The following is a 71900-nucleotide window of genomic DNA, read 5'->3' as shown; positions in this document are numbered from 1 at the left end:
ATGTCTGGGGCTTTGATTATATGGGACCCTTCCCGAGTTCCAATGGGTACACTCACATCTTAGTTGTTGTGGATTACGTCACTAAGTGGGTAGAAGCTATCCCCACTAAAAATGCTGATCCGCACACCTCTATAAAGATGCTTAAAGAAGTCATTTCCCAAGATTTGGAGTCCCTAGATATTTGATGACTGATGGCGGTTCACACTTCATTCATGGTGTCTTCCGCAAGATGCTCGCTAAGTATGATGTCAACCATAGAGTTGCATCTCCTTATCATCCTCAGTCTAGTGGTCAAGTGGAGTTGAGTAATAGGGAGATCAAATTGATCCTACAAAAGACCGTCAATAGATCTCGAAAGAATTGGTCTAGCAAACTTGACCCAATATGCCCTAGAGGCAATTATAAATTAGTTATTATTATATTTCTTTGTTCACGAACGTCACGAGGGTTTCCGGAATGGTCCGGAGATGAAGATTGATATATAGGATGACCTCATTTGGTTACCAGAAAGTTTCCGGGCATTACCGGAAAAGTTTCGGGCTCATCGGTAGTGTATCGGGAGTGCTGGGAGGGATGACCGGGACCATCGAGAGGGGTGTCACGCCCCAAGGGGTCTCATGGGCTATGGGAAGAGATAAACCAGCCCCTAGTGGGCTGGAATAAGTTCCCACTAAGGCCCATAAGGTTTGAGAAGGGAAAAACACAAGGTGGAAAGAGTTTCCAAGTGGGAAGGTGGAATCCTACTCCAAGTAGGATTGGAGTAGGACTCCTCCACCTCAAATTTCGGCCAAACCTTGAGGGTTTGAGGCTGCCTCCTCCCCTCCCTCCCTCCTATATATAGTGGAGTTTTAGGGCTGATTTGAGACAACTTTTGCCATGGCAGCCCGACCACATACCTCCACGGTTTTACCTCTAGATCGCGTTTCTGCGGAGCTCGGGCGGAGCCCTGCTGAGATTAGATCACCACCAACCTCCGGAGCGCCGTCACGCCGCGGGAGAACTCATCTACCTCTCCGTCTCTCTTGCTGGATCAAGAAGGCCGAGATCATCGTCGAGCTGTACGTGTGCTGAACGCGGAGGTGTCGTCCGTTCGGCACTAGATCGGAGCGGATCGTGGGACGGATCGCGGGACGGTTCGTGGGACGGTTCGCGGGGCGGGTCGAGGGACGTGAGGACGTTCCACTACATCAACCGCGTTCACTAACGCTTCTGCTGTGCGGTCTACAAAGGTACGTAGATCGGAAATCCCCTCTCGTAGATGGACATCACCATGATAGGTCTTCGTGCGCGTAGGAAATTTTTTGTTTCCGATGCAACGCTCCCCAACAGTGGCAGCATGAGCTAGGTTCATGCATAGAGGTAATCTCGAGTAGAACACAAAAGTTTTTGTGGGCGGTGATGTGTGTTTTGCTGCCCTCCTTAGTCTTTTCTTGATTCCGCGGTATTGTTGGATCGAAGCGGCTCGGACTGACATTACTCGTACGCTTACGAGAGACTGGTTTCATCGCTACGAGTAACTCCGTTGCTCAAAGATGACCGGCGAGTGTCGGTTTCTCCAACTTTAGTTGAATCGGATTTGACCGAGGAGGTCCTTGGATGAGGTTAAATAGCAATTCATATATCTCCGTTGTGGTGTTTGCGTAAGTAAGATGCGATCCTACTAGATACCCATGGTCACCACGTAAAAACATGCAACAACAATTAGAGGACGTCTAACTTGTTTTTGCAGGGTATGCTTGTGATGTGATATGGTCAACGATGTGATGTGATATATTGGATGTATGAGATGACCATGTTGTAATAGTTAATATCGACTTGCACGTCGATGGTACGGTAGCCGGCAGGAGCCATAGGGTTGTCTTTAAACTAACGTTTGTGCTTGCATATGCGTTTACTATATTGCTAGGACGTAGCTTTAGTAGTAATAGCATGAGTAGCACGACAACCCCGATGGAGACACGTTGATGGAGATCATGATGATGGAGATCATGGTGTGATGCCAGTGACAAGAAGATCGTGCCGGTGCTTTGGTAATGGAGATCAAGAAGCACATGATGATGGCCATATCATGTCACTTATGAATTGCATGTGATGTTAATCCTTTATGCACCTTATCTTGCTTAGAACGACGGTAGCATTATGAGGTGATCTCTCACTAAAATTTCAAGACGAAATTGTGTTCTCCCCGACTATGCACCGTTGCGACAGTTCTTCGTTTCGAGACACCACGTGATGACCGGGTGTGATAGACTCAACGTTCACATACAACGGGTGCAAAACAGTTGCACACGCGGAACACTCGGGTTAAGCTTGACGAGCCTAGCATGTGCAGACATGGCCTCGGAACACATGAGACCGAAAGGTCGAGCATGAATCGTATAGTTGATATGATTAGCATAGAGATGCTTACCACTGAAACTATTCTCGACTCACGTGATGATCGGACTTGAGATAGTGGATTTGGATCATGTACCACTCAAATGACTAGAGAGATGTACTTTTTGAGTGGGAGTTCTTAAGTAATATGATTAATTGAACTAATTGTCATGAACATAGTCTAATGGTCTTTGCGAATTACAATGTAGCTTGCGCTATAGCTCTACTATTTTTATATGTTCCTAGAGAAAAATTTAGTTGAAAGTTGATAGTAGCAAACTTTGTAGACTGAGTCTGTAATACCAAGGATTGTTCTCGTTGCTGCGCGGAAGGCTTATGTCCTTAATGCACCACTCGGTATGCTACACCTCGAGCGTCGTCTGTAGATGTTGTGAACATCCGACACGTTTCTGATGACTACACGATAGTTCAGTACAAAATACTTAATGGCTTAGAAGCAAGGCGCCGAAGACGTTTTGAAACGTCACGGAACATAAGAGATGTTCTAAAGAGATGAAATTGTGATTTCATGCTTGTGCCCTTGTTAAGAGGTATGAGACCTCCGACAAGATTCTTTGTCCATGAAGTAAAGGAGAAAAGCTCAATCTTAAGCGTGTACTCAGATTATCTGAGTACGACAATCGCTTGAATCAAGTGGGAGTTGATCTTCCAGATAAGATAGTGATGGTTCTCCAAAGTCACTGTCACCAAGCTGTGAGAGCTTCGTGATGAACTATAACATATCAAGGATAGATACAATGATCCTTGAGCGATTCGTGATGTTTGACACTGCAAAAGTAGAAATCAAGAAGGAGCATCAATGGTTGATGGTTAGTAAAACCACTAAGTTTCGAGAAAGGCAAGGGCTAGAAGGGATACTTCATGAAACGGCAAAGCAGTTGCTGCACTGATGAAGAGACCCCAGATTAAACCCAAGCCCGGGACTAAGTGCTTCTATCATGAGGGGAACGGTCACTAAGGCGGAGCAACTCTAGGTACTTGGTAGATAAGAAGGCTGGCAAAAGTCGAAACAAGTATATTTGATATACATGATGTTGATGTGTACTTTACTAGTACTCCTAGTAGCACGAGGGTATTGGATACCGGTTCGGTTGCTAAGTGATTAGTAACACGAAATGAAAGCTACGGCATAAATGGAGACTAGCTAAAGGCGAGGTGACGATACGTGTTGGAAGTGTTTCCAAGGTTGATATGATCAAACGTCGCACACTCCCTCTACCATCGGGATTGGTGTTAAACCTAAATAATTGTTATTTGGTGTTTGCGTTGAGCATGAACATGATTGGATCGTGTTTCTTGCAATACGATTATTCATTTAAAAGAATAATAGTTATTCTATTTGCTTGAATAATTACCCTTAATGGTTTATTAAATCTCGATCGTAGTGTTACACATGTTCATAATATTAGTGCCAAAAGATAAAAAGTAATAATGATAGTACCACTTAGTTGTGGCACTGCCACTTGAGTCATGGTAGTGTAAAATGCATGAAGAAGCTCCATGCCGATGGATCGTTTGGACTCACTTGATTTTGAATCACTTGAGACATGCAAAACATGACACATGAAACAAGTAGAGTAACTTGTTGGGAGTAATGCATTTTTGATGTGTGCAGTCCAATAAGTGCTAAGGCACGCAATGGATATCATTATGTTCTTACTTCACTGACAATTTGAGTAGATACACGAGTATTTACTTGATGAATCACAAGTCTGAAATGTTGAAAAGTTCAAAGCTATTTTAGAGTGAAGATCGTCGTGACAAGAGGATAAACAGTCTACGATATGATCATAGAGATGAATATCTGAGTTACGAGTTTTGGTACGCAGTTAAGACAATGTGGAAATTGTTTCGCAGTTCATGCCACCTGGAACACCATAGTGTGATGATGTGTCTGAACGTCTTAGCCACGCCCTATTTGATATGGTGCATACTATGATGTCTCTTATCGAATTACCACTATCGTTTATGGGTTATGCATTAGAGACAACCGCATTCACTTTAAATAGGGCACCGCGTATTTCCGTTGAGATGACACAGTATAGACTAAGGTTTAGAGAAATCTAAGCTATCGTTTCTTGAAAGTTTGGAGCTGCGATGCTTATGTGAAAAAGTTTCAGTCTGATAAGCTCGAACCCAAAGCGGATAAATGCATCTTCATAAGATATCCAAAACAGTTGGATACATCTCCTATCTCGGATCCGGAAGCAAAGTGTTTGTTTCTAGAAACGGGTTCTTTCTTGAGGAAAGGTTTCTCTCGAAAGAATTGAGTGGGAGGGTGGTAGAACTTGATGAGGTTATTGAACCATCACTTCAACCAGTGTGTAGCAGGGCGCAGGAAGTTGTTCCTGTGGCGCCTACACCAATTGAAGTGAAAGCTGATGATGGTGATCATCGAGCATCGGATCAAGTAACTACAAGCCTCGTAGGTTGACAAGGTCGCGTACTACTGCAGAGTGGTATGGTAACCCTGTCTTGGAGGTCATGTTGTTTAGCAACAGTGAACCTACGAGTTATGGAGAAAGCAATGGTGGGCCCGGATTCCGACAAATGGCTGGAAGCCATGAAATCTGAGAGAGGATCCATGTATGAAAACAAAGTGTAGACTTTGTAAGAACTACTTGATGGTCATAGGACTATTGAGTAAAGATGGATCTTTAAAAGGAAGACAAACGATGATGGTGATAAGTCACTATTAAGAAAAGCTCGACTTGTTGCAAAGATGTTTCCGACAAGATCAAACAGTTGACTATGATGAGACTTTCTCACTCGTAGCGATGCTAAAAGTCTGTTATAATTATGTTAGTAGTTGATGCATTATTTATGAAATATTGCACATAGGATGTCAAAACATTGTTTCCTCGACGGTTTCCTTGAGCAAACATTGTATGTGATACAACGAGGAGATTTTGTCGATCCTAAAGATACTAGCAAGTATGCAAGCTCCAGCGATCCTTCAGTGGACTGGTGCAAGCATCTCAGAGTTGGAATATACACTTTGATGAGATGATCAAAGATTTTGGGTTTGTACAAGGTTTATGAGAAACTTGTATTTCCAAAGAAGTGAGTGGGAGCACTATAGAATTTCTGATAAGTATATGTGGTTGACATATTGTGGATCAGAAGTAATGTAGAATTTATGTAAAGCATACAAGGTTGTTTGAAAGGAGTACCTCGATTGCGCTACTTGAACGTTGAGCATCAAAGATCTATGGAGATAGATCAAAAGCGCTTGATAGAAGTTTCAACAAGATGCATGCCTTGACAAGTTTTTGAAGGAGTTCAAAATAGATCAGCAAAGAAGGAGTTCTAGGTTGCGTTGTAAGGTGTGAATTTGAGAAAGACTCAACACCCGACCCCGGCAGAATAAAGAGAATAGACGAAGGTCGTCTTCTATGCCTTGGCCGTAGAATCTGAAGTATGCCATGCTGGGTACCGCAGCTGATGTGTGCCTTGACTCAAAGTCTGTTGAGAGGTACAGAGAGTGATCCATGATTGAATCACTAGCAGCGGTCAAAATTTATCCTTACTAACTGATGGACTAAGGAATTTTTCTCGATTATGGAGGTGGTTAAATAGTTCGTCATAAAGGGTTACGTCGATGCTTGCTTTGACACTAATCCGAATAACTATGAGTAGTGAAACGGATTCGTATAATAGAGTAGATATTTGGAGTATTTCCGAATAGCACATAGTAGCAGCATCTATAAGATGACATAAAGATTTGTAAAGAACACACAGATCTGAAAGTTTCAGAACCGTTGACTAAAACCTCTCTCACGAGCAAGACGTGATCAGACCCCATAACTATATGGGTGTTGGATTCGTTGGAATCACATGGTGATGTGAACTAGATTATTGACTCTAGTGCAAGTGGGAGACTGTTGGAAATATGCCCTAGAGGCAATAATAAATTAGTTATTATTATATTTCTTTGTTCATGATAATCATTTATTATCCATGCTATAATTGTATTGATTGGAAACACAATGCATGTGTGGATACATAGACAAAACACTGTCGCTAGTAAGCCTCTAGTTGACTAGCTCGTTGATCAAAGATGGTCAAGGTTTCCTGACCATAGGCAAGTGTTGTCACTTGATAACGGGATCACATCGTTAGGAGAATCATGTGATGGACTAGACCCAAACTAATAGACGTAGCATGTTGATCGTGTCATTTTGTTGCTACTGTTTTCTTCGTGTCAAGTATTTGTTCCTATGACCATGAGATCATATAACTCACTGACACCGGAGGAATGCTTTGTGTGTATCAAACGTCGCAACGTAACTAGGTGACTATAAAGATGCTCTACAGGTATCTCCGAAGGTGTTCGTTGAGTTAGTATGGATCAAGACTGGGATTTGTCACTCCGTATGACGGAGAGGTATCTCGGGGCCCACTCGGTAATACAACATCAAACACAAGCCTTGCAAGCAATGTGACTTAGTGTAAGTTGCGGGATCTTGTATTATGGTACGAGTAAAGAGACTTGTCGGTAAACGAGATTGAAATAGGTATGCGGATACTGACGATCGAATCTCAGGCAAGTAACATACCGAAGGACAAAGGGAATGACATACGGGATTATATGAATCCTTGGCACTGAGGTTCAAACGATAAGATCTTCGTAGAATATGTAGGATCCAATATGGGCATCCAGGTCCCGCTATTGGATATTGACCGAGGAGTCTCTCGGGTCATGTCTACATAGTTCTCGAACCCGCAGGGTCTGCACACTTAAGGTTCGACGATGTTTTATGCGTATTTGAGTTATATGGTTGGTTACCAAATGTTGTTCAGAGTCCCGTATGGGATCACGGACGTCACGAGGGTTTCCGTAATGGTCCGGAGACGAAGATTGATATATAGGATGACCTCATTTGGTTACCGGAAAGTTTCCGGGCATTACCGGAAAAGTTTCGGGCTCATTGGGAGTGCTGGGAGGGATGACGGGGACCATCGAGAGGGGTGTCACGCCCCAAGGGGTCTCATGGGCTATGGGAAGAGATAAACCAGCCCCTAGTGGGCTGGAATAAGTTCCCACTAAGGCCCATAAGGTTTGAGAAGGGAAAAACACAAGGTGGAAAGAGTTTCCAAGTGGGCAGGTGGAATCCTACTCCAAGTAGGATTGGAGTAGGACTCCTCCACCTAAAATTTCGGCCAAACCTTGAGGGTTTGAGGCTGCCTCCTCCCCTCCCTCCCTCCTATATATAGTGGAGTTTTAGGGGTGATTTGAGACAACTTTTGCCACGGCAGCCCGACCACATACCTCCGCGGTTTTACCTCTAGATCGCGTTTCTGCGGAGCTCGGACGGAGCCCTGCTGAGATTAGATCACCACCAACCTCCGGAGCACCGTCACGCCGCCGGAGAACTCATCTACCTCTCCGTCTCTCTTGCTGGATCAAGAAGGCCGAGATCATCGTCGAGCTGTACGTGTGCTGAACGCGGAGGTGCCGTCCGTTCGGCACTAGATCGGAGCGGATCGTGGGACGGATCGCGGGACGGTTCGTGGGACGGTTTGCGGGGCGGATCGAGGGACGTGAGGACGTTCCACTACATCAACCGCGTTCACTAACGCTTCTGCTGTGCAATCTACAAGGGTACGTAGATCGGAAATCCCCTCTCGTAGATGCACATCACCATGATAGGTCTTCGTGCGCGTAGGAAATGTTTTGTTTCCGATGCAACGTTCCCCAACACTTAGTTGTTGTGGATTACGTCACTAAGTGGGTAGAAGCTATCCCCACTAAAAATGCTGATCCGCACACCTCTATAAAGATGCTTAAAGAAGTCATTTCCCAAGATTTGGAGTCCCTAGATATTTGATGACTGATGGCGGTTCACACTTCATTCATGGTGTCTTCCGCAAGATGCTCGCTAAGTATGATGTCAACCATAGAGTTGCATCTCCTTATCATCCTCAGTCTAGTGGTCAAGTGGAGTTGAGTAATAGGGAGATCAAATTGATCCTACAAAAGACCGTCAATAGATCTCGAAAGAATTGGTCTAGCAAACTTGACGATGCACTATGGGCTTATAGGACTGCCTATAAGAATCCCATGGGCAGTTGGCCGTATAAAATGGTTTATAGTAAGGCCTGTCATTTACCTCTTGAGCTAAAACACAAAGCTTATTGGGCAATCAAAGAGCTCAACTTCGATTTCAAACTTGCCGGTGAGAAGCGGTTGTTTGATATCAGCTCATTAGATGAATGGAGGGCCCAGGCATATGAGAATGCCAAGTTGTTCAAGGAAAAGGTTAAGAGATGGCATGACAAACGAATACAGAAACGAGAGTTCAATGTAGGTGATTATGTCCTGTTATACAATTCTCGTTTGCGATTCTTTGCAGCCAAGCTTCTCTCTAAATGGGGAGCTCTTTACGTTATCGAGGAAGTATATTGTTCCGGTGCCATCAAAATCAATAACACGGAAGGAAATTTTCCTAGAGTAGTAAATGGGCAAAGAATCAAGCCTTATATCTCCGGTATTCCCATAAATGTTAAGACCAACATCATCAATATCGTAACTCCAGAGGAGTACGTAAGGGATGTTTATCAGTCTGTTTCAGACCCTGAAAACGAAGAGGTATCTGTTTCGGTAAGAAATTGGACTCCGAGGCTTTTCCAATAGGAAGTTTCCTCCGTTTTGGAATTTTTGGAAAATTAGAAAAATAAAAAGCAGTCCGGAGAGCGCACGAGGCGGCCACAAGCTTGGTAGCCGCCACCTACCCCCTGGTGGTGGCTAGGGGGCTTGTGGGCACCTCGTGTGCCTCCCGGACTCTGTTTCCTTGCGGAGCACTCCTTCTGGTCCAGAAAAAATCAATATATATTCGCCCGAAGGTGTATCGCGCAGTTTTCCTCTGTTTTCGTTTCGAGCCTGTTTCTGCCGCATATTTAGGTCAAGATGTCTTCTCAGGATTTAGAGGGGCAGAGCTATGTGGCTGACTATCTTGCTAACCCCAAGGTCTATGGGGACTTGGAACCATATGGCTGGACAACTAACGAGGAAGAGGACTATGAGCCCAAGGGGAAAGAACAAACGAGTTCCGATGAAGAGGAGGCTCCTTTACCTCAACCTGCAAACACCCATGTAGAGTTCAAGAAGTCAAGCCTCCCCAACTTCAGGAAGAAGCCTAAGACCATATTTATCCCCTCTCGTTTCTTGCAGGAGAGTAAGCAGGAACTTTGCCATGGAGTGTTGAAGCTTGAGGAGGAAAATGACGATCTAAGGGAGCAGAACTTTTTGCTCAAGTGGAAATTAGACAAGCTCAAGACTCCTTCAGCAACTCCACCACCATCTCCACCAAAGGAAGACAACTAAGCATTGGTATGGGCAATCCCCTTGGCTTCTGCTAAGCTTGGGGTAGTTGCCCTGGTATCGTATCACCTTTATATCTTTTGATTTTACCTTTGTTTTAGTTCTTTCCTTTTCAGTTTTTATTTCTTCTCTTAGAGGAATAAGTCTTTAGTGTTTAGTTTGAGTCTTTTGCTTTTGTCTCTCCCCCGATGTATTCGAGCTTGCGAGCTATATAATAAAGAGTATATTAGTCAAGGGCTTTGCTTTGTGCCATGATCAAAAGTATGAAAAGAACGATAGCATGAAAGATCATGAGATGATCTTATGGAAGGTGATAACTTCACATATGACACGTATGATGATTGAAACTTGTTGAGAATAAATCAACATAGACCTCAGTCATTGTTGCAATTAATAAGAAGTAATAAGGAAAGAGAGGTTCACATATAAATATATCATCTTAGACACTTTTTACAATTGTGAGCACTCACCAAACTATTACATGCTTAGGAGTAGATGTTGGAAAAGGAAGACAACATAATGAATTGTGTTTGCTTGGTTCCAAACAATGTTATATGATTAGAGATCCCTTAGCATGTGACGATTGCTTCCACCTCATATTAGCCAAAACTCCCGCACCAAGTAGAGATACTACTTGTGCATCCTTATACCTTCAACCCAGTTTTGCCATGAGAGTCCACCGTACCTACCTATGGATTGAATAAGATCCTTCAAGTAAGTTGTCATCAGTGCAAGCAATAAAAATTGCTCTCTAATATGTTTGATCTATTAGTGTGTGGAAAATAAGCTTTGTACGAACCTGTGATGAGGAAGACATAAAAGCGACAGACTACATAATAAAGTTCTTTATCACAGGAGGCAATATAAAGTGGCGTTCCTCCGCACTAAGAGGACACGCATTCAAACCTCAAAAGCGCATGACAACCTCTGCTTCCCTCTGCGAAGGGCCTATCTTGTACCTTTACTTTTTGCCCTTGTAAGAGTCATGGTGATCATCACCAATTCCCTATTTTTGCCTTTGTCTTGGCTATCGTCACATGCTTGGGAAAGATCTATATTCATATATCAACTTGGAGTTGAGTACTTATGCTTTATTGTTGTTGACTTTACCCTTGAGGTAAATAGTTGGGAGGCAAAACTATAAGCCCCTATCTTCCTCTGTGTCCAGCTGAAACATTGACACCATGAGTACCACGTGAGTTGTAACAATTGTGGAAAACAAAAGAGATGATTGAGTATGTGGGTTTGCCTTACAAGCTCTTATTTGACTCTTTCTGATGTTATGATAAATTGCAATTGCTTCAATGACTATGAACTGTTGTTGGTTACTTCTCGGTAAGGTTTTTGCTTCATACTTTGCTTTGTGAAGGAATTGTTACTTTCCCATAAGAATCTTTATGATGTATTGATGTTCTATGTGTGATCATGATGCCCTCATGTCTGTATTATGTTTTATCGACACCTTCGTCCCTAAACATGTGGACATGTTATGGAACTTGGTTTTTGCTTGAGGACAAGCGAGGTCTAAGCTTGGGGGATTTGATACGTCCATTTTGGATCATGCTTTCATGTTGATATTTATTGCTTTATGGGCTGTTATATTACTTTGTGGTACCATATTTATGCCTTTTCTCTCGTATTTTGCAAGGTTTATTTGAAGAGGGAGAATTCAGGCAGCTGGATTTCTGGACTGGAAAAGGAGCAAATCTTAGTCCACTATTCTGCACAACTCCAAATGCCCTGAAAATTTACGTGGAATTTTTTGGGATTACATAAAAAATACTGGGCGAAAGAAGTACCAGAGGGGAGCTACCAGGGCGCCACAAGCCTGGTAGCCGCCACCCCCTGGTGGCGGCTACAAGGCTTGTGGGCTCCCTAACGGCCCACTGGCCCCCCCCTCTTTTGCTATATGAAGGGTTTCATTCCAGAAAAAATCAATCAGGAGTTTTTTCGTGGTTTCGCCGCCGCCACGAGGCGGAACTTGAGCAGATCCAATCTAGAGCTCCGGCAGGACGATCCTGCCGGGGAAATTTCCCTCCCGGAGGGGGAAATCGTCGCTATCGTCATCACCAACACTCCTCTCGTCGGAGGGGAGGCATCTTCATCAACATATTCATCCGCACCATCTCCTCTCCAATCCCTAGTTCATCTCTTGTAACCAATCTCCGTCTCGCGACTCCGATTGGCACTTGTAAGGTTGCTAGTAGTGTTGATTACTCTTTGTAGTTGATGCTAGTTGGATTACTTGGTGGAAGAGTTTAAGTTAATATCCTTGATGCTATTCATTACACCTCTGATCATGATTACAATTATGCTTTGTGAGTAGTTACTTCTGTTCCTCTAGTGGTGTTATGTGAACGTTGACTACATAACACTTCACCACATTTGGGCCTAGAGGAAGGCATTGGGGAGTACTAAGTAGATGATGGGTTGCTGGAGTGACAGAAGCTTAAACCCCAGTCTATGCGTTGCTTCGTAAGGGGCTGATTTGGATCCACAAGTTTAATGCTATGGTTAGACGTTGTCCTAATTCTTCTTTCGTAGTTTTGGATGCTTGCGAGACGGGTTAATCATAAGTGGGATGCTTGTCCAAGTAAGGGCAGTACCCAAGCGCCGGTCCACCCACATATCAAACTATCAAAGTAACGAACGCGAATCACATGAACATGATGAAACTAGCATGACAGAAATTCCTGTGTGTCCTCGGGAGCGTTTTTCCTCCTATAAGACTTTGTTCAGGCTTGTCCCTTGCTACAAAAGGGATTGGGCCACTTGCTGCACCATTGCTACTACTTGTTACTTGTTACTTTTGCTTGCTACGTTTCACCTCGCTACATCATCACTTGTTACCGCTACTTTCAGTGCTTGCAGTTATTACCTTGCTGAAAATCGTTTATCATAGCCTTCTGCTCCTCGTTGGGTTCGACACTCTTACTTATCGAAAGGACTACGATTGATCCCCTATACTTGTGGGTCATCACGGAACGATGGAGAAATTCATGATTCTCGATGTGATGGAAGGGTTTTCTCTCGGAGGACTAAATATAGGCCAACGGAGGGCACCGGAGGAGGTGGGACCCACCCAGGCGGCCTCTTGGCGCGACCTAGGGCCTGGCCGCGCCCACAGGTCGCGTGTGAGGCCCCTGGCCCCCCTGTGGCCCATCTTCGGTGATCTGGAAGCTTCCGTTACGCTATTTTTTTTATATTTTTCTTTTAAAAAATCGGGCTTCGGAAAATTCGGTAAAAGCCCTTGCAAAAAAGACATCAGGAGACAGGAACTGGCACAGGGTGCACTGAGTTAGTAGGTTAGTCCAAATATGTGTAAAATGATATAAAAGTGTAGCAAAACATATAACAATGTATCCAAAAGATCATGGAACAAGCAAAAATTATAGATACGCCTGGGATGTATCACTAGGCGCGACATAACACCGAAACTTATGTGACAAAGACATGAATGCCAAACTTCAGATTCATTAACACTCGAATGAATATTGTTCACGACTTTATTACAAAAATCTGCAAGGAAAAGGCGGAACAGACCTCCGCATTCATAACCTTTACCAACAAAAAGTCCATATTTCATAACAACTACTTTATTAGACTCGAATACCAACTTAAACCCTTCTCTACACAGAAGGGAGCCACTAACGAGATTCTTCTTGATGGCGGGGACATGCTGCACGTTCTTCAGCTGCACGATCCTTCCTGGAGTAAACTTTAGACCGACCGTGCCAACACCAAGAACAGAAGCACTTGCGCCATTCCCCATCAATACGGACCCGCAACCTATGGCCTGATAAGAAGAGAATAATGAGATGTCCGCACACACATGAATATTTGCACCCGTGTCCACCCACCAATCGGTGGACTGACAAACTGAAAATACAGTAAATAAATTACCGTACCCAGATGCACCACTTTCATTGTTGCTTACAATCATATTGGCAGACTTGGAGTCCTGCGCCGGCTACTTGTACTTGTTTGGGCACTTGTTCGTCCATGTTCATCTGAACCACAAGTAAAGCAACCCTCTCCCTTCTTATTCTTCTTAAAGGTCTTCTTCCCTTCTTCTTGGAATCGGTATTTTGTTGGACATAATTTTTTCCCTTGGGCTTGTGGGAATTGAAGTTCCTTTGATGTACCATATTGGCAACAGAAGAGCTTTCGACCATTTTTCCATTGGAGTCCTTTGTTCTCGAGTTCTGCTCAACACTCAGATGGCTCATGATGTCCTCTACTAAGAACTCACACCTCTGATGTTTTAGAGTAGTAGCAAAGTTCCTCCAGGAATTAGGGAGATTAGCAATTATACAGCCCACGACAAACTTGCACGGCAAATTGCACTTAAGAACTTCAAGTTCTTTACAATGCATATTATCTCATGAGCCCGTTCCAATACAGAACGGTTGCCAACCATTTTGTAATCATGGAACTGGTCTATAACATACATCTCACTCCCAGCATCGATGGCCCCGAATTTAGATTCGAGCGCCTCCCACAGCTCTTTGAGAACATGCATATGTAAATATGCATCAACCAGCTTATCTCTGATCGCGCTTATAACTGCTCTAAGGAATATAACATTGGCCTCCGCGAACATCTACTCATGTTCAGAAGAGATTGTTCCCGTGGGAGTGACACCGGCTACCCGGAACACGTTCATAGCCGTGAGCCATAAGGTGGATCTCGTTTGCCAACGCTTGAAATAAGTATCGGTAAACTTATCCGGTTTCAGTGCAGTAGCAAAACCATTACTCGAAAAATTCCTACACAAATTAGGTTTTTGGATTATTGAGTAAATAGGCAATTTTCCGAATAGATTAATCCATGAAATAATTATTAACATGGCATTGACTAGATTCATGACATACTAATCACGGATCATACTAGCAAATACTATGCATATAGTAGAAACATCTACGCGTATAACTAGTACTACTAGGGCAGAAATAAACAGGAGCGGGATAAACATCTTATACCCTCCGATCGGCCACTTGGCCGTAGCAGCAGCGTTGGCGGCGGCAGCATCCTCTGCCGCCTTCTTCTCGGCTTCGGCCTTCTCGAGGACGAGATGGTCGGCTTCGCTTGGTTCAGCTATGGCGATGACGAGGACGACGCGAACGTAGACAAAGCAAACGGACGGAGGCGAGCAGTCGCGTGATCGCTCCCCAAAAACCTAATCGCCCCTCCCCCGTACAGGAACCGGAGAGGCGGGGTTTCAGAGGCTTGCTCTCCCGTCGACCGTGTACGCGGTGAACGAGACGGAGTCGCCGGCGGCAGCAGCAGGAAAGGAACGAGCGCGTGAGGCAGAGGCGATCTGATCTCGTGACGACTAGGGTTGGCGTTAGCCCTGTTTATATAGGCGGCTGGGCGGAGAGACGTGAGTTGAACCCACGTCCGAGTCGGTAACAACCCACAATCCGACGTCTCAGATCGTGGTGCATCCGTTACGTATTCTTCGTTCCTGACCGGTAAAAATAAGCGCGTAGGTATGAGCTCGGCCCGGCTCATTCCCGCGGCGCGTTGTGATGAGGCAGGCGGCGGGGAGGAGTGCGCGAGGGCCTCTTCTTTTTTTCTCACTCTCTAATAGCGTGTAGAAAAGAGACCCTTATGAAGGGATCCAACTCTTCTCCACTAACGGAGTGGAAATAAATTTTCCACCACCATCTACATGGGTCCTTGGAGATTTCTAAATTTCTTTTATGAATCTAAAGCCCACCACTAATTTTAACACAAGAGTGCAAGTGCAGGACCGATGGAGCTGACGGAGTAGAGTAGGAGCATAGCTTGCACGCGTACGTGCTCCAACCACCGCACCGCACTCACCAGTCACCACGGCAAACAACAACACCTGGCCACTACCATCTACTCCGTACGTAATCAACGATATCCAACCTCACCACGATCGACATCACGGCAGCACGGAAACTTGCTTCTCCACGATCCATGCATGGTACCCACTGGTAATTCAAAAGCAGCCTCCGCCACTGAAATGAAATGAAGAATAATGGATGAGCGGTGCTATTCATCCGTACTAGTACAACTCTACAACGGTACACGTTCTAAGCTTTCGACAATGGATTGATGGATGGCACCCGTACGTACGTGGTACTACTTATACTAGTACAAAACAACCAGTAGTACGTAACGTGGTACTACGCTCAGTTATGTGTTAACTACGCTCTTGAGGAAGAAACGGTTACCAACACTTCAATTGATGAAAAACAAATGTGAAATGTTGTGTGAAAGCTCAATGTTATCCTCAAAGTGTGTGTCTTCTGGTTGAGAGTTCTTCGAGGGATCCTCCCTGACGAATCTACACTCAAGAGACAACACATTGCTGAGATCGATAGATGTAAAATCTGTCGTGATCTGAAACATGCTTTGATCCACTGCCCACATGCAGTCGGCTTCTAGACTGCAGCGAGGGCATGGTTTTAGATTTCTCTACCGCGTCTAAACCCTGCTACTTGGGCTAGGGAGATCTTGTGTGATCAACGGATCACAGATAAGAACAGGGCTATTATTATCACTATCATATGAAACATTTGACACTCTTAAAACCGGGTGAAGCATGATGGAGAAGTACTTGATCCAGTGACTACAACCAAGAAAACGCGTGAAGTGATGGCCTCCTTGAACTCCCAAGGAAGGAACCAGTGGTGCTATCAGGGCATGGCTGGCGACCTCCAGAGCAAGGCGTCATCAAGATATCCACTGGTGGTGCTTTGAATTTTGATGAAGGCCGAGGAGGAGGCGGGGGTGTGGCGCGCAATGACATGTCCCTACTTGCTGCTTGGCGCAAACCTCATCCAGATATCTCGGATCCTTTCATCATGGAGGCTCTTGCAGTCCTTGAAGGTGTCAAGTTTGCCAAGTTGAGAGGCTTCACACATATGATCATGAATACTCGTTTGATTGTGGCGCCTATTTTAGATGAAATTGAAGAGCTAGTTAGAGATTTTATCCTGTTTGAGATTCAACATGTAATGAAGACGGCAAACATTCTTGCTCATTTTTGTGCTAAGAGTGCTTGCACTTTGAATGTGACGACGTGTTGGTTCGAAGATACTCCTAACTTTTTAGTGATGAGCTTATTGGCTCATTATCCTAGGAATGCTTTCCATGCATAAAGCTTTCTGAATTGTTTGATTTTTTTTTTTTTTGAGATGGATGGATGCAACTGAATCCGCAGCATGAATCAATCATCAATGAACGGAATGGGAGATCGTTCGGGCACAGCTGCCTTAACCTTGAATGCCCTGCCTGTCTTTGCCGGCGCTCCAACATTTCCGTCCTCAAGAGCGTGATGCGATCCGACCGGACCGGAGTTGAATCGCATCGCATCGGCGTGAAGGCCCTGTTTGGATACTCTAGCCTGGCTAGAGGTTAGAGTTAGTTTCTAACTCTGGACTAACTCTAAACTAACTCTAGCCTTTGGTGATGTTTGGATGATAGAGTTAGTTTAACAACAAATATACTTTTTTAATTTTGAGAAAACGCAAAAGACTTTGCGTTTCATTGTAATATACTTTTTTTAATCATTTGACTCTTTTAACCAGGATTTGTTGTGGCCGGCTCTTGTGGCCTCCTTCCACTCACAAATGATATTAAAATCATGTTTGCAAATCAAATATTCAAAATATGAAAAAAAAAAATGTCCAAAAAATTAAGGCGTCCCACTTAAACATACAAGTCATCAATCAGGCTTAACAAAATAAAATTACATTCCATGAAAGAGAGCATGAGCTAACTCATCACGAAAGGCGTTCATGTTGATATCTTCAACAAAAGGTTCATCTTTTGGCCATGCGGATGCCGAAGAACTAGGCCCTCGAAATCCCTCCAATGCCGACGCTTGCGAGTTGAGATCGAGGCCGGCCTGGGCAGCAGGGCCGCTTGCCGACGGCTGCGAACCCCAAGCGTCGAAGCTGCCTCCGTCCATCGCAGAGTGGGAGGCGGGACAGGGCCGACGGTGGGACGCGGGACGGGGCCTGCGGTGGCAGGCGATGGGGCCGGCGTTGGTACACGGGACGGGGTCGGCGGTGGCACGCGACGGGACCGGCAGTGATAGGCGGGGCGAGCGTGGCCGGCGGTGGCTGTCGCGAGCGTGGCCGGCGGTGGCTGTCGCGGGCTGGTGGGGGAGTTGGAGGAGGACGGGTGCGGCGTTCGCGGGCGGTCTGCGGCGGCAGGCGGTGGCGAGCGCGGCCGGCTGGGGCGAGCGGGCGAGCGCGGCCGGCTGGGGCGAGCGGGCGAGCGCGGCCGGCTGGGGCGAGCGGGCGAGCGCGGCCGGCTGGGGCGAGCGGGCGAGCGCGGCCGGCTGGGGCGAGCGGGCGAGCGCGGCCGGCTGGGGCGAGCGGGCGAGCGCGGCCGGCTGGGGCGAGCGGGCGAGCGCAGCCGGCTGGGGCGAGCGCGGCCGAGCGACCCTGGTGGATGCGGGAGGATGGAAAAGGATAAGATTAGATGCGGGAGGATGTGGATTTTTTTTACTCGTATACCCCAACTAGCTTCAGTTAGCACCTCTTTTCAGAGATAGTTTTTTTGATGGGTCAATTTTCATCTCACCCAAACTAGCATATATGTTTGGATACTTTGAGGATTAGTTTAGCTCCAAGTAGCCGAAGTCTGGATTGAATTCGGCGCGTCGTCGGCCGTTGTGCCAACGGCCACCAGTGCTTTCATGTAGCCAACAACTGTTCCTAGTAATTGCTCGAGGTCGAGGCGGAATATTCAATGAAGGCTCATAGGAGTCGTTTCGCATACCAACCATATCTGCCTACAGTATCAGTTTGCAACTCTGCTTGATGCCTGGCCTCTGTGCTGTCTGCCGCGCCAGCAAAACGGCTCCTGCGGATTGTGCTCGTGAGCTGACCCTGTCAGGCAATGCGTGCTAGTAGTATGATAATTCACAACAAACATAATGCGAGGAGGATAATCGTGTTCGCAACTGCATGCGGACAGTCGACTGGACTACAACAAACTCTATCGACCACTCACTCCTGCCTGCATATGTATATAAAAACAAACCGAGGTCGCACCCCTTTCCATTACAATGTTTTCACGGAAATAATCAGTATACATTACTTCCTCTGTATCAAAATAATTATAGTTAAAAAAACTAGACTAGTTTTCTCCAACTATTAATATTTTGGTATGGAGTATGTATATGATTAGCCTTGGTACGAGTCACGAGCAAGCATAGGCCGGCGTTGTTTTCATCCATCACGCGGATGCTTGCACATTCTTCTCTATTACTAGTACTATCTTCGTTCCGGTGTATAAGTCATTCACGAAGTTTTAGATCGATAATTTAATTATTTAAATATTTATTCTTTAAGTACATCCGTGCAAAATCTAATGATATACTTTACATGACATATAACACATATTTAAATCCTCAAATCGATGACTTGAAACTATGCGAATGACTTATACACGGAAATGTGGGTAGTACTTTTGTTTGAGTGTATTCTTAGGGCATCTTCAATGAGTGTATGATCATCGTTGGTAAAATTGTCACATAGATGATTTTGATGACATGACGCATAATAAAAGAAGAGAGAGAATGAAATCGTATGAACTTAAAGCAACGGTTCACGCACAAGCTCCGAGGCAATCATGGTTATTTCTTCCATGTTTAGTGGACCCGCTTAGTTATTTTACATACGATTAACATACACTTCATTGAAAAGCTTGTATGATGTGATGTTGGTTGTTGATGTGGACACTTATATCAACGATTGAACATACGAACTGTTGAAGATGCTTTTAAAGTACTCGTGGATTAGGGTCGCCTTTCTTTTTGTGCTCAATCAAACCAAGATTGTCCTTGCATTTGCAAGTGATGAATAAATGGGGGGCAGGGCAGAGAAATCTGAAATATCAACCGCTGCTGAAATGAAATCACACGTACCAGTAAACCCTAATCAGCAGGACAGCAGCGAGCGAAGTAATAATTGATTGATGGATGGTACCGGTACGTGTGGATCTCCCTTGATAACACATATTTCCAGCGTTTTTAAATATATTTTTTTTAATTTCATTACGAACTACATACAAAGTAAAGTAAATCTGGAAAAAGAATGGAGGAAGCATATAATTGTACTGAGTACTGCTGAATTTGCAACATGAACTAATGAATGCAAGGGAGATCATTCGAGGACGGCCTTGCAATCCCTTGAATGCACTGTTTTTTGCCGGTGCTACATTTCCAGTGGGGTCGGCGGGAAATTCAAATTGAATTCTGCGCGTCGTCTACCCTTGTACCTTTCCTATTCTGACAGCAAATTAACATTACGGTGCAGTAGAGGGAGTACTAGGATGCAAAGTGCACAACAAACTCCACTGTTTGTTTTTCGCGGTGGAACAAACTCCACTGATTACCCTAAAGAAAAACACTTCTGCTTCGGTACAACGACGGACGACATGAGCCGATACCTCTTCATAACAAAGGGCAGGATGGTCCTTTGGAAATGTCCGCGACGTACAACCACCAGGGTGACGTGTCGTCAGCGCGCGAACCGCCATGACGTGGCACGTCCACGTCGTCTCGCGACAGTTCCCGAAGCATGTCGCGTCGTCGGTTCCCGAGGCCGTCACCTTCAATCGCGCAGCCGCGTCGCCAGTGCGTCCCGTCGTTTCACGGAAACAGTTAATACCCCACCCGCGTCAGTGCGTTCCGTCGTTCCGCCGTCTCCCAAGGGCACCATTAATGGCGGCAGCGTTGTCAGTGCCTCGGGCACGTCATTCCCTGGCGGCGCTGCCAGCTGACCGTCGGTCTCCGCCGACTCCCGAGGCGACGCGGGCTATTGACCGCGGGTCCGACGCGTTCCCGAGGCCGTCGCGCTCCCGAGGCACCGCGTTTACTCCCCCGGAGTAACGCCGGCCACCTACCCTGTCGCCTCCCCTCCCCCCGCTGCGCTATAAAACCCGGCGCCCCCAGCACGTCGGCCCCCATCTTTTCCCGACGTCCTCTCCCCTTGTTGCCCGACGACCTCATCCCTCCCTCCTCCGGCGACGCTCTCTGCCCGACGTTCTCCTCCCTCCTCCTCCACCGACGATGAACCACGCCGGCGGGAGCAGCTCCAGTGGCGGCAGTGCCCCGGAGAGCAACTGGCCGAACAGCCTCGACCAGCCGGCGACGGAGGAGCTCCACCAGCTCGGGCTCCTCGTCCCGCCAGGCTGCCGCCTTGCGAAGCCCTGGCGGATCAGCAAGGACGGCTACCCGACGAAGGGCGACCCGCCGACGGCGGAGGAGCTTCGCACCCACCGCGGCGGCCGGTACAACGCCCGCGGCCGTCACGCCTTCTCGGACGGTAAGAGTTACTACGCCGTCGTCACGCAGCTCCGCCCGAGGAGGCGGTCGACCGCCCCCCATCCCCCGCCGGCGGCCCCGCCGGTTCTCGTGGAGTTCGACCTGCCGCCGGAGCAGATTGTCCTCCGCGACGACGGTGACCCCGACGACACGCCGAGGCTGCTCGTCGCCCTGCGCGCCTCTCAGGCGGCGGCGGCGGCGGCCGCAGCAGCGGAGGCGGCGAGAGAGGAGGCCGAGATCGCGGCGGCCATCCAAGCGGCGCAGGCTATGGGAGTGGCGGACCCGCAGGCCATTGCCGGCGACGACGTCGAATGGGACGGCCTCGCCGTCAGTTCCGACGACGACGACGGCTCGGACGGGGGCGGCGCGGGGGTTGGGCAGGACGTCGTCTACGTCGACGAGTCCGATTAGTTTTTTTAGTCGTTTTAATTAAAATCAAGTTATATTCGAATGTAATCGTGAACTTTGTTTTATTAAGTTATGTATCAAATTTTATTATATTATCTAAGTTATTTATCGAAGTTATTATGTATTATTTTTCATAATATTTTAAATTTGTTTGACTATTTTAAAAAAAATTAGAACTTGCATAAATTATTAAAAATAAATGAAAAATTTAGAAAACGAGAAAAATAAAAAAATAAACAGATTATTAAAAGAATCAACAAAGGTGGCAAGATGAAGGATTTGCTACCCCACCTGACGCAGTTTTAGAGAAGTTGATTGTAAGACCAACTCCAAACGATCTCAAAATTTGATACGCCGTTGATGTTGATATTTTAGGTGTGCATGCCAAGCGGGTGCACGAGTTTCAACAAACGTGGCAAGATTTGTCACGTTCGGTTGTTTTTCGGTCATTTTAGAAGAAAAAATACAAACTCATCGAATTTTTGCATGCTTGGTTTGCATGATGGTGTAAGATGTTTGTAAGGCTTTTCCTAACATGTTGGAGGTGTAATGAAGCAGTTGCTACCCCATGTGTCGACGTCTAGAGAGGGTAGACGGCTGGGGCCATTTCTGTGATTTTTGTAAAAAATTATAATAAAATAATATGTAACTAGTGTAAAAATTATATAGAATTGTGCATGTGATGTTGTTTTCATCATGTGAGTCTGTAAAAAACATGGGGTGCTGTCTTGACTGTCGAAAAATGAAGGTGCTCCGAGACGGAGCCTACAAGGCTAGTATGAGAGACCCGTTTTAGAGAAGTTTATTTTTCGACCAACTCCGAACGATCTGATATTTTGGTAGGCCCTTGGTGTTGATATTTTAGGTGTGCATGCCAAGTTTGAACGAGTTTCGACAAAGTTGGCAAGATTTGTCACGTTCGGGACTTTTTCGGGCATTTTAGACGGAAAAAATGCAGAAAATGGATAATCATTGCAACATGTATCTTGATAACGTTAAATTTATTTTTATCAGAAAGCACAAATTGCTATAGATATTGCGGCTGCCAATAAACAAGTTGAAAGTAAATTTCCTGATGTCTGTGCATGGCCCATTGTGGAGTATGAAATGCCAAAACAAACTGATGGGTAAGTCATAAATGCTATCGAATATTGTAACAAGCTTAATTCAATCATTACCTAACGTAACGCTTTTTTAGAGTTTCTTGCGGGTTGTTTGTTGTGAGATGTATTGAATATTGGGATGGAGAAAAGTGGACATCTACATTTGATCAGGACCAAATTAATGAATCAAGGAGTAAAATTCTTGCAGCACTTATATTTTCAAAGGACAACATTGTTGAGAAACTGAAGCACAAAGTATTGAGACTTATTTCGCAAGATTAAGTTGTAGAACACGGAGGATTTTTGTCCCGTAGAAGGTTTCCCTGATGTGTTTGATACTTATTTGAATTGTAATGATACAATATACTTTGAAAGATAATTTGTTTGGTATTCCATGAAATATGTTCGTATTGATTTTATGGTCATGATTGTACGTCTCATATGTGTTTTTTATGATAGCGACGATCTGCGCCAGCCCCGTCGCTGTGTTGTTCTGGCCGTCGCTGTGCCGTCCCAGCCCCTGTAGCGACGATCTGCGCCAGCCCCGTCGCTGTGTTGTTCTGGTTGTCGCTGTGCCGTCCCAGCCCTGTAGCGACGATCTGCACCAGCCTCGTCGTTGTGTTGTTCTGGTCGTCGCTGCGCCGCCAGCGCCTTCGCTGTCGCTGTGCACTATCGCTGCGTCGCTGTCGCTTTCACTGTCGCATCACGTCGTTGTCCCAGTCTCTGTCGCTGTCCCGTCGCGCGCCCCGACGTCATGTAAAAAAATATAAATAACCCGTCGCGGGCGACGACCGGAGTCGACCCGGCGACCTGGCGGTCAGTTTATATAAAGGCACTGGGCTAACGCCGCTGCGCCAGTGAGCATGGTTTGCATTAACATCGCGTCGCGTCGTACATAACGGCGGTTCCAGTGGCCTCTCGTCATACATGACGTCGGTCCAGCGGCTGCAGCGACGGACCAGCGGCTACAGCGACGGTACAACATAATATCAACACTATTAATATAAATCAGAACATCATAATCAAGAAAACACCTCAAAAATGTCTCATAGATAAATATAAAATAGATTTTCAATACAACGACCACGCACAACGACGGTACATTTCTCACATCACACAAAATATAATATTTCTAGTACAACTTAATTTTATTAAAATAACAAATGTCTCATATTGTCTTCTTTTAATAAATGAAGCATCATGTTTACCGTTCGTACCTACATAATAAATATAAAATATTTATTAGAAAATAAAGTCAATAAAATACATCATTTCAAAAACTTAATTTGTATAAAACGTACCTCTTACTCCATGTTGCCTTGTTATGATCCGGATTGTGACATAGACTGCACAAAGGACCACAATATTTTTCGTTAAAAGATTTTGTGGTCTATCATTTTTCGTAACTACTGGACCACCTTTCTTGGTTTTTTAGGTGCACCCTTGGACCTTATATTCGCAGGATCATCAATAGTACCTCCACTTTCTTCAGGTGCATTTGCAATCATCCTCTTATACCTTCTCTCGCCTATCATTTCTTCAAGTGGGATCTTTCTCTGTAATATTATATTTTCCAGAAACTTCATCAAATCATCGAACAAGAAGGTATCATTTGATGCAACATGGAAAGCTTGTGCGCCTCTTATGCTAAGCCTACTATACCGAGAACGCTGTTCTTCCCCTGACCAACCCCGGCCAAACAGATCACTCTTGCGCTGTGCAGGCAATCCATGTCTCGCATGTTTCGCCAACCGACGTAGCACACAACAATTTGGTATTTCAGACAATTTAAGAACATTCACCAGCACAAAGAAAATATGTTTGCAAGGCAGCCCTTTTCGAACCATCCTTCCACAACTACATGATATCGTTTCATCTGAGTTACTTGGTTCATATATAACATCATACTTGAACTTGTGATTATTCTGCCATGTGACAATATAAGTAGATCGCTGAACTCCCACAAGCATCTCAAATATCTCCAATTCTGCCAGCTTCAAAAGATCTTTTTGCAGAATATAAAAATTAGCTAGAGTGAAAACAAGGGAAGCATGATCCTCAATAGTCTTATATGCAGTAATTGATGGTGGAAGTGACTGATTAGGAGTGCAATCATCTTCCGCCTCGTTCTCACGTAGGCGATCTAAACAGTTCTCATAATGTACTACCAGATCAACAATAGTCATACCGTAGTCCAGATGGAGATGAAGGGAGGAGTTCAGACTTTCGCTTCTCTGATTGCTACGCATACCAAGAAAAAATCCATCTGAAAGATATGATGCTGCCCATAGTGTCTTGTTTCTGTACATCCTGTTAAGCCACTATTCAGTTTTAGGTGTCTGCCACCTAACAATGAAAGCATTCCATCTCTTCTCAAAGTTGGCTGGCAAGGTCGCATAATAAATCAGTGATTTGAACTCCATAAATGATTTGTGATAAAGGTGCCTCTGCATATTTTTCTCCACATGCCATGAACAAAGACGATGGAAAATATCCGGAAGAACAGTACAAATAGCTCGAATCATTGAAGCGTCTCCATCTGTGATTACTGATTTTGGTTTTACCTGACAATTTGCTTTCAGAAAGGTCTCGAGCAGCCACACATAGGTTCCTTTGGTCTCGTCGGACACAATGGCACAAGCAAACACGGTGATGCAACGATGATTATTAACACCGACGAATGGGATGAACGGCATACCGTATCTGTTCATCTTATACGTGCTATCAAACACAACCACGTCTCCACAATCCTGATAGTCTCGTCTAGACTGTGGGTCACACCATAACATACTCTTCAATCTCCCCTCTTTATCCAGCATATACTCAAAAAAGAAGTCCGGATCTTTCTCCTTTCTACTCCTCATTATACCAATCGCCGTGTTAGCATCACCTTTAGCAAGGAGCTTCCTTTTCTCTCTGCAACATAGGTTGTACACATCACGCCTCACAAGTCCGCATTTATCATACGAACCGTATCTGCTAATAAAGTTATCAACTATGATGTGCTTTCGGATCCCCTTCCCTGATAGCGCTAAAATCTCCGCCTTCTGGAAATCATCTATCCGTCTATGTGACCACAAAAATGGCACCTCATCGGGTCGAGCAAGGTCATGGTTGTGCTCATCAAAAAATGTCGCGACGAACCAAACTCCACGGGCTTTATCCAGTTTCACCACCAAGTGCGCACCGCAATCGCAACGAGTCTCCCCCCTTAACCTGCGGGTGCGTCCATCCATGGTTATGAATTTCCTCCGCCGTCTTCCTGCTCTGAAGCAAACAAACCGCCTGAACCTTATAATTCCTGCACGACCTTTTTCTCGTTTCACCTTCTCTTTTCTGATGCCGAACCCACGCTCTTTCGCGTGATTGTTGTAGAACATGTACGCATCCCCTTGGGATTTAAATGTCATTTCCATAACCTTACAATGCGTATCCATCATCTTTTCCAACTTCTCAGTCTCCGCAATGTCAATCTCTACTTCACCGTCATCATCGATACAATCATTTATGTCCTCTTGAAGAAATACATAAAAAACCATGAGAGTTATGCTCTATCATAATCTAGTTCACACTACTAGCTACCGTACAAAAATGATTAAACATACCTGATTTACATTATCGTAGAAAGAGTCATCCTTATTATTTTTCACATTCTCAACATCCGCATATTCCTGTACAATAAATACACACATGAAATAAACATTGTATTGTATTTTACAAACTTAAAAATCTAAATATATATCACTTACGTTTTCACTGCATGTATCATCTTCATTATTTTGAAAATCCTCCGAAGGTAAATTATCATATGAAGACCATGATTCATTGGCGCTATTATAATCATCATCATTAATAGAACTGTTATCAGTTGCATCACCGGTATCTATATCATACTTATCTTTCGAATAACCAGTGTACTCCTCCATTCAAACACGTCAAGCACTATACAACAGTAAAGATATAAAAAAATTACAATTAAATTTTTGTATAAGACTCGGTTTTATTTCAATAGCTTATGTCGCAAACCTACGATGACTCCGGCGGCAGGGGATGATCCTTGACGGGGCGGCGGCTTGGTGATCAGGAACGAAGTGGCGGAGTGGCGGTCGGGAACGGGGTGACGTCGTCGGCGGCGATTGCCAGGTGGTCGACAGTGGTGAATGTGGACGGGTCGGCGGCAGAGTGGTTGCCGGGAACGGGGCGACGTCGTAGGCGGCGATGTGTAGATGGGCGGTACTGGCGAACGCGTGGACTGGTCGGCGACGGGGTGATCCACGACGACGTGGTGGTCCGGAACGGGGAGGTGTCGTCGTCGGCGATGTGGAGAAGGTGCGGCGTACGTATATACTGTATTAGGTCAAGCGACGGGCTGGCCCAGTACGTATATACTGCATTGGGGCTGGTCGTCACGGGCATCGGCGGCGGCGAGGTCAACCGCGGGCGACGTGAATTAGGTCAAGCGACGGGCTGGCCCAGCATGAACGACGAGTCAACCGGGGGTCGGGGGCGTGGGGTGCGACGTGACGAGGCGACGGTTTTCCACGTCAGCGGTGCCGACGTGGCGAGGTGGGGCTGGGAGGGCGGCGTACGTATATACTGCATGCGAATACGTTTGAAGAAAATGACCTTTCTATCCTTCTACGTTTTGGGGTGTACCGAAGCGGGGCTCAAGAAAAACTCCACTGATTACCATAAGAGAAAACTCCACTGATCGCAAAGAAAATAGAAAGAAAAGGGCACGTGCATGATTAAGAAGAGCACAGTGCGAGGATTGCTCTCGAGCTGCCTCCATGACTACGTACGACAGATAGTTTAATCATGTACGTACGTACGTCTGCAAATGGTACTGAAGTGGAGTAACACTATCTCGCAACAAACTTTTTCTCTAGAAAATCTCTCAACAAACCAGTCCCACATATGTTTAACAATTAACATTCGTATTCGTACAGGTAGTAGCCACTAGTCCCATTTTTGCGGACAAGTCACGAGCAACCATGGGCTGTCTTCACTCATCAAGCAGATGCCACACTCATGCACGAGCACGACGCGACCTTTACAAATCTATGAAAACGCGGGCATATTCCCACTACTCTGCATGCATGCATGCATGATTCGTTACGCAAACCAGGAACTTGGCGTCTTGCTATCTTTTCCCCCCGAGTTTCATGCGTCTGCCAGCAAATGGCTCCAGCAGGTCTCCGCTCATGTCTGTGGCTCCGCTAATATTTTTCTTTCTTTTTCTGCAGTGATAATTAACAGCAAACACGGTGCAAGGATCCTGATTGATCCTGATGGTGACAATGACAGGCAGGCGCTGCAACTAATCCTGATGGTTTTTTCATTTTATTTTTCTTTGTTTTCCATTTACATTTTTTCTTTCTTTTTTCATGTTCATTTTCTCTTTTATATTTATTGTTCATTTTCTCTTACGTTCTATTTTCTTTATTCTTCAAAAACGTGTACATTGTCTGAAAATCATGGACATTCTTTGAATTCTTGAATATTGTCTGAAATTGTAAATATTTTTAAAATTATTGAATCCATTGTAAATATTTTTAAAATTAACGAATCCATTGAAAAGAGGTGACTGTCGCCTAAAGGACGGGGGGGGGGGGGGGGGTGAATAAACACTTCATGTAGCAGATGTTTCCATGACACACGATGGGGACCGATCAAATCCCTTCGAAATAATATATCTGGTGGGGAAAAGCTCATCACGTACTCAAGAGTATCATTCTTATTGCGTACAATGCGGTGCAATGCCTGGTACTGTTCTCGGAGAGTGTCATTTCCTAGCCAGTTGTCCTCCCAGAAACGTATCGCTGAGTCATTATTTTAATACGTGAAACGGAAAAGTTGTTTCTTTACCGCCATCAGTCCAACGCAAAAATGCGAGTCACTGGGCTTTCAATATGAATGGGACAATGCCTTTTGGCCTAAATACTTGTTACACAATAGAGTTTGCCAAGCACCATCCTCGATAAGTAGCTTGAACAACCATTTACTAAATAAGGCATCATTCTTGACCTAAAGGTCTTTAACGCCTAAGCCTCACTTGTCTTTTCTTTGACAAACAACCCTCCATTTGGTTAGTCTATTTCTTTATTGTTTCCTTGTCAAAAGAATCTGGACCTGAAGTATTCCGGTCTTTAGAGAACCCCTTGGTAACACGTATTGAATTCATTCTCCATCTAATTGCTTTAAAAGTTCAAACTAATGAAATGAGACGGGCAATATATTTTAACACCCTCCCTCACAACTAGGCTATATCAGTCCTTAGATGTGAGATCGATGTAGGCTGTAAAACCTTTTTATTTAATATCGTATTGACACGATCTTGAACTCAAGACCTTTTAGCTTGAATATCACGTCAAATTCATGCTTCAACTAATTGCTTTAAAAGTTCGAACTGATAAAGAGAGACGGACAATATATTTCAACAACACATACTACGAAGGTACGAATAAGTCCCAATTATTCAGACAACAGTGAGTGAGGTAATAATGGATTAATGGATGGTACCAGGACGTGTGGATCTCCCTTGGGAACACATACATAATCATACTTACTAAGTACTGCTGAATTGCAACATGAACCAATGGAAGCAAGGGAGGTGATTCGAGGACAGCCCATTAATGTCCTGCCCACTGCTCCATTTCCGATCGGATCGGATCGGACCGGCGGGAAACTTGAATTGGATCCTGTCGCGGCGTGTCGTCTACCGTTTCACTTCCTCTGCTCGGGCTATCGAACTCTCTCGTATTTGGTGTCAAAATTTGACAACATGTTTGACTAGAAAAACAAAAAATTGTACTATACCACAAAAGCTACAATTCTAACTTTGGTCCTGAACACTAAAAACAACTCTAGCAAACCCGCATTCGTCCGGCCCGTAAAATGTGTTTGCAGTTCGCGTAAAAACGTCTATGTGGGCCGGCACGCACGGACGCGAATGCAGACCCTGCATAACGGATCCGTAAAAGAGCATATTCGCAAAATATGCGTTGGTGGAGGAAAGCGCGGCAGAAATGTCCCGCACCAACCGCTTTCGTTCATATGCAGGGCATTGCAGCGGCGAGGTGAAAACCCACGAATACGCGGGTTGGTGCCGAGAATTTGCCGTGCCCGGGGCGGGATGCGGGGTCTGATCGGGCAGATTTTCCCGTCCCGACCCGTATTTTTAACGATTATTTCTCGGGTCGGGACGGAATGCGGGGTCTGCTAGAGTTGCTCTATCTGTCGCTGGTTTACTACAATTTTGCGGGCTGGGTATTGAATTTGATAAGGATCCACATCTACTGGGAACACATATTTCTGCGAGGTAATAGCATCAGGGATCCTACAACTTGCACACAATGTGATGGTTTGATCCGAGAACTTGCAAAGTGATCCTATTTGATCCTACAACTTGCTTCTCTTGTGCAGTTTTAGTCCACAGCGAATCACAGCGCGCCAAGTGGACAAAGTGGGGCGCGGTTGGTGGTTTGCAAAGTAACCCTTCCATTTATCACTTATTAATCAACACCCAGACCGTTTCAAATAGTACCTGAATTAATTAAAGCTCCTCGGCCATGGCGATGATCTCCTCCAGGTTGAGGAACATCCTGGTGTGGTGCCTTTTGATGATGAGCAGCCTGGGCTTGACCTTGGGGCTCTCCCCGAACGCCACCGCAGTTTCCTTGGACAGCGAGTAGGCGGCGCGCATGAACCGGTTGAAATCGACCATGGTGACGCCGTGCGGCGACTTGGAGGCATCGATGGTGAACTCCATGTAGGCATGCGTGCCGACGATGGCGTGCTTGAAGCAGCGCACCTGGTCGTCCTTGCTGAAGTCGATCAAGGGGTACTTGGACAGCTTCTGGAGCAGGGTGTGGTACTTGATGGTCCACCAGAGCGCCATGTCCGTGATGAGGAACTGGACCTCGCCGTTGAACTGGCTGGCCGTGGTGAAGAGCGGCACGATCACGTCGGTGAAGTCGTGGAAGAGGTTCCCCGTGTAGCCGGTGAGCGAGAAGATCACCACGGGCACGTCGTGGTACCTGGTGCACTCGGCGGCCACCTTGCTCGACTTCACCGTCAGCTCCGTAATGTGGCTGAGGCAGAAGTCGTCGCCTTTCCGCGGGTAAGGCTTGATCTTCCACACCTCGTCCCTCAGCGAACCCTCGAGCTCCATGAACAGCACCGATCAGTGCATCTTAAAGCAGACAACAGTCTTGAAATATTTCGTCTCGTTTGATGCGTGCGTGCATGTATACTTTATCGTCTCCTCACCTATCAGAACAGAGCACCATTAAAACATTCTGCTGGTCATCGCTAACCCGTGAAGGTGCCGAAGAAAGTTCAGAATTCTCTGAAATGGTTTTGCGAGATGAGCCTTTCTTGCTTCTCCTAGGCTTGACTCTTGGCTCGTCCTTGCCATTTTGCTGTGAAATGCTTTGTGTTGGATATTTATCTATGTTTCTTGGCTCTCTTCCTGCAACATGTAGCTCCGACGCAGAAACTGAATCAGTGGCATGTTGAACTTCACAGCTTTCCGAATCGCCTCTCTGCATCTTAGGGGCATGCAGCTGCTGCTGCTTGGCTGCATTGGAAGGCATGCTTTCTGACTTTATTGAACCAATGGGATGACCAAATGTTGAGGGAGGCATATAGTTTTGCTTGACATTTTGAATAATACTAGAATACGAGGATTGGTGACAACTCAGTGGAGTCCCGATGTTTTGGCCAGATTTAGACTTTCAGGTGACAGTTTTACACTTTCAGTTAACACTGTAGAAAAAATTCAGTTCAGCATGTTCTGAATTTCTTCACCAAGCTCCATTGCAAACAGTACTTACAGAAATACAGAGTTCACTGGTTGAAGAGTCATCTGTGCATACATCTCATCGGTGTCCTTGTCGGCGTGTGGAAGACAAGTAATCAAGCATTCTTCAGGGTTAAATGGCTAATGCATCTGGCAACTAACCCCTACACCTGAACCTGAAGATGAACCGTGTGCACTTACATGCATGGTGATGTTGTGAACTTGGCACAGCAGCTGGGACGGCAGGCTCGGGTAGTTCGGGATGCGGGGGTTGGGCGTCTTCTTTGTGGTCGCCGCGACCTGCCAGATCAAAAAACTTAGGTAATCTGAACCAGATGAACGGAGCGGCTCGCGCAGTGGGATTCAGACGGACCTGCTCGCTCACCTGAATTAATTTTGTTTCTTTTGTCGGTGCCCCCTCCCCCCAACAGCAGACATCTCGCTTCCCCGCCCCGTAGCAATGTATCTCCGATTACCGCCTCCCTCTTCTGAGACCATCTTCAACACGCACTCGTTTGTGCTACTACTAGCTTAGCTTAGGGCGCCAATGGCGGTTTCTGTTATGCTCTGCTCTCGGAGGCGGCACGGCATGTCGTTCTCCGCACGGCGCGGGCTAGCTGCATCTGCATGGGTTTTCGTCCTCTTCTCATGCTCTCACCTCATGCCTCGCCTGGCTGGTTGAAGGACTATTTGTCCTAGTGATCCCATCAGAGGTGCATGTATGCGCTTATTCTAAACAGGAAACATGCATGAACTTAGAGGTGCATGCATGAAGCTGCTCCATCGGTGCATGCATGCGCTTATTCTAAACAGGAAACATGCATGGAGCCGCTCCATGAGAGGTGCATGCATGCGCTTATTCTAATAAGTCGAACGCACGACTAATCAGACATAACTGGCACATGGCTACCTCCCAACTCAACTAATCAAATGTTTAAAATAAGTTGGGATTGGTATCTGCACGTGAAATGATCTCTACTTCTCAAACTGAGTTACAGATGGCAATTAGTATCTGCAGCTTACAGATGGCCTGGGTGTTGATTAATAAGTGATAAATGTAAGGGCCACTTTGCAAAACCACCAACACTGCCCCACTCTGTCCAGCGCTGTGATTCGCTGTGGACTAAAACTGCACAAGAGAAGCAAGTTGTGAGATCAAATAGGGTCATTTTGCAAGTTCTAGGATCAAAGTGTGTAAGTTGTAGAATCTCTCGTACTATTACCTCTATTTCTGCAGTTCTGCTGTCAGCTCCTTCATGCATGCATCTGCCAGCGAATGCTTCCTGCAGATTCTGTCGCAGGCAAGGCAATGCATGCACGCGTGCCTGACCAACACCACAGTGATTCTGATGGCTAGTTAACACCGCAGATGTCTGCAAATTAACAGTGCAGTAGAGGGAGTACTTGGAAGCAAAATTGCACAACAAACTCCACTGATTATTACGCCTTGGCTCTGCATCTACTTAAAAAAGCGCAGGGTCCTGCACATGCTGGATTCTATCAGGCGCCGATGCAGGCTTCATTAACAACAACACAGTGCGAGGATTGCTCTGCAGATTCAGTTAATCATGCATTGAAGTGGAGTACTCCTACTTAAATGAAAGCGATACTATCTCGCAAGAAACTTTCTGTTTTTTCTTTTTTTTGTGGGGTACTTTCTGAAAAAGTTGTTCCAGAAAAATTGGTCACGCATCTCAAGAAAATTGTTCACATCTCGCAACAAACTTTCTCGATACTATCCCGCAACTAACTCGCTGCAAACAGTACTGGAGTGGCGTAGTACCGGATTTGGGGAAATATTTCTGAAAACATAAAATGTCCATGGATTAAAAAATGCATGATTTTCAAGACAAGTCCGTGAAATTGACCATTTTTTTTACAAATTCAAAAAATATCGATGATTTTTTATTGTTTTCACAAAAATAGAAAATGATCGTGAATTACAAAAAAACCATCAATTCAAAAATGCTCGCTGTTTCTGCAGTTCTGCACTTGGTCTAAATTTGACTGTTGGATCATATTTAAATTTCCTTTAAACTTGAAATGGGCATTGTCAAAACGCTAGCTCCACAATGAAAAACAAATTCCAACAACTAATTTTCAATGAACCCAAAACGGTCTTCATAAATGTTCATCATTTTTGATAAATGTTTGATGCTCATTTAACAAGGTCATTTAACATTTTAAGTAAGCAAAATATGCACCTCAAAATGACATGTAAACTGTCATCAATTTATTTAGTTGTTTCAAAATTGCTGAAACTTATTGTGGCGTCTGGTTATTTTATACCTAAACCCTGGAAATATTTTCAAGAATGTTAATACCCTCAATAATTCAAAACAAAGAGCAAAGTTAGAAAATAAAAATTAAATAAGGGGGAGAGAGAGAGAGAGAGAGAGAGAGAGAGAGAGAGATGTGAACCTCGACGGAGTAGAGCATCGTGGATCTCACGTCAACGAGGACAAACAACGACGATGGCTGGCCATCGGATCGAGAGGTGCCACGAGCCCCTTCTCCATGTGCTTTTCCTAGCAACCGCGGGCGGTGGATCCATAGAGGCGATGCACTGTGGGAGGGCTCGGACGGTGAAGGGGAGGACCAACTGGAGGCGCACGCGACGCTAGGGTTAGCCTGGGTCGAGGTTGCACCCCACCTCGAGCGGTGTAGTGGCGGCGTCAGGAATTTGCTCCTGGTATTCTTTAAAAAAATAACAACGCAATATAATAGAACAACAAATGTACAATTTGTTTCTTAGCGAATTGTTCACGTATTTCATTGAGGAAAATACCCTCTCAACGCTAGGAGTGGCTACCAAAAGAATGAGGACCAACTTAGTAAGTTTGTATACAATATAATATTGTTCATTCGTTCTTGTCTCAACCATCGAAACCCAAAGCTCACATAGATTCTTCAAATTTCTAAACCTTTTATCCATACACACATGAGAAATGTACATGCTTAATTGCCATGGAAGTCTTGACAATTCATCATTTGGAAATCAGTGGCAATGTGGTAGGGACCGATGAATATTGGACAAACAAGCAATTCAGTTTCAGTTTACAAGCAATCACTGAAATTTGTTTCAAAAACTGAGGGGAAGAATACCTTGGTAGACAAGGGGCGGAGGGAGCATGTAGTGAAAATAATGACGCAAAATTCTTGGGTATTCCAGAAAAGTCCCAGGAAGACCTCCAACACCGCCACTAGGTCAGCCGGGCGAAGGAGATGACAACGGCGTGGAAATGGACCTGGATGACGGTGGGGCAGGGAGGCGAGCATGGGTCGATGGTTTGGAGGAAGAGAGAGAGAAAGAGATGAGACATGAGGAAGAGGAGAGGGGCGTGTACAGGGGTGGCACGATGGATCAACGTGGCGGGGAAGGAGCAACGTCACAAGATGAGCTCATAGATGTGCTGGACGGTGACGGACCTCGCCGGAGATGACTGGAACCAGGTGCCGATGGTGGCGGCGGGAGTGGGGAAGAGAGAGAGAGGGTTAAACCTAAATTTACGAATTTTGATTTTTTTCGAAAATTCGGACTCCACAAAACATGTTGGGTTATACATATCTCTCCCTAATAATAAAGCACGTAGTGCTTCTGTCGTACGTCGTAGCTATTTTGTAGAAAAGTCCATGTTGTTTCAGGTAATTAACCCGCAGTCCTTATATCAAGTCAACGAAACGGTACAGGCGAGATAAAAAAAACAGCCGCATGCACGCACGACCATGTCTCCCGATCCAATCTTGACCTCTAGCGCGCCGCCACCTCCTGTCCCGACCCTCCCCGCCCCGCCTGACCCCGGCGACGGTCCCCCTCCGCCGCCGCCACTCACCGCTCCTGCTCCTCCGTCCACCCGCCGCACCCGCCCACGCCCACGCCCACGCCGTCTCCTCGTATCTTCCCCGACGGCGCACTCCGGCTCCGATGGGGCACTATCGGCGCTCTCCTCCGCCGCATCCCCCTCCTTCGGCTCCCGCGAGAAGGGTAGCGACGCGCTCACCTTCCAGCAGGCCATCCAGCGGCTCCAGAAGTACTGGGCCTCCGCCGGATGCGCCGTCATACAGTGCAGCAACATTAGGGTACTTTCTTTCACAGGCAGCATCAATGGCTCATAGATACGATGATGGTTCTTGATTTTCCCAATCAATCCATCGCCCAGGTCGGCATCGGGATGATGAACCCCCTCACCTTCCTCCGGGTGCTCGGCCCCGAGCCGTGGAACGTCGCGTGAGTATCCTGCATATTATCCATCCAAGTTCAACCATTGCACATTAGCAAATGCAGTACAATTCAGAACACCAAGTTACTAAATAGTACTTGATGCTTGCAATTCAGACAATGTGTTTGCCCCCATTTCTGACCTGCTAACATGACGCTCTCTGTTGAATTGAATGAAGCTATGTGGAGCCGAGCGTGAGGCCCGACGACAGCCGCTACGGCGACAACCCCAACAGACTCCAGCGCCACACCCAGTTCCAGGTTACTTCACAACATCGTCCCGTTCGACCACACATTTTTATTTTTGCTTGCTCAGGCTCGAACCGATCACTGGTTCCTGACCATGCTCTTTTGACAAACAGTAGGTGATTCTGAAACCTGATCCAGGGAACTCGCAGGATCTTCCTGCACAGCCTTTCAGCGTTAGGTATTATCATTACTTCTTCTGAAAAACATGCTACTTGGTCAAGTTTTAGAGTGTGCTCCAAGTTCTCATAGTTGTGAAAGCTGTGCTATATGCATGTGATTGGAGAAATTATATAGCTGGTGTCTTGGTGAAAATTCTTATTTCTGGTTAACAGAATCATGTTATTGCTATTTGTTAAGTGTTCCAGCATTGCCTACCATGATCATGCGCTACTTTGTGTATGGCTTGCTGTCAAAAAATCAAACTAACATGTGCTTGATTAATTTAGTCAAACCATTATTATTTAGTTGTCTAATTAATGTACGAAGGTGCAATGTCCAAGAGCAACAAAGCCCAAGTTATGTAATCACCATGATGATGAACGGCCACCCGTCTTTGAAAATCAAACAAGCGGAAGCAGAATGACACTTTTTATACCATAAGTAACATTTTATCTTCAGGATTTTATCGACTTTCTCGACTCCAATTGCTCTTAAAATGCTCTATTTTTTATATTTTCTATACTTCTTCCTCAATACCCGTCGCTATTGCATGTCAGATGTGTGAGTGCTTATAGAGACAATCTTGAATTAGGGGACAAAGATAATGAATGGAGTAAGAAGAAGAAAAGTGAGATTGCTTATAGAGACAATCTTGAATTAGGGGACAAAGATAATGGGTGGAGTAAGAAGAAGAAAAGTGAGTTAATCGTTAACAAAAATCCGCAATGCTATCTGACGTGCACAAGGATCCTGAGGATATATATTTGACATGTTTGATAATACTGTACCACTAGAATATCTATGCCTTCGAACATGATTCTCAGGCCTTGCATTCCCCCGTTGCAACGCACAGGATCTTTTGCTAGTTATTTATAATGGTCTTATAATGGGGTGCAGCTAAAGCACGTGAAGCGCATATGGTTGGCGCGACGGAGCGAGCTGGTGACCGCTGTCTTCCTGTCTGTCCCGTTCCCGCGTTGAATAGTTTAGAGGGTGCTTGCATCCAAGAGACTAAAAACTAGTCTGATTAAAACTAGTCTCTTTAAGAGGCTAAAGTTCCAAGCACCCCTGACTAAAGAGAGGCTAAAACTAGTCTTGAGGTAAAAAAATTTAGCCAGGGGTACCCCTATTAAAATATGCATTATTCCTCTCCCTCGTCATTTAACTCCTCAGGCAAGTTCTAGATTGGAGGGTTTGAAGGATAATAAATGCTCATTAACTTGATTTTAGTCTCTTTAGTATATGGATCCAAGCATGGATAAGACTAGCAAATTTTAGTCTCATTATTTTTAGTCGTGGAACTAAAACGTATCAAGCGCCCTCTTGGTTCGGGATGGGCGGCTGCGGTGAATACGGTAGTCTCCTCCTGCTTGTGCGTGCATGCCCAGTTCAGTTGCCCACGGTGTGCATTGACGCTTTGACAGGCGTCGTGTTCTCGCTTCATCAATCAAGAAAGGTAAACCCGTAAAGGCCAAGACATCAGGTGCAGTATTTTAAGTCCGATTCAGATTCAGAAACGAGGAGCCGGCTAGCTTAGCTTTAGGTAAGTAGTAGCACAGCACATACTCAACGGTACTTCTGCTATTCATTTTACATAATATCACAAGCTTAACACTTAGAGTGGTCGTGCCGGAGTGGTTATCGGGCATGACTAGAAATCATGTGGGCTTTGCCCGCGCAGGTTCGAATCCTGCCGACCACGTTTGCCCCTTTTTTTTTTGTGCTCCCCATATTCACTACACACGCTTGTGTAATCAATCATTTTCCGGACTATGTGTTTTTGTACTCCCTCCGTCCCGGTGTATAAGTCATTCGCGTAGTTCTAGGTCATCGATTTGAGGAATTAAATATGTGTTATATGTCATGAAAAATATATCACTAGATTTCTACACGGATGTAGTTTCTAAATATATATTTTTATCACATATGATACATATTTAGATAGTTAAATTGTCGACCTAGAACTACGCGAATGACTTATACACCGGGACGGAGGGAGTACCTCTTTTGCTTGTGGCCATGAATTAAGATCATCCGGACAGATGGTTCCGGAGTACGCGTTTTTTTTAACTTCTCTTGCTTGTAGCCATAAATCAAGAGTGCCTAACAATTTTGGAAATTGCTTTTTGAGGCCGAGTTTTATGGAGGCCTACAAAAGCAAATTTCAAATTTCATAAAAATTTATATTTTAATATTTTTAAAAATTCTGAAAAAAATACATTCATAAACGAATGTATAATATATAAGTGTGTAATTTTTTAGAATAAAATACTTTGAAATGAGGGTTATGCAAAAAAGATAAATCTAAGACTTTTTAACACATGTTAATATTTATCATTTCAGACCATAAATTTGTTTTTTTTGCATATCGCGTTTCAAATTATTTCGACCTGAAACTTCACACACACACGGGTCACACTTTTGTTTAGTTGTATATTTCTTTCAGATTTTTTAAAACTATTTTTTTTTTCAAATTTTGATTTTTTTCAAAAATTTCGACCTTCATGAAGGCCGAGCTATACTCTTTACCACCCAAGCCATCCCACATCCATGCTTCGTGCTGCCCTCTCTCGCCTTGCCTCGTGTGTTACCCAACCTGACTTCCCTATTCGGATTGGCCATGGATGTGGTGGCCTCTGCTTGAGCCCCGCCTGCCTCACAAGTACCAACCAGACATACAACTTGCCCTCGACATGAGAGGCCATGGCCCGGTAGCCAGCGCGCCTTGAGCGAATAGACGTGGTGCAACGCCTTAGAGCATCTATAATCAGATTCTTTATATTCGTTTCATACGTCCGGGCAGACCGTCCGATCACCGTCCGGTCATGAAAAATCACCCAGACGGGCTCTCAAAACGGACCTCAAACGTTCGGGCCGACTCGCACCCCTCATATCCAGTCCAAATATAGGACGGATATACGGGAGCCCGGGCACACCAACCTGACTGCCTGGCCCACCATCGACCCCATCGCTACGTTAGCCCGGCCCACCATGGATTCCACTAAATACCCGAATCGGGAAAACCCTAGACATCCGACAGTTCATTCTTCGTCCACTTCACTTCCCCTTTCCACCCTCCGATTCGATGGCCGACGACGGAAGCAATTCCGATGGATCGAACGTCGATGTGGAGGAGGTGGCCCTTCGCATTGCGTTGCGCCTGTCGCTACAGGAACAAGGCGGCCCCGACGGTGGTGGATTTGCATCCTCCGCGCCTGTCGCACGTTGATGGAGCATCGACGACGGTGGATGTGCATCCTCCGGGCCTGTCGCACGCCGACGAAGAACCGCTGACGTCGCGGGCCCTTCCCGCGAGGCACGCAACTCCGGGCGTTCGCGCTCCGGTCGGTCCGCTCCAGGTCAGGTATGTCACCCACTTCCATCACCTTCGTCTTCGGAAGCGGTGCCCGGCCACCGATGGGTCCTCGTGCTCGTGTCGGGGACGGGGCGCACAAGGACATCAGAGTTTAAGGCACGTACAGCCTGTCGCGAGGGCTCTGCATCCGATGGAAGATGTTGATCTCTTGTGTTACATAGCGTTGCATGTGTTTGTATGGATATGATGGTTCATATATGAGGGATGGTGATGTGGAAGGCAAAAAGTAAGACATGTCTTGTCAGTGTCCGCGGATGCGTCCGGACGCATCCGCGGGCATTTGAGGGGCCGTATTTGACATATGTGGTTGTACATGCTCTTAGCCCTTCGGTAACTGCTCTACACCTCGACCCCTCATTTGCACCGTTGTGCGTTGCAGTTAGTATTGTTGTTGTGTGTGGCAACTTCAATGGGTTAACTAAAACACAAAATATGTCACATCTTCTTCTGCGTATCCGCGCAATTCCTATGGAGTTATTTATGCGAAGTGGTCGGCGGATCTTGGTCTCACAACAATTTCTCTCACCTCTTCGTGGAACTCCAAGCTTTGCTTCCGAACCTCCTTCATACTAGATGGCTGACTATCGGGGTGCTTGTGTGGACGTTGTGGACGGTTAGAAATAAGCTTGTGATTAAGCGTTTACCTCTGCGACGTGCTACTCATGCGGTCTTCAAAAAATGTGGTTTTAGAGCAACTCCAACCGACCGACCCAAACAGACGGCGATATTGTCCGCTTTTTGTCCGTTCGGATCGGTCGCCCACTCCGCGCCCGCCCGCTTTTCTTTTTGGGTCGGTCGTGCGCCCAACGCGGGCGACCCATTTTATGTACGCACATTTAGATTAAAAAGGCCTCTATGCCAACGCCCAAGAGTTCATGTCGGCACCATGCCAGCGGCCGGCATACATTGCGAGCCTACATAAAACCACCCCACAGTTCATGCTGACACACTTGCCAGTGGCCGACACACATGCCAGAACACCAAAAGGGTGGGAATTCGACCACGCCATGTCGGCCCGTGGTAATGCCAGCACACTTACCGTCATACAAAAAAGGGGATGTGATCTCCATCACAGATCACAGTTGGTCGAACTTGAACATTTCGGCCTGCATTTTCTCGAACCATAGCCTCTTCCTTGGCGACACGGTGTTCAGATCAACCTTCATGATCTCCACGCACGTCTTCATGCTTGCGAGGGACACTTTATTTCGCCTAGGTCTTGGCATTCGTGGCCTCGATCTCGAGCATCTTGGCTTGCTTCGCCTCCTCCAACTCAAGCATCTTGGCCTGACTCTCCGCGTCCATCTCGAGCCTCCTCCTTTGGATTTCCATGAAGGCGTGCATTTTCTCTTCCTTTTCTTTCCGGAGCTTCTCCTCCCTCAAGTCCTTCTTGCTTATCATGCCCTCCACCTTTTCAAGCAAGGCGATCGATGCCGCGTCCCGCTTGTCCTCCTTCTTTGAATTGGTTTTCCCCCGTGTTCGGGCCTTCTCGCCGTCACCATGCTCCTCCACAACTTATTTCCCCTCACGCGCCAAGAGGGAAGCATATTGAGCCTTGAACTTCTCCTCCCCGTTGATGATAGTCCAACAATGGGAGAGATGGAAGGCCTTGCCGTCGTGTTGAATCTTGAATACCTCCAAAGCTTGGAACACCTACAATTCAAGCCAAGAAAACATATGTGGGAAAATGGACATGCAATCCACGGGAAAAATGCGTGGCACCAAAAGGGAATGAGAGGGCATGCATACCCTGTCTTGCATGTCGAGGCCGCTCACGAGGCGTGCCTTGATGCTCTCATAGGTGGCACAAAACTTGTTGCAAGCTTGTTGAATCACCCTCCAATGCTTTGAAAGTGACACCCATCCACGCTTGCTTTGCATTTGGTACGGGGAAACTTCTTGCGCTCATGGAACTCACGATGAACACGAGCCCACTTTTGTTCGGTGCCAACCTTCGGGTCTTGCCCAATGTCCCTCCAACACTCACAAAGGAGCTTGTCCTCGATGGGCATGTATGCCTTCGTCCGCTTGCTCTTGCGCTTTGGCTTCGCCCCGGCAGCAGTTTGGTTGGTGAGCTCCTCCTCGAACGAAGGCTCCTCATCGATGTGCATGTCATCCTCCTCCTCCTCAAGGTCGTAGTCCTCCGGGAACTCATGGTCGAGCGGGATGCCGTCTAGGCCGACCTGATCTTGCATTAAGGCGTCATGTGGATCATTGGTGACTTGCGTGAATGGCGCTCGATCGTCCTAGCTTTGGGTCCCATCGGGATCGTACGCAGCCGCGGAATAAGCACCAGCCACCGGTGCACCGCCTTTGAAGATCATGTTCTCGAGGAAGCGGTTGGCCGTGTCATCGTCGATGGACACCAGCATACCATCGAACATATTGCGGGCGTCTATGAGCATGTCGGCTGGCATCTCGCGCCGGCGTTTCCTCATGTCTCCGGACGATGATTCGCCTGCCACCGGCGTGGTGTTTAGGTCGATGTTCACCGATACAGGTGTGGAAGGGGCCACAATGCTCACTTCCGGCAAGCATTCCCTCTAGAAGCGGCTGCCTTGCGGGTAGACGTGGAAGCCGGAAATCGGCTGTGTGGAAGACGCACGCGGCAACTCCGACAACATCATCCGAGGATATTCTAACGAGCCCGTGCGGGCCGCGGCCACGGTAAGGACGGCGACGAGCCCGTGCTAGCTAGGGTTTACCCCTAGGTACAACAAAGCCTCCCTCATTGTCGCCTTCACCCGGGCATTGGTGTCTTCCTGCTGCGTGGCGGCAACGGCAGCTGCCTCGCCCCTTCCATCCTGTGCATGCCTTCGATCCTTCCTTTTGGCCGACTCCACAGCCTGCTCCTCGGGCGTCAACTACTTCTTCTTCTTCTTCGGTGGCGCGACATCCTTGCGGGGGGGGGGGGGGGGGGGGGGGTTGCCTCTCACTTCGGCGGCAGCGCACGACAAGGAAAGAGAGGCGGCGGCCTCGAGGTCATCGTCCATGGCGGTGGGAGCGGGCGCGGGAACGACCGGGAGGAATGGAGGGAAAAAGTGGCCGCTTTGCCTCCGACTTACGGGCCAAGGAGGGGAGTAGGAGTGTGTCGCGCGCGTCCGTTTTGTGTCCGTGCCAATGCAAATCAGGCTCAACATTGGGCCGGGAATGGGCCGGCATGCGGATAAAAAGCGGACGTGCATCCGTTTGGGTCTGTGCGTTGGGCCAACTTTTTGTCTCCACGGACCCAAACGGACGGCGGCAGACGAAATGGGTCGCCCCGTTGGAGTTGCTCTTATGCAACTTTGGAGAATGTGACGCCATCAACAACATCATTGCCCATCTTCAGGCGTTGGCTCTCCGCTTGACGTCGTCGCTCCCTCCTTCACCACGAGAGCCGGATTAGAGTTCGTGCAACATATTTGGCGCCACCTGTATTTTTTTGTTTCTTTGGGCTTGTTGAGCGGTACCCTCAGCAGAACCTGAATACCCTGTGTTTGTGCTACTTGTGTGTGGTGTGTGTGTGGGTGCATTTGTGTTATGGTTGTTGTTGGACATTGTGCTTGGGTGATTTGCTTTATTTATAAAATGAGACAAAAACCTTTTCCGATAAACGCAAAATATGTTCGCAAAAAGGTCTGAAGGTTGAAGTCGGCTGGGAAATGTCTTGTGTGTTACCGACAGACATGCTAGGAAATAAGTTGCGGACGATCACAAAACCATCGCAAACTTGGGTTGGAAAGGGGTCCAAGATGGCAGCAAAAATTGACATCCGTTTTTTAACACAATACAATAAAAAGGAAACGCTCATATACACGCGCATACACCCACCTTTATGAACGCACACATGAGCACCTCCGAGAGACTGAGCCGACATATCATCTTGAGATTTACAAAGTCACCGTAGGCGCCTCTTCATCAAAGGAAACGTCTCCCCCACTGAAAGCGTATTGCTACAAATCTTAAAATAAATCCAGGAATAATGCAAGCACCGGGATTTGAACCTTGGTGGGTTGGGGATACCAATGTCCCTCTAACTACCCAACCACAGGTCGGTTTATGACATCCGTTCATTTGCATCGTCACGTATCCTTTTTTTCTTTTTCTTTTTTGTGGGTGGCACCGTTGTCGCGTTTCACCGTGAACAGACGCGAGCGTCGTCGCGTTGGAGTTGTAAAAAGGAAAAAAAAATCCAAAATGAACCTTAAACTCATAGAGGAAAATTAAATAGAACCCTCAACTCCAAATCCCTGAAATCAACACTCTGAACTCTCTGATCCTGGTCCAAATTGAACCCTGAAGCACTTCCCAAACAGGGAATGTCGACGTGGCCAGGATTGCTCTATTTTTTTCTTCGAGGGGGAGGAAAATGGCTTAGGTTGCAAAGACGGGCCGACCCAGTGGGGGAGCCCATGTACTCTTGAGCCTTTGTATCGTAGAAGTCGACGAAGAGCCCATCGACCGCATCAGTCGAAGCGACGCCCCACTGCATTCCCCTGCTCCCACGACGGCAATGGCGACATGCGCGTGATCGACTGCAACGGCGACGATTGGAGCGGCGAGCGAACGGGATAAGGTATGTCCCTGCCATCCTCCTCTTCTGGGTTCCATCTTTAGGCCTCTCTTCGTAGGTTTAGGGTTAGGGTTTATTTGGGGAAAATTTGTAGTTTTGTGTGGCTGAACAGAAGAATTTTCTGTAGGAGGAGTGACTGATCTTTATGTTGAGTACCATGGGGAGGAGGATAGTGAGGACAGTAACAGTTGTAGTGACTCTGAGGATGAAATTGTTCAGCTAAGTGATGATCAACCTGATATAATGACCGCTGAACCTCATAGTGTAGCTGACTATGAAGGTGTTGAACATATTATAGTTCCTGATGACACATGTGTCATTACTCAAGTAATTGCTAGTCCAGTGAAGCATACAAGTGCAAGAAGGCATACAATGCATGTTGATTCACAACAAATTCTAGTGCATGTTGATTCACATCACAGACAACAACATTTGATGCCAGCTCCAACTGCTGATAGTGGAGACAGTGAAGATTCAGATCCTGAATATATGCCTCATAGTGAGGATAGTGATGAAGATTCAGAAGTGGTAGAGCTAAGAAGGCATGCCAGAGAATTTAAAAAGTGAGAGGTACTAAAAGCTCGAATGGAAGAGATACAACTGATGCAGTTCCATTTAATTTGATTGCAAACATGGAGGGGCAACAAGAGGGAGAGGAAAAGGACTAGAACTATGATTCATCAGATGAGGAGTGAATATTGAGATGGAAAGTTAGTGAGGAGGAAGAGCAAGTTTCCTAGATACAACAATGCCACAGAAATTCCACATTTCCAGTTGTCAATGGTCTTTAGAAGCAAGAACCAGCTTGTGAAAGCACCGAGGGGATATGGGTTAGTGACAAAAAGAAGTATTGTGTTCAAGAAATTAGAGGCAGACAGGGTGAGGCCAAGTGTGGCTGGGATGGCTGCCCATTGTGGATGCAAGGTTCTATCCATTAATTTCCATGCAAGAGAAAATAAGAAAGAAAATATTCACTAAACTTCAGGAGCAGAGGGCAAAAGTGAGCAATTTCAAGAAAAATATATGCCCTAGCATATTTAAAAGGTTGCAAGCAAGCATAGCAAGAACACAGTTCATCGAGGTGCTTTGGAATGGAAAAAGTTGGGTTTGAAGTGAAGTTGCTCACTCGGAGAAGAAGGCAATACACAGTTAGTTTGCTGAAAAGAACTTGTTCATGTGGTTACTTCCAGCTGTCTGGCATGCCTTGCTCTCATACCATAGCACCAATGTAAAAGTGCAAGAAACAAGTGGATGACTATATTGACCCTTGCTATAGCATTGAAACATTCAATAGAATTTATGACCACTGCTTGGAACCTGTGGAGGGTGAGGAGATGTGGCCTATTTCTGATAAACCTAGGCCATAAGCACCTGGTTATGCTAGGATGCCAGGCAGGCCCAAGAAGAATACAAGAAAGAGGGAAGAGCATGAGAAACCAGTGGGCAAGAAAATGAGCAAGCATGGCATGATTATTGTTTGTTCAATGCGTGGCACATCAGGCCACAACAAGTCTAGTTGTAACAAGAATCCTGAGAAAGTCGAAATAAAAACGCCCATCTTTTGAAGACTGCCAAGAAAAGATCTAGAACAGAGGTAATTCAAGTAATTTCATATGCTTCATAGTAAGCATGCATGATTTTATTTGCTTTACTTTAATTACATTTCATTGTTTCTATTGTTAACGAGAACACTTCATGTGGCAATGTTACTGGAGCATCTAGCTCTCATGCTCCACCATTTAGTTCTCAAGCTGCACCATCTACATCTCAAGCTCCAACACCAAAAGCTCCAGCAACAAGACCGTTCAAACCTTCAAGGAATAAAGCTTCACCTGCATCAACAAGAAGAGCTCCAACACCAACAACTCTACCAGGTACTTCTCATCCTGCTCCAGCACTAGGAGCTGCAGCTGCTGTCAGAGGAAGTGGAGCAAAGAGGGGCAGGCCAGCTACTTCAATTCCATCTTACTCAATAGTTGAGTACATTCTAGCTTATCTGCTTTTGGTGATCATATTTAAGACAATGGATCAAGACAATGTTTTATGATCATATTTGAGACAATGGATGCGACAATCTTTTGGTGATGCCTACTATATAATATGGAGACCTTGCAAATCTGCTTCAATTTAGCTTCTCAATTTGAACTATCAATTTCATATTCCTATGCAGTTTGAACTATATATTTAGCTTCTGAATTCACCCGTCAAAGCGTCAAACTGTCCCAACAGTCACAACGAATCATGATTGACTTTGCCCGGTCAGCATTTTTTTGCCCAAAACGAAAACGGCTCCAAGTTTCAATTTGGACCGGGATCAAAGAGATCAGAGTGCTGATTTGAGGGATTTGAAGTTGAGGGTTCTGTTTAACTTTCCTCTACAAGTTTAAGGTTCACTAGCCGTAGACCCGTGCATTCGCACGGACATAATTATAATCATGAAAATTCTAATATTTAAAAAATTAACTTTGGATGCAAAAATAAATCTGGCTTGAATTATTTTTTTTTGTTTATTTCCATCTATGAGAATAAGTGGAAATCACTGTCAAAAATAACAACTAAAAGGAAAAGAAAACCCTTTCTCAATCCAATGAGATGTTGGTCGAAAGTACATACACAAAATATGAATTGACTAAAGGGTCATGAGAAAGAATACAATATTTGTTTGGTTCCAGAAAATTATAATAGAGCAATCAGAGAGATTGTTAGCACGTACATCACACAGTTCAAATATCATCTAGAAAGGATAGACATGAAGCATGTATAACAACTAATATAAGTCATTTTTTGTTTTTTTGAAGACCTTACATCAGCAATATTATAAAATAGAATATGTGCTATATATAATAACTAATTAAGATTAAAACTTAATTCTATATGCATTTGATATCATGCATAAAAAACGTATAAGTAGGTCAATATGTTACTTGCATGTAAAATAAACCGTAGCTGCACTTCAGAAGCAATCTTGGTAGCTCCGTACACATGCCACATAGATATGCACCACGATTTCAAGTATTAAGCAACCCCAACACGCTAAATTAGTACAAAAAGAGAAAGAGAAAATCGTGTGACAAAACATCTCTATATACCATTAATATTAGCTGACATTATTTACTTTTGTACTACCGGAGCTTAAATATTACTTCATGTGTTAAGAAATATATGTTCCAACCTTGATCTTGATTTCTGCAAGCAAAATCATAATCTCGACAACTAACTAAGATATTTAATAATGGTGCATCTCAAATATTTGGCATTGATTATGTCTACAGCTTGTATCAATGGTCCCTGAAAGAAAAAAACATAGTCTTAGAATATACTAAAACAATGCTCTTAAGATGTATGTCCTAAGGGGTCATTCCTATTAGTAAAACCACTGGTTATTTTTGGAAACTAACATTAAACGTAGAAAATTCTTAGGCCCAGACCAAGCGATCCAAATGGAAAGGTTCATGTATAGAAAAGTATACGACAACTTGAATGCAGTTTATTTAAAAATATCATAGGTATGGCACAAAAAAACATTACTTCGAGTTGGGGATAGTCTTACCTCACGTGGATGGTGGAACCAAATCTTCTTCCTTTTGTTAAGCATATAGTTAGCTAGTCATCTAGTCATGCATGGACCTTAACACCAGTTAACTATTCATACTGCACCCCTGAATGGATCCATCGTCATTAGCACAGATGACGTACGTAGCTAGGTAGTGATGACACATTGCCGTAGTTGGTATTGGACATTGGCACAAACCCGATGTAAGCTGCCGAACCTCCCTTACGCGAGCTGCACTATATCGTTTCATTAATGGCAGGTGTTTTTAGCCTGAAAAATAGCATGTACAGATAGTAACCCTGTTGATCGACACCTTCGTGGAATAGCTAGCTAGCTGATTGACGAATTTTACCGGATATGCATCAAATATCTCCATCCGGCCGAATTTGACATAGACACAGTTTGCCGAACTGGGCATGTTCTTCCCCCCAACCGTATGCGGACTGCCCTATGGATGTACAATACGTAACCGTGTTGATCGGTACGTACTTGGGCTAGCTAGCTAGCTTTAGCTGATTGATGGATTCTACTTGAAAGCACAAAAGTATATGAGTAAAGCATGTAGCACAGATCGATTTTGTCACTGCTGCCTCGTAGTTAAAGGAAGGAGGATAAATCGAGGAGAGCATAGGTAGAAATAGGTGGGATAGATGTAAACCTTAAAATTGATTTGATCGCTGGCTGTCTCAGAGTTGAACGGAAGCATGGAAAATTGAGAGAGGATAGATGGCGGCACCTAGGTTAGATGTAAACCTTGTGATGGTACAACGATGGAACGTCAACCTTGTTTTATTTTTTCGCTATGCTTCAATTGTTTTTTTTTCTCATATAGGAGTAGATCTGCACCGTAATAATTCGGTCCCACCAGATTAACGGCTTATAAATTCTAATTAACGTGGGAATTTTCAGAGAGTCCCTAATTAGTATAAGTATAGACTAGCAAAAAGGCCCGTGCGTTGCAACAGGAGAAAAAAATACCACACATTTTTAATCTTTTTTATAATCATTTTGATTTATTAAAATAATAAGCTAACTAACTAATGTAGTCAGTCCTATCCTATTTTGTTGAGGAATCAACCCGTCTATTTTTAATTCCACCATGATGAGAAATTGAGCAGGACAAGCAAAGCAAAACAAATAGGCTACGTGAATTGTTCAATGGACTGTTATCTTATTTCACTCATGGGGTAGAGAATATGGGATCAGATGACAAACTGAAGGTGGTGTTCCATTCTCTATCTCTACAACAATACAATCTTATATTCAATACATTCATCAATCAGCAAACAAATCCTCACAAAACAAAATTTCTTGCCGGTGCTTGGCACACATCGGAGTCATGGGGAGGGGATCTCATCAAATGATGAGTTCCTGCCGGAGGAGGGGATACGATGAGGGGAGCAAGGGTTAGGCGCCTCTATCTGGCCATAAGGAGTCGTCGTTGCCGCGCCATAACCTCGGAGTTCCCCATGTGAGCCATGGAGGCCCGCCTCCACCTGCAAGTACTTCGCTCCGTCGCGCCTCATCCGCGCGCCGCCGCCGTTCTGCATCGAGCAGACGCATCATCCCCAGTCAATGTAGGTGTCGCGTTGATTTGATCCAGAAGCTGTGCTCGAGCGCCGAAACAGGGGCATCAAGCGGGCAGAGGTACGGCCGCGGAGGCGGGTGGGTTGAGATCGACAATAGTGGTGGTTGAGGTCGGCCGCGACGGCGAGTGGTGTGGCAGCGGCCTGGGCACAGGCCAGGGTGGACCAGGGTCGACGCGATGCGCTCGAAAGCCGCAACAGGGGCAGTGAGCGGGGAGAGGTATGGCCGCGGGGGCGGGTGGGTTGAGATCGGCAGCGGTGGCGGTTGAGGTCGGCCGCGGCGGCGAGTGGTGTGGCGGCGGCCTGGGCACAGACCAGGATGGCCCAAGGTCGACAAGAGGAGGCGATGCGTACGTGTATAGTTTTTGCAACGAATCGTTTTTTCCTTTTGTGTTGCAGATAAATGATGGAGCGCGGGTTGAATAACCAAAATTGCAGGGGCTTTTTTTATAAAAATGCCGCGGTGGGTTTCCTACGGAAGCAATAGCTGCTTTATTATTAGGTATAGACTAGCAAAAGGGCCCATGCGTTGCAACGGGAGAAAGAAATACCACACGCTCTTAATTTATAAAAAATGGTCTATAATCTGAGAATTTATAGTTACGACACAAATAAAGATGGTCTTATCCTACAAAAATGCAGTTGAAAATTTCACAGGTCTTCTATTTTAACACAGCTTGCATGTAGATTTAATACGTACAAAGAATCAGTCAAGTGACCTTCAGTTTCATCTCTAATCCTGATTTTATTGACGTGTTCATCCCCAACCCGGATGAGTACCGGTATGAAAGAAAGACGAATAATGACTTATTTATTAAGATTGCACCCTAGATAGTATTTTTATTAAATATTTAACAGATAAAATTATATCATATTTAAATTCTACATATTTTTTTAATAAAATTCCATATATAATATGTTAAATTTGGAGTCACGGTTTAAAATATATGAGTATTTTAAAAAACATTTAATATATACTACGAGTTTAATGTCATAAACAGTAAGGGCTTTTTTATAAAATCATCTCGGTGGGTTTTTCGACGGAAGCGATAGCCTCTTTATTATTATAGCAAAAGGGCCCATGCGTTGCAACGGGAGAAAGAAATACCACACGACACACGCTCTTAGTATATTAAAAATGTCTATAATTTGAGAATTTATAGTTACGATACAAATAAAGATGGTCTTATCCTACAAAAATGCAGTTCAAAATTTAACAGGTCTTCTATTTTAGCACGGCTTGCATGTAGATTTAATACGTACAAAGAATCAGTCAAGTGACCTTCAGTTTCATCTCTAATCCTGATTTTGTTGACGTGTTCATCCCCAATCCGGATGAGTACCGGTATGAAAGAAAGACGAATAATGACTTATTTATTAAGATTGCACCCTAGATAATATTTTTATTAAACGTTTAACAGATAAAATAATATCATATTTAAATTCTACATATTTTTCTAATCAAATTCCATGTATAATATGTTAAATTTGGAGTTACGGTTTAAAAGATATGAGTATTTAAAAATATATTTAATATATACTACGAGTTTAATGTCATAAACAGTAAGGGCTTTTTTGTAAAATCACCTCGGTGGGTTTTCCGACGGAAGCGATAGCCTCTTTATTATTACTAGCAAAAGGGCCCATACGTTGCAACGGGAGAAAGAATAACACACGGCACACGCTCTTAATTTATAAAAAATGTCTATAATTTGAGAATTTATAGTTAAGATACAAATAAAGATGGTCTTATCCTACAAAAATGCAGTTTAAAATTTCACAGGTCTTCTATTTTAACACGGCTTGTATGTAAATTTAATACGTACAAAGAATCAGTCAAGTGACCTTCAGTTTCATCTCTAATCCTGATTTTGTTGACGTGTTCATTCCCAACCCGGATGAGTATCGGTATGAAAGAAAGACGAATAATGACTTATTTATTAAGATTGCACCATAGATAATATTTTTATTAAACGTTTAACAGATAAAATAATATCATATTTAAATTTTACATATTTTTCTAATCAAATTCCATGTATAATATGTTAAATTTGGAGTTACGGTTTAAGAGATATGAGTATTTAAAAAAATTAATATATACTACGAGTTTAATGTCATAAACAGTAAGGGCTTTTTTGTAAAATCACCTTGGTGGGTTTTCCTACGGTAGCGATAGCCTCTTTGTTATTAACTAGCAAAAGGGCCCGTGCGTTGCAACGGGAGAAAAAATACCACACACTTTTAATCTTTTTATAATCATTTTGATTTATTAAAATAATAAGCTAACTAACTAATGTAGTCAGTCCTATCCTATTTTGTTGAGAAATCAACCCGTCCATTGTTAATTCCACCATGATGAGAAATTGAGTGGGACAAGCAAAGCAAAACAAAGAGGCTACGTGAATTGATCAATGGACTGTTATCTTATTTCACTCATGGGGTAGAGAATGTGGGATCAGATGACAAACTCGAGGTGGTGTTCCATTCTCTCTCTTTACAACAATGCAATCTTACATTCAATACATTCATTCATCAGCAAACAAATTTCCACAAAACAAAAATTTTTGCCGGTGCTTGCACACGGTTGGAGGCATGGGGAGGGGATCTCACCAGATGATGAGTTCCTGCCGGAGGAGGGGATACGATGAGGGGAGCAAGGGTTAGGCGCCTCTATCTGGCCATAATGAGTAGCCGTTGCCGCGCCATAACCTCGGACTTCCCCATGTGAGCCATGGAGGCCCGCCTTCACCTGCAAGTACTTCGCTCTGCCGCGCCTAATCCGCGCGCCGCCGCCGTTCTGCATCGAGCAGACGCATCATCCCAAGTCGCTGTAGCCGTCGTGTTGATTTGATCCAGAAGCTGTGCTCGAGCGCCGAAACGGGGGCAGCAAGCGTGTAGAGGTATGACCGTGGAGGCGGGTGGGTTGAGATCGACAGCAGTAGTGGTTGAGGTCGGCCGCGGCGGCGAGTGGTGTGGCAGCGGCCTGGGCACAGGCCAAGGATGGACCAGGGTCGACGCGATGCACTCGAGCGTCGCAACGGGGGCTGTGAGCGGGGAGAGGTACATCCCCGAAGGCGGGTGGGTTGAGATCGCAGCGGTGGCGGTTGAGGTCGGCCGCGGCGGCGAGTGGTGTGGCGGCGGCCTCGGCACATGCCAGGGTGGCCCAGGGTCGACGAGAGGAGGCGATGCGTACGGGTATAATTTTTGCAGTGAATCATTTTTTTCCTTTTGTGTTGCAGATAAATGATGAAGCGCGAGTTGAATAACAAAAATTATAGGGGCTTTTTTATAAAAATACCATGGTGGATTTTCTGACGGAAGCAATAGCCGCTTTATTATTAGGTATAGATTAGGTAAAGATTAGGGAGAGAGGGAGAGATAAAAAATGAATTTACATTGGTGCAGCTTGGCGCGGAGTTCGTCGGCACGTTCATCCTCATCTTCTTCGCGACGACGGCGCCGATCGTGAACCAGAAGTACGGCGGCGTGATCTCGCCGTTTCGGAACGCGGCGTACGCGGGCCTGGCGGTGACGACCATCATCTTGTCGACGGGCCACATCTTGGGCGCGCACCTGAACCTGTCCCTGACCATCGCCTTCACGGCGTTCTGCCACTTCCCTTGGCTCCAGGTCCCGGCATACGTGACCGTCCAGGTGCTGGGCTCCATCCGCGCCGGGTTCGCGCTCAAGGGCGTCTTCCACCCGTTCCTCTCCGGCGGGGTCACCGTCCCCGACGTGGCCATCTCCACCGCCCAGGCCCTCTTCACCGAGTTCATCATCACCTTCAACTTCCTCTTCGTCGTCACCGTCGTGGCCACCGACACCCGCGTGGTACGTACATCGCTAGCTAGCTAACCATATATAGGTCAATCCTCGTCGCCGCGTGTGAAGGGTTCAGGTGTGATGTTGTCTTTCCCGTTGTTGCTTTGCAGGTGGGCGAGCTCGCCGGGATCGCGGTGGGAGCCGCCGTGACGCTCAACATCGTCGTGGCCGGGTGAGTCATGCGACGCAACGTGCATGCGGATTAACTCTACGGACCAGAGATGTCGTACGTGTGGTCTGTGATGATGCAGTGCGTGCGTGTGTGGCAGGCCGACGACGGGAGGGTCGATGAACCCGGTGAGGACGCTGGGGCAGGCGGTGGCGGCGGGGAACTACAGACAGCTGTGGATATACGTGGTGGCGCCGACCCTGGGCGCGGTGTGCGGCGCCGGCATGTACAAGCTGGTCAAGCTCAGGGACGTCAACGACGAGACGCCGCGCCCGCAGCGCAGCTTCCGACGTTGATCGATGTGCACGCTCGTACTCCGGCCCGTGCATTGTTCGGCTGGTTGCTGATGTATGCCACTATCGATCAAGCAGCGGCAACTGGTCACGTACGTACGTACATACCGATTCAGCTTCACTTATCAATTGGATTGCTGGTTAATTTTAAAAAACACCAAAGATTTTTTTAAAATCACTGTGGTGGGTTTTCCGACGGAAGCGATAGCCTCTTTATTATTACTAGCAAAAGGGCCCATGCGTTGCAACGGGAGAAAGAAATACTACACGACACACGCTCTTAATTTATAAAAAATGTCTATAATTTGAGAATTTATAGTTACGATACAAATAAGGATGGTCTTATCCTACAAAAATGCAGTTTAAAATTTCACAGGTCTTCTATTTTAACACGGCTTGCATGTAGATTTAATACGTACAAAGAATCAGTCAAGTGACCTTCAGTTTCATCTCTAATCCTGATTTTGTTGACGTGTTCATTCCCAACCCGGATGAATACCGGTATGAAAGAAAGACGAATAATGACTTATTTATTAAGATTGCACCCTAGATAGTATTTTTATTAAACGTTTAACAGATAAGATAATATCATATTTAAATTCTACATATTTTTCTAATCAAATTCCATGTATAATATGTTAAATTTGGAGTTACGGTTTAAAAGATATGAGTATTTTAAAAAATATTTAATATATACTACGAGTTTAATGTCATAAATAATAAGGTCTTTTTTGTAAAATCACCTCGGTGGGTTTTCCGACAGAAGCGATAGCCTCTTTATTATTAGGTAAAGATTAGATAAAGATTTTAGACTTTTTTTCTTGGGAAAATGTGGTGTGAAGAGATAAGGGTAATATCGTCCTTTTCTTTCCCCCGTTGGTTTCCACTTTTGTGCCTCCTTCGTCCGCACAAGCCTACTACTACTACAGCGGAGAAGATAGGAGAGCGGCAGCCAGCAACAGAGGGCTCAGCCATGGCGATGCCCACCTTCCACCTCGCCCCCGACCTGCCGTCCGTTTCGCGCCTCTGCCTCGGTCCGGCCCCACATCCGTCCGTCCCCCATCTCCCGCTCCGCCCATGTCTCTGCGCTGACCAGACCAGGTTTCGTCGTCGCAGGGACCATGACCATGGGGGAGCAAAGCGGGCCGCCGGAATCGCTCCGCCTCCTCGACGCCGCCTTCGACGCCGGCGTCAACTTCCTCGACTCCGCCGAGATGTACGCTTCGTTCGTTCGTTCCCATCTCAAGCCCCCCTCGTTTCCAAGAAGCACGCTCAAGTAAATCCTCATCCAAGTGCGTTGCTGCAAATGTGTGCAGGTACCCGGTGCCGCAGCGCGCGGAAACGCACGGGCGCAGCGAGGAGCTCGTCGGCCGTTGGCTGCGCGCCCGGCGTGTCCCCCGCGACGGCGTGGTGCTCGCCACCAAGGTCAGCTTTCCGCCGTCGGCGGCCAATGCCCTTTGTAAAATCTACTGTACTGCCAACGCCGCATTGCTTGGACAGGTCGCCGGGCCGTCTGGCCAGATGACGTGGATCCGTGGCGGGCCGGCCGCTCTCGACTCCAGGAACATCACGGAGGCCATCGATAGCAGGTTGGTCAATTGAATTACTAACAACACAGCTTGTTTCAATTGCAAAATTGATACCGACCTTCTTCTCTTCACAACTTTAGATACTACTCCCTCCGTCCCAAAATAAGTGTGTTAAGCTTAGTATAAATTTGTAGTAGAGCTAGTACAAAGTTAAGAGACTAAAAGTAATGAGACTAAAACTTGCTAGCCTCACCCATGCTTGGATCCAAGTACTAAAGAGACTACAATCAAGTTAATGAGCATTTATTATCCTCCAAACCCTTCAATTCAGAACTTGCATGAGGAGTTAAATGAGGAGAGAGAGGACTAATGCACATTTTAGTAGGGGTACCCTTGACTAAAAGATTTTAGCCTCAAGACTAGTTTTAGCCTCTCTTTAGTCAGGGGTGCTTGGAACTTTAGCCTCTTAAAGAGACTAGTTTTAGTCAGACTAGTTTTAGTCTCTTGGATCCAAGCACCCTCTAAAAGATTTTAGCCTCAAGACTAATTTTAGCCTCTCTTTAGTCAGGGGTACTTGGAACTTTAGCCTCTTAAAGAGACTAGTTTTAGTCAGACTAGTTTTAGTCTTTTGGATCCAAGCACCCTCTAAGACAGTTATTTTGGGACAGAGGGAGTACTACTTACTTGATCATTTGTTCCAGGTTCAGAAGCTAGTCATTTTCTGTTCAGAACGGTTTACCAACACAGAGCATGTTCGATCTGCTCTTCTAAGTTCAGAAGCTAGTTGTTTTCTGTTCAGAACTTTAGGTATCTGAATGTTTGATACGCCCTTCTTTTGTTGTTGCAGTTTGCGTAGATTGGGTGTGGATTACATCGACCTCTACCAGATACACTGGCCTGACCGGTCTGTCCAGCAACTTCGTTCCATTCCACTGGCTGCAGTGCTATGTTTTTTGGTAGTATCATATCACGTGCATCCTCGAGTCCTAATGCGAGGCATGCTTACCCTGCAGTTATGTTCCTATGTTTGGGGAGACGGACTACGATCCGAGCCGTCAGTACTCGTCTATACCGATGGAAGAACAGCTAGAGGCGCTTGGAAAAAGCATAGAGGCTGGCAAGGTATGCTGCAGGGCTGCTGTCGGTGTTACATCCTGCCCATTTGTCCAATATGTTAGTTTTCCCGTTTTGGCGGACTTGTTGAATTCCTGGTGTTAGATCAGGTACATTGGCCTTAGCAACGAAACACCATATGGGTTGATGAAGTTCCTTCAACTGTCTAGGGATTTTCAGCTGCGCTCCAAGATGCTAACAGTCCAAGTAAGAAGTGGAGTGATTCTAAGCATTTAGATGGGTATTGTTTCAGTGACGGAATACCACTTAATACTCACTTATTTTCATATGCATTTTGCAGAACTCGTATAACCTGCTTTGTCGCAATTTTGATGCTGGATTGGCTGAATGCTGCCACCATGAGAGGTATCCATAGTATGCTCCTCAACCTTCAGTTAGTTAGTACGAGTACTTTTGTGGGTGACAAATGCAGCCCATCTTAGTTCGTAGTTACTCTGTACAAGCTTACTCTTAATTTGCCTTGGTGAACTATTGCATTTGCAGAATCAGTTTGCTGGCCTACAGCCCAATGGCAATGGGTATACTTTCAGGGAAGTATCACTCATCCGATGACAGCGGTCCGCTAGATGCAAGGATGAATCTTTTCAAAGGTATCAAGTTTTACATTTTAAATGGGTTCATAGCGGACACTTTAATTTCAGTCTTGTGCTCCGCATCATCTGTGCTCCTCCTGCTTTGTAGGAAGATACTCTGAGGGTGAATCCAGATACAATCTGCAGAACCCCAAATTAGAATCGGCAGTGAAGGTGTGGTAGTAGCAGACCTCTATCTTCTTCGTGCTTACACATTAATCCTTATAAACTATTTCAGGAATATACAAGAATTGGCGTCAAGTATGGCATTTCGCCATCAACCCTGGCAGTTGGTGTGTTACCACAAAGTTTATGTTCTTTTCAATGTTGCATTTTTTGCCATCAGTCACTGATCATTTCCTCTCATCTTTATGATTTCAGCATTTGTACTGAGACACCCCCTCGTGGGGTCAGCTGTTTTCGGTGTTACTAAATCATGGCAGCTCGAGCAAGTTCTTCAGGCCACATGCGTCCATCTCTGTGAAGAAATTTTGGCAGAGATCGATGATGTGCATGCAAGATTTTCCAATCCTTGTCCATAATGTTCTAAAATATGTTTTTTTTTTCTTCTCCTTCTGTCCATTGCAATATCAAGATATGATAAATAGGCAGTAGCCATTACTGCATGTCCATGCGAGTTCCAATTTTATCAATGTCTTCGAAGGTACAATAGACAATACTTACAGTAGCTATTTTGCAAAAGCTGAGTTTGCCATCTACTCCCTCTCTTGCAAAGTAAGAGCAACTCCAACGAGACGACCCATTCCGTCCACCGCCATCCTTTTGGATCGGTGCGGACAAAACTAATGGCCCAATGCGTCGACCCATTGCCAAAACGCGTCCGTTTTGCGTCCGCGCCGACCCATTTCCGACCCAAATTTGGGACTAAAATATGTCGGCGCGGACGCGCGGCGCCCTCTTGGTGTCCACCCAACCACCTGCGGTCAGCATAATTTATGATGGACGCCCTTTGTGGGCCCACGTGCCAGCGGCCGTGGTCAGACCTTTTTTAATTCGAGCATGCGGTGGGTTCGGCCTCATCTGCTCCGAGAACCCATCCGTCCTCATCTCACCACCTCGTCGACGACCAAACCCTAGCACCGCGTGCCATGGCCGACTCCTTCCAAAACAAGGGGAAGGCCCCCGTCTACCCCCGTGCAATTTCCCCGTCGGCATCTTCCCGCCGGCCTCGCCATCGTGTCAACGTCCCGGTGCACCAAGCGCGGTGGCATTGCGAGCATCGCATCACTCTGCCGTACCCCAATGTCACCATCCCGCACCACTGGCATCTGGATCCGGAGAGGATCCCGGTGCCGGCCCTGCCGCGATCGGCGCGGTTGCATACGGAGGAGGTGAGTCACCGCCGGCGTCTGCTGACGCCGGAACAACGACTCAACCGTGCCTACGCAGCTGACTCTCCCCACTGGGAGCTCTGGTTCGTGGTCGAGCACGAGGAGCAGCGCCGACGCGACGTGCGCGACGTGCAGCCAGGAGACCCTCCGCCGCCCCCGTCTGTCGTTAGCGAGGAGGACGAGGAGGCGGAGGCCGCCTACTAGGCGGCGCCGGCAGCCGTTCTCCGCGTGAGAGAGGAGGAAGAGCGGCGCAAGGCCGACGAGGAAGCGACGGCATACCAGGAGCGGCTCGCGGAGGCCATCGCGCTGTCCGCCGTCAACGACTGCGTCGTGCCACCTTCGTCAAGGACCGAGCCCACACAGCCGCAACGGGAGGTCTACCGGTGGACCGGCTGCCTCTGCGAGTGGGTCAACATGCCGCCCATCTGGTTGGGCGCGACACCGGAGCAAGAGGAAGCCTACCTCCTGCACTGGAAGTTGCAGCACCTGTCGACGGAGCGCGCCGGAGGCCGTCGGCAGGTGGCGCTGGAGAAGGAGGCGGAGGAGGAACGACGGGAGATGGAGGAGGAGGAGCGCGCCCATGCTGCGCTGCCACCGCCACCAGCATAGCCCGCGTCCGCGGGACAGACGACGAGGCGCAGGCAGCTGCATTCTGGAACACGCCAGGCCATGCGCCTACGCTGGTTGACCTCACCGGCCCCAACGACGACGATGCCGCCGCTTAGGGCTGCCTCCTAGTTTAGGATTTTTTTATGTTTAATTAATATAATAGGGACGCGTGGACTCTCGCCGGCCTTCGTGGCCGGCTTTTAATGTTTAATTAATGCATGTTTATTATTTTCGAAAATGCTTTATTTTTTTTACACGCTGGCAAAAATGGATGGGGCCAGCGTTGGACGCATGCGATGATCCAAACGTCGAAGCGGACGTTGGTGTTCGTTGGACCGACCTAAACGGACAAAAAACGGACAAAATGATCGTCCGTTTGGACCAACCGGTTGGAATCGCTCTAAGTGTCTCAACTTTGTACTAACTTTAGTAGGGAGTACTTGTCTTCTTAATTCACCTCAGCCTTGTCAGTTTTATGGAACATGTGAACTGACTGTTTTCTGGGTAAATTTGCATCTCTATTTTTTGAAACTCTGGACCATAGAATAATTGATCTACAGTGTATATTTTACAAAAATAGTAAAGTTATGTACAAACTAGTTATTACAATAAAAAGTAAGCCAATGCCAGCTTTGGGAACATCAAGAAAATTAAAATTACTCGCTCCATGTCATAATAAGTGATTCAATTTTGTACTAACTTTAGTACAAAGTTAAGTAATTTATTTTGGAACAGAGGGAGTACAAATGTTCTTCAATCCAGGACTGTAATTTCTACGCCTTTGCTGGTTTAGCGCGAATGATGGCTTTGCCAAGACCTTCTGTTATGTAGTACCTCCAAGCCTGAATAGATGGAGCAGCTGCCCTGAAGATTTTGTCATTTTTGACGGACCAGATACCCTAACAACCCATGAGAACAATGTCCATTGCAATTTGCTGAGGGAGCTTTGATATTGAGAGGCAGAATTTGCATTTCTATTGTGTTCTTCTGTTGAAAAACTCAGAATGGCCGAATTTCCACCATTCCCTTTTTGAAGGAGATATAGTGTTAGCTCATTATATGTTAAAGACATGAATGTCAAGCTAAAGAACAGGGAAAATGATGACTTCGAGTTGTCATGTGAATGCAAAGTATTAGAAAAAAGTATTTGAAAATATTTTTATTTGCGAGAGTATTTTTAAAACCAGTCACTTGGGCAATTTCTATCTGCGTTAAAGTTTCTCCCGTTAGTCCATCTCAACAAAAAATGCAATCACTCTACAGTGTGTTAAACATATACTATCATCTAAATGTAGTATTTATTAGAAGATTGTTGAATTTCGCCCAAGCATCACATACACTGTACACATGGGGTCCATACAAAACATGACTATCTCGAAAATCTCTTGGACAAGTGTATCTCTTGGACATCTTAATAGCCTACTATGCTATATAAAATAGTAAAAAGAAGAAGAAGAAAAATCTCATTTCGCTAAGCTTTCGTTTTTCTGCCTTTTTGAGTTTTTTTTACTGCTTTTCCGAGGTAAAATTACTGTGACCATTTGCATTATTAGGCCATTTTTACTGTTGGAATAGAATCAACACTTCACCTTTGCAAACAAGAAAACATGGAACTATGAAATCTGAATCCAGAGCTCCCAATCTAGGTGAGACGGTGTGGCAGCCCGACAACCTCCCATTTGAAAGAAATAGACAAAGAGGTGGATGTCGCCATTTGAAAGAAACCGACAAAAAGTTGGATGTGGTCTGGAGGGGTGTGTGTGTGTAGGGGGAGGGGGGGTTAGTAGACGCTTGAAAATAATTATGATTTGAGCTTAAACAAAAGAGGAATAAAACTAGTGTTTAATTCATCAACACAAAATCTAAATTAACTAGGCTCACCCATGTGTATCAACAACTTATGTTAACTAAGATAAACAATAAAGTGATAGCAAGATATATAACATGAAAAAATATGGCTATCGCAAAGTAAAGTGTACAAGTAAAGGGCTTGGGTAAAAGATAACCGAGGGACGGGTAGATGATGATGTACCCGGAAGTTCATACCCCTGTGGATGCTAATCTCTGTTTGGAGCGGTGTAGAGTCACAGTGCCCCCTCCCCCCCCCCCCCCCCCCCCCAAATGCTACTCGGGCCACCGCAATCTCCTCACGCCTTCGCAAAATGCAAGATGTTGTGATTCCACTAAGGATCCCTTGAGGACGGTCATCGAACCCATACAAATGGCAACCCTTGGGGATGGTCATCGAACTCGTACACTTTGAAAACCCTTGGGGCGGTCACCGAAACCAGTACAAATTGCTCGGGGCAATCTCCACAACTTAATTGGCGACCCCGCCGCTTTTCGAGAGTTTTATACCATAATGGTTGAGCTCGGAGACACCACCAACCTGCTGGAATTATGCCCTAGAGGCAATAATAAATATAGTCATTATTATAATTCCTGTATCAAGATAATCGTTTATTATCCATGCTATAATTGTATTGGATGAAGACTCATTTACATATGTGGATATATAGGCAAAACACCATCCCTAGCATGCCTCTAGTTGGCTAGCCAGTTGATCGATGATAGTCAGTGTCTTCTGATTATGAACAAGGTGTTGTTGCTTGATAACTGGATCACGTCATTGGGAGAATCACGTGATGGACTAGACCCAAACTAATAGACGTAGCATGTTGATCGTGTCATTTTGTTGCTACTGTTTTCTGCGTGTCAAGTATTTGTTCCTATGACCATGAGATCATATAACTCACTGACACCGGAGGAATGCTTTGTGTGTATCAAATGTCGCAACGTAACTGGGTGACTATAAAGGTGCTCTACAGGTATCTCCGAATGTGTTAGTTGAGTTAGTATGGATCAAGACTGGGATTTGTCACTCCGTGTGACGGAGAGGTATCTCGGGGCCCACTCGGTAATACAACATCACACACAAGTCTTGCAAGCAATGTAACTTAGTGTAAGTTGCGGGATCTTGTATTACGGAACGAGTAAAGAGACTTGCCGGTAAACGAGATTGAAATAGGTATGCGGATACTGACGATCGAATCTCGGGCAAGTAACATACCGAAGGACAAAGGGAATGGCATACGGGATTATACGAATCCTTGGCACTGAGGTTCAAACGATAAGATCTTCGTAGAATATGTAGGATCCAATATGGGCATCCAGGTCCCGCTATTGGATATTGACCGAGGAGTCTCTCGGGTCATGTCTACATAGTTCTCGAACCCGCAGGGTCTGCACACTTAAGGTTCGACATTGTTTTATACGTATTTGAGTTATATGGTTGGTTACCGAATGTTGTTCAGAGTCCCGGATGAGATCTCGGACGTCACGAGGGTTTCCGGAATGGTCCGGAAACGAAGATTGATATATAGGATGACCTCATTTGATTACCGGAAGGTTTTCGGAGTTACCGGGAATATACCGGGAATGACGAATGGGTTCCGGGAGTTCATCGGGGGGGGGGGGGGGCAACCCACCCCGGGGAAGTCCATAGGCCTTGGGGGAGACACACCAGCCCTTAGTGGGCTGGTGGGACAGCCCACAAGTGGTCTATGCGCCAAGAGAAGAAAAATCAAGAGGAAAAAAAAAGGGAGGAGGTGGGAAGGGAGGAGGACTCCCTCCCACCAAACCTAGTCCAACTCGGTTTGTGGGGGGAGAGTCCTCCCCCTTGGCTCGGCCGACCCCCTTGAGGGTTCTTGGACCCCAAGGCAAGGCCCCCTCCCTCCCACCTATATATACGGAGGTTTTAGGGCTGATTTGAGACGACTTTTCCACGGCAGCCCGACCACATACCTCCACGGTTTTCCCTCTAGATCGCGTTTCTGCGGAGCTCGGGCGGAGCCCTGCTGAGACAAGGTCATCACCAACCTCCGGAGCGCCGTCACGCTACCGGAGAACTCTTCTACCTCTCCGTCTCTCTCTTGCTGGATCAAGAAGGCCGAGATCATCGTCGAGCTGTACGTGTGCTGAACGCGGAGGTGCCGTCCGTTCGGTACTAGATCGTGGGACTGATCGCGGGATTGTTCGCGGGGCGGATCGAGGGACGTGAGGACGTTCCACTACATCACCCGCGTTCTCTAACGCTTCTGCTGTACGGTCTACAAGGGTACGTAGATCACTCATCCCCTCTCATAGATGGACATCACCATGATAGGTCTTCATGCGCGTAGGAAATTTTTTGTTTCCCATGCGACGTTCCCCAACAGTGGCATCATGAGCTAGGTTCATGCGTAGATGTCTTCTTGAGTAGAACACAAAAGTTTTTGTGGGCGGTGATGTGCGTTTAGCTGCCCTCCTTAGTCTTTTCTTGATTCCGCGGTATTGTTGGATTGAAGCGGCTTGGACCGACATTACTCGTACGCTTACGAGAGACTGGTTTCATCGTTACGAGTAACCCCCTTTGCTCAAAGATGACTGGCAAGTGACGGTTTCTCCAACTTTAGTTGAATCGGATTTGACCGAGGAGGTCCTTGGATGAGGTTAAATAGCAACTCATATATCTCCGTTGTGGTGTTTGCGTAAGTAAGATGCGATCCTACTAGATACCCTTGGTCACCACGTAAAACAATGAACAACAAAATTAGAGGACGTCTAACTTGTTTTTGCAGGGTATGATTGTGATGTGATATGGCCAACGATGTGATGTGATATATTGGATGTATGAGATGATCATGTTGTAATAGAAATATCGACTTGCACGTCGATGGTACGGCAACCGGCAGGAGCCATAGGGTTGTCTTTATACTAACGTTTGTGCTTGCAGATGCGTTTACTATTTTGCTAGGATGTAGCTTTAGTAGTAATAGCATAAGTAGCACGACAACCCCGATGGCAACACGGTGATGGATGATCATGGTGTGGCGCCGGTGACAAGAAGATCGTGCCGGTGCTTTGGTGATGGAGATCAAGAAGCACGTGATGATGGCCATATCATGTCACTTATGAATTGCATGTGATGTTAATCCTTTTATGCACCTTATTTTGCTTAGAACGACGGTAGCATTATGAGGTGATCTCTCACTAAAATTTCAAGACGAAATTGTGTTCTCCCCGACTGTGCACCGTTGCTACAGTTCGTCGTTTCGAGACACCACGTGATGATCGGGTGTGATAGACTCAACGTTCACATACAACGGGTGCAAAACAGTTGCGCACGCGGAACACTCGAGTTAAGCTTGACGAGCCTAGCATGTGCAGACATGGCCTCGGAACACATGAGACCGAAAGGTCGATCATGAATAATATAGTTGATATGATTAGCATAGGGATGCTTACCACTGAAACTATACTCAACTCACGTGATGATCGGACTTGGGATAGTGTAAGTGGATCATGAACCACTCAAATGACTAGAGAGATGTACTTTTTGAGTGGGAGTTTAGCAAATAATTTGATTAAGTTAAACTCTAATTATCTTGAACATAGTCTAAGTCCACTTTGAATATATTTGTGTTGTAGATCATGGCTCACGCGACAGTCACCCTGAATTTTAATACGCTCCTAGAGAAAGCTAAGTTGAAAGATGATGGAAGCAACTTTGTAGACTGGGCTCGTAATCTTAAGCTAATCTTACAAGCTGGGAAGAAGGATTATGTCCTTAATGCTGCGCTAGGAGATGAACCACCCGCTACGGCTGATCAGGATGTTAAGAACGCTTGGTTAGCACGTAAGGAGGACTACTCAGTAGTTTAATGTGCAGTATTGTATGGCTTAGAACCGGGACTTCAACGTCGCTTTGAGCGTCATGGAGCATTTGAGATGTTCCAGGAGTTGGAGTTTATCTTTCAGAAGAACGCCCGGATCGAGAGGTATGAGACCTCCGATAAATTCTATGCTTGCAAGATGGAGGAAAACTCGTCTGTCAGTGAACATGTGCTCAAAATGTCTGGGTACTCAAACCGTCTAGCTGAACTGGGGATTGAACTCCCGCAAGAAGCTATCACTGACAGAATCCTCCAATCACTGCCGCCAAGCTACAAAGGCTTTGTGTTGAACTACAACATGCAAGGGATGAACAAGTCTCCCGGCGAGTTGTTTGCGATGTTGAAAGTCGCAGAGTCTGAACTCCGTAAAGAGCATCAAGTGTTGATGGTGAGCAAGACCACTAGTTTCAAGAGAAACGACAAAGGCAAGAAGGGCAATTCGAAGAAGAGCGGCAAGCCTGTTGCCAATCCGCCGAAGAAACCTAAGGCTGGACCTAAGCCTGAAACAGAGTGCTTCTATTGCAAGGGTATGGGTCACTGGAAACGCAATTGCCCCAAGTATCTGGCAGATAAGAAGGCGGGCAAAGAAAAATCAGGTATATTTGATATACATGTTATTGATGTGTACTTAACCGCCTCTCGTAGTAGTGCCTGGGTATTTGATACCGGTTCTGTTGCTCATATTTGCAACTCGAAACAGGAACTGCGGAATAGGCGAAGGCTGGCGAAAGATGAAGTGACGATGCGCGTAGGAAATGGTTCCAAGGTTGATGCAATCGCCGTCGGCACAGTGTCACTTCAGTTACCGTCAGGATTAGTGATGAACTTAAATTATTGTTATTCAGTGCCTGCGTTGAGCATGAACATTATATCTGGATCTTGTTTATTGCGAGACGGTTACTCTTTTAAGTCAGAGAATAATGGTTGTTCTATTTCTATGAGTAACATATTTTATGGTCATGCACCGAATGTGAGAGGATTGTTCATATTGAATCTTGATAGCGATATGCATATACATAACATTGAGACCAAAAGAGTTAGAGTAAACAATGATAGCGCCATATTTTTGTGGCACTGCCGCTTAGGTCATATTGGTGTAAAGCGCATGAAGAAACTCCATGCTGATGGACTTTTGGAGTCACTTGACTTTGATTCACTTGACACGTGCGAACCATGCCTCATGGGCAAGATGACTAAGACTCCGTTCTCCGGAACAATGGAGCGTGCAAGTGACTTATTGGAAATCATACATACCGATGTGTGTGGTCCAATGAGCGTGGAGGCACGCGGCGGATATCGTTATTTTCTCACCTTCGCTGACGATTTAAGTAGATATGGTTATGTCTATTTGATGAAGCACAAGTCTGAAACATTTGAAAAGTTCAAGCAATTTCAGAGTGAAGTGGAAAATCATCATAACAAGAAGATCAAATTCCTACGGTCTGATCGTGGGGGTGAATATCTGAGTTTCGAGTTTGGTGATCACTTAAGAAAATGTGGAATTGTTTCACAGTTAACACCGCCTGGAACACCACAGCGTAATGGTGTGTCCGAACGTCGTAATCGTACTTTGTTAGAGATGGTGCGATCTATGATGTCTCTTACTGATTTGCCGTTATCATTTTGGGGTTATGCATTAGAAACAGCTGCATTCACTTTAAATAGGGCACCATCAAAATCCGTTGAGACGACACCATACGAACTGTGGTATGGCAAGAGACCAAAGTTGTCGTTTCTTAAAGTTTGGGGATGTGATGCTTATGTCAAAAAGCTTCAGCCTGAAAAGATGGAACCCAAAGTGGAAAAGTGCGTCTTCATAGGTTACCCAAAAGAGACAGTTGGGTACACCTTCTATCTCAAATCCGAGGGCAAAGTGTTTGTTGCTAAAAACGGAGCTTTTCTCGAGAAGGAGTTTCTCTCGAGAGAATTGAGTGGGAGGAAGATAGAACTTGACGAGGTTGTCGAACCTCTCATCCTTCTGGATGGTGGCGCAGGGCAAGGGGAAACCTCTGTCGTTGCGTCGCCGGTTGAGGAGGAAGTTAATGATGATGATCATGAAACTCCAGTTCAAGTTTCTGTTGAACCACGCAGGTCGACGAGATCACGTGCTGCTCCAGAGTGGTACGGTAATCCCGTCTTATCGATCATGTTGTTAGACAACAATGAACCTGCGAGTTATGAAGAAGCAATGGTGGGCCCAGATTCCAACAAATGGCTAGAAGCCATGAAATCCGAGATAGGATCCATGTATGAGAACAAAGTGTGGACTTTGGAGATACTACCTGAGGGCCGCAAGGCTATTCAGAACAAATGGATCTTTAAGAAGAAGACGGACGCTGACGGTAATGTGACCGTTTATAAAGCTCGACTCGTGGCAAAGGGTTTTTCACAAGTTCCAGGAATTGACTACGATGAGACTTTCTCACCCGTGGCGATGCTTAAGTCCGTCAGAATCATGTTAGCAATAGCTGCATTTTTCAATTATGAAATCTGGCAGATGGATGTCAAAACGGCGTTCCTTAACGGTTTCCTTAAGGAAGAGTTGTATATGATGCAGCCCGAAGGTTTTGTCGATCCTAAGAATGCTAACAAGGTGTGCAAGCTCCAGCGATCCATTTATGGACTGGTGCAAGCATCTCGGAGTTGGAACAAACGCTTTGATGAGGTAATCAAAGCATTTGGGTTTATACAAGTGGTTGGAGAATCTTGTATTTACAAGAAAGTGAGTGGGAGCTCTGTGGCGTTTCTAATATTATATGTGGATGACATATTACTGATTGGAAACGACGTGGAGCTTTTGGAGAGCATAAAAGGTTACTTGAATAAAAGTTTCTCTATGAAGGACCTAGGAGAAGCTGCTTACATTCTAGGCATTAAGATCTATAGGGATAGATCAAAACGCCTGATAGGACTTTCACAAAGCACATACCTTGATAAAGTTTTGAAGAGGTTCAAAATGGAACAGTCCAAGAAAGGGTTCTTGCCAGTTTTACAAGGTACGAGATTGAGTAAGACTCAGTGCCCAGCAACTGATGAAGATAGAGAGCATATGCGCTCCGTCCCCTATGCTTCAGCCATAGGTTCTATCATGTATGCGATGCTGTGCACTAGACCGGATGTTAGCCTGGCCATAAGTATGGCAGGTAGGTTCCAGAGTAATCAAGGAGTGGATCACTGGACATCGGTCAAGAATATCCTGAAGTACCTGAAAAGGACTAAGGAGATGTTTCTCGTATATGGAGGTGACGAAGAGCTCGCCGTAAAAGGTTACGTCGATGCAAGCTTTGACACAGATCCGGACGACTCTAAGTCGCAAACCGGATACGTATTTATTCTTAATGGGGGTGCAGTAAGCTAGTGCAGTTCCAAGCAAAGCGTCGTAGCAGATTCTACATGTGAAGCGGAGTACATGGCTGCCTCGGAGGCGGCTAAGGAGGGTGTCTGGATGAAGCAGTTCATGACGGATCTTGGAGTGGTGCCAAGTGCACTGGATCCAATAACCTTGTTCTGTGACAACACGGGTGCCATTGCCTTAGCAAAGGAACCATGGTTTCACAAGAAGACCAGACACATTAAACGACGCTTCAACCTCATCCGCGACTACGTCGAGGAAGAGGACGTAAATATATGCAAAGTGCACACGGATCTGAATGTAGCAGACCCGCTGACTAAACCTCTTCCACGGCCAAAACATGATCGACACCAGAACTGTATGGGTGTTAGATTTATTACAATGTAATTCGCATGGTGATGTGAGGGCTAGATTATTGACTCTAGTGCAAGTGGGAGACTGTTGGAATTATGCCCTAGAGGCAATAATAAATAAAGTTATTATTATAATTCCTGTATCAAGATAATCGTTTATTATCCATGCTATAATTGTATTGGATGAAGACTCATTTACATGTGTGGATATATAGGCAAAAACCATCCCTAGCATGCCTCTAGTTGGCTAGCCAGTTGATCAATGATAGTCAGTGTCTTCTGATTATGAACAAGGTGTTGTTGCTTGATAACTGGATCACGTCATTGGGAGAATCACGTGATGGACTAGACCCAAACTAATAGACGTAGCATGTTGATCGTGTCATTTTGTTGCCACTGTTTTATGCGTGTCAAGTATTTGTTCCTATGACCATGAGATCATATAACTCACTGACACCGGAGGAATGCTTTGTGTGTATCAAACGTCGCAACGTAACTGGGTGACTATAAAGGTGCTCTACAGGTATCTCCGAAGGTGTTAGTTGAGTTAGTATGGATCAAGACTGGGATTTGTCACTCCGTGTGACGGAGAGGTATCTCGGGGCCCACTCGGTAATACAACATCACACACAAGCCTTGCAAGCAATGTAACTTAGTGTAAGTTGCGGGATCTTGTATTACGGAACGAGTAAAGAGACTTGCCGGTAAACGAGATTGAAATAGGTATGCGGATACTGACGATCGAATCTCGGGCAAGTAACATACCGAAGGACAAAGGGAATGACATACGGGATTATACAAATCCTTGGCACTGAGGTTCAAACGATAAGATCTTCGTAGAATATGTAGGATCAATATGGGCATCCAGGTCCCGCTATTGGATATTGACCGAGGAGTCTCTCGGGTCATGTCTACATAGTTCTCGAACCCGCAGGGTCTGCACACTTAAGGTTCGACGTTGTTTTATACGTATTTGAGTTATATGGTTGGTTACCGAATGTTGTTCGGAGTCCCGGATGAGATCTCGGACGTCACGAGGGTTTCCGGAATGGTCCGGAAACGAAGATTGATATATAGGATGACCTCATTTGATTACCGGAAGGTTTTCGGAGTTACCGGGAATATACCGGGAATGACGAATGGGTTCCGGGAGTTCACCGGGGGGGGGGGGGGGGGAACCCACCCCGGGGAAGTCCATAGGCCTTGGGGGAGACACACCAGCCCTTAGTGGGCTGGTGGGACAGCCCACAAGTGGTCTATGCGCCAAGAGAAGAAAAATCAAGAGGAAAAGAAAAAAAAGGGAGGAGGTGGGAAGGGAGGAGGACTCCCTCCCACCAAACCTAGTCCAACTCGGTTTGGGGGGGGGGGGAGAGTCCTCCCCCTTGGCTCGGCCGACCCCCTTGAGGGTTCTTGGACCCCAAGGCAAGGCCCCCTCCCTCCCACCTATATATACGGAGGTTTTAGGGCTGATTTGAGACGACTTTTCCACGGCAGCCCGACCACATACCTCCACGGTTTTTCCTCTAGATCGCGTTTCTGCGGAGCTCGGGCGGAGCCCTGCTGAGACAAGGTCATCACCAACCTCCGGAGCACCGTCACGCTGCCGGAGAACTCTTCTACCTCTCCGTCTCTCTCTTGCTGGATCAAGAAGGCCGAGATCATCGTCGAGCTGTACGTGTGCTGAACGCGGAGGTGCCGTCCGTTCGGTACTAGAACGTGGGACTGATCGCGGGATTGTTCGCGGGGCGGATCGAGGGACGTGAGGACGTTCCACTACATCAACCGCGTTCTCTAACGCTTCTGCTGTACGGTCTACAAGGGTATGTAGATCACTCATCCCCTCTTGTAGATGGACATCACCATGATAGGTCTTCGTGCGCGTAGGAAATTTTTTGTTTCCCATGCGACGTTCCCCAACACAACCGTCTAGGGCATCCAAGCGCCCAAGAGGAACAAGCTTTAGGGTACCAAACACCAAATAGTAATAAGCTTCTCAATTTTTCACCTCCACGTAACACCGTGGAGAACTCAAACCGATGCAACTAATGCAATGATAAGAACAAACGAAGTGGTCAAGTACCTCACTCCCAAATCCCATCAAAGCAACGAAAGCTATGAAGGAATATGAAAGGAAGAACAAGGAGAACACCAAGAACTCCAAGATCTAGATCCAAGGGATTCCCCTCACATAGATGAGAAAGTGATTGGTGGAAACGTAGACCTAAATCTCCTCTCTTTTTCCCTCAAGAACTAGCAAGACTCATTAGAGTGATTGAGAGATAGCAAGCTTGAAGAATGTCAACAATGAGGGAAGAACAAGAGCTCAAAAGGGATAAGGTCCATTGGGGAAGAAGACCCTCTTTTATAGGTGGGGGAAAAATCCAACCATTATGCCCCAGCCCAGAGTAAAGTGGTACTGCCGCTCGGGCAAGCGGTACTACCGTCTACCGCTAAAGAGAATAGGAAACAAAAATCAGCACAAAAGGAAATTCCTAAGCGTTACTAGGAGCATTGGTAGACAGCGGAAGTACTGCTTAAGCCATACTACCAGGCTAGTATCGTTCTACTACCGCTAGAAGAAATTAGGCAACAGAAAGAAACACGAAAAGGATTACCGTGGCACCGAGTGGTACTACTGCCTGAGCACTAAAAAGTTGTCCTGATACTGAAACTGTCATAACTTTTGCATATGGGCTCCAACTTGAGGAAACTCAAGCTTGTTGGATAGAAGACGATAAGTATTAAGAACTAGCAATGGATAATAAATGTCAACACGATAAGGAAGATAACCTTCCCAAATATGACCCGACAAAATCTCCAACACCGAAATGCGAAGATGATCCATATGAAATATGTATTCGATGATCTTGAGTTTGTCAAGACGAAGACTATAAGCTCCAAAACTCATAGATGGAAAAGCCAAACAAAAAACCAAGAAAGATGATGATGCCAAGAGTGCAATGATTTGAGCTCTCTATGAATGATACGATCAAGCTACTCACTTTAGAGCTCCCATTGATAGTATGAAAATCGATCCTATAACCTGGTATCCCAGCTAACACCATGAGACCGGTAAAATGGAAACCTATCAAGGAAAAACCTTTACCTTGCACATATTCCACTTGAGCTAGATGATGACGATCTTGTCCTCCTCAAGATGGACCACCTTTCTTGATTGTGCCAACTCGATGAAGACTAGTAGATTGCTCCCGCGTATCCCACTATGGCTGAGCCTCTTGGCACATCTTCACATGTCCATTGTCACCAAAATGAATGGCAAGCTTCAAGCATGCGATCTCTTCGTGATGCTCCACTTGAACTTGCGCACCGCAACCTTGATGACGATCTCCACTTGATGTCATCCTCCATGAGTCATATGAGGTATTCCTTTTGATGCATGACCATGGAAAGATACCTAACCCCACAAGGAACTCTCAGATAGACCACGGGTTAGTACACAAAGCGTAATGGACAATGCTTACCATACCATGGAATCACTTTATCCCACTCGGTACAACTTCTAAGTTTTATGCGTTGATAAAATTGATTCACTCTTTGACTTAGTCTTGATCAATCTTGTATCTTGTCTTCTTTCTTCATAAAGATGATGTCTTGAAGGTAAACATGAATGATCACACAATCTCCTTCTTCAAGACATACTTGCAATAAGCTCAATTCTCACGTGACCAATCTTTGGATAACTCTTTGAACAACGCCTTGCTCACGCAAATTCTCCTTCTAATAACCTCGAAACCAACAAATGTTCTTCCAGTAATGCCTATGGACAAACCTTTCTAATATAACTCAAGGAAACCATTAGTCCATATGGATTTTCATCAATTACCAAAACCAAACATGGGGCACCATGCTCTTTCACCATTTGTGCATGTGGTCGTTGAGATTGAGGACGGCTTTACTAGCTGGGCATGGCCCAATATGACGTGATTCGTCG

The 71900-nt window shown here is 45.7% G+C and overlaps 3 protein-coding genes, 1 long non-coding RNA gene and 1 other non-coding gene across 5 annotated transcripts; 3 read left to right on the top strand and 2 right to left on the bottom strand.

The window, feature by feature from the left end:
- Nucleotides 1–30073: 30073 nt before the first annotated feature.
- On the bottom strand, nt 30074–31146 carry LOC123441419 (alpha-1,3-arabinosyltransferase XAT3-like). The gene is made up of 2 exons (XM_045117862.1): nt 30821–31146; nt 30074–30735 (listed from the first exon to the last, which is right to left on the bottom strand). The coding sequence occupies exons 1-2, from the start codon at nt 31144–31146 to the stop codon at nt 30105–30107; spliced, it is 957 nt and encodes a 318-aa protein (XP_044973797.1). The 3' UTR covers nt 30074–30104.
- Nucleotides 31147–31184: 38 nt separating this feature from the next.
- LOC123439391 lies at nt 31185–31996 on the bottom strand. Its single transcript, XR_006630081.1, has 2 exons — nt 31738–31996; nt 31185–31652 (listed from the first exon to the last, which is right to left on the bottom strand). It is a non-coding gene; the product is annotated as an uncharacterized LOC123439391 (long non-coding RNA).
- A 5603-nt stretch (nt 31997–37599) lies between these two features.
- TRNAS-AGA lies at nt 37600–37681 on the top strand. Its single transcript has one exon. It is a non-coding gene; the product is annotated as a tRNA-Ser (tRNA).
- Nucleotides 37682–41758: 4077 nt separating this feature from the next.
- Nucleotides 41759–53336, top strand: LOC123441418 (aquaporin NIP3-1-like). The gene is made up of 5 exons (XM_045117861.1): nt 41759–41855; nt 51178–51251; nt 52455–52880; nt 52982–53043; nt 53141–53336. The coding sequence occupies exons 1-5, from the start codon at nt 41759–41761 to the stop codon at nt 53334–53336; spliced, it is 855 nt and encodes a 284-aa protein (XP_044973796.1).
- A 908-nt stretch (nt 53337–54244) lies between these two features.
- On the top strand, nt 54245–57194 carry LOC123442728 (protein tas-like). Its single transcript, XM_045118854.1, has 12 exons — nt 54245–54367; nt 54450–54549; nt 54650–54758; nt 54834–54922; nt 55710–55766; nt 55876–55984; nt 56081–56182; nt 56277–56341; nt 56480–56586; nt 56678–56742; nt 56807–56861; nt 56950–57194. The coding sequence occupies exons 1-12, from the start codon at nt 54307–54309 to the stop codon at nt 57108–57110; spliced, it is 1080 nt and encodes a 359-aa protein (XP_044974789.1). The 5' UTR covers nt 54245–54306; the 3' UTR covers nt 57111–57194.
- Nucleotides 57195–71900: the final 14706 nt, after the last annotated feature.

This window comes from Hordeum vulgare, chromosome 3H (assembly GCF_904849725.1).
Source record: "Hordeum vulgare subsp. vulgare chromosome 3H, MorexV3_pseudomolecules_assembly, whole genome shotgun sequence".
Taxonomy (NCBI): Eukaryota; Viridiplantae; Streptophyta; class Magnoliopsida; order Poales; family Poaceae; genus Hordeum; species Hordeum vulgare.
Note: the sequence above shows the minus strand (reverse complement) of the source record. Positions and strands in the feature narration are given on the sequence as shown.

Excerpts from the sequence above, each read along its gene's own strand:
- LOC123441419 (XM_045117862.1), bottom strand. The coding sequence starts at position 31,146 with ATGCCTTCCAATGCAGCCAAGCAGCAGCAGCTGCATGCCCCTAAGATG. Across the intron at positions 30,736-30,820 it reads ATGGTGCTCTGTTCTGATAG|ATCGGTGCTGTTCATGGAGC; the intron begins GTGAGGAGACGA and ends TAAGATGCACTG.
- LOC123442728 (XM_045118854.1), top strand. The coding sequence starts at position 54,307 with ATGGCGATGCCCACCTTCCACCTCGCCCCCGACCTGCCGTCCGTTTCG. Across the intron at positions 55,767-55,875 it reads CAGATACACTGGCCTGACCG|TTATGTTCCTATGTTTGGGG; the intron begins GTCTGTCCAGCA and ends CTTACCCTGCAG. Across the intron at positions 56,743-56,806 it reads AATTAGAATCGGCAGTGAAG|GAATATACAAGAATTGGCGT; the intron begins GTGTGGTAGTAG and ends AAACTATTTCAG.
- LOC123441418 (XM_045117861.1), top strand. The coding sequence starts at position 41,759 with ATGTCGGCTGGCATCTCGCGCCGGCGTTTCCTCATGTCTCCGGACGAT. Across the intron at positions 41,856-51,177 it reads GTCGATGTTCACCGATACAG|GGCTTTTTTGTAAAATCACC; the intron begins GTGTGGAAGGGG and ends ATAAACAGTAAG. Across the intron at positions 51,252-52,454 it reads TGTTATTAACTAGCAAAAGG|CTTGGCGCGGAGTTCGTCGG; the intron begins GCCCGTGCGTTG and ends ACATTGGTGCAG.